At 43.5% G+C, this 72,089-nt stretch overlaps 3 protein-coding genes across 4 annotated transcripts in view; all 3 read left to right on the top strand.

Annotated features, from left to right (window-relative positions):
* Znf641 (zinc finger protein 641) overlaps positions 1 to 2,057 on the top strand; it is an 11,249-nt gene extending 9,192 nt beyond the window's left edge. For both annotated transcript variants that reach the window (XM_029469433.2, XM_021184180.3), the window contains exon 6: positions 1 to 2,057. This exon is cut by the window's left edge and continues 2,005 nt beyond it. The gene's annotated coding sequence lies outside the window, so the exon portion shown is untranslated.
* A 32,145-nt stretch (positions 2,058 to 34,202) lies between these two features.
* On the top strand, positions 34,203 to 35,653 carry H1-7 (H1.7 linker histone). The gene has a single exon (XM_021183810.2). The coding sequence runs from the start codon at positions 34,354 to 34,356 to the stop codon at positions 35,560 to 35,562; it is 1,209 nt and encodes a 402-aa protein (XP_021039469.1). The 5' UTR covers positions 34,203 to 34,353; the 3' UTR covers positions 35,563 to 35,653.
* A 22,429-nt stretch (positions 35,654 to 58,082) lies between these two features.
* LOC110310096 (olfactory receptor 10AD1-like) lies at positions 58,083 to 60,613 on the top strand. The gene is made up of 2 exons (XM_021182791.1): positions 58,083 to 58,087; positions 59,647 to 60,613. The coding sequence occupies exons 1-2, from the start codon at positions 58,083 to 58,085 to the stop codon at positions 60,611 to 60,613; spliced, it is 972 nt and encodes a 323-aa protein (XP_021038450.1).
* Positions 60,614 to 72,089: the final 11,476 nt, after the last annotated feature.

Genomic DNA, 72,089 nt, shown 5'->3' on the forward strand with positions numbered 1-72,089 from the left:
AAGCCCACACAGAAGGAAAAACTATCCCCTTGAACGGAGCTTTCTCTTGTCTGTGTTTTTGTGTCCATGTGTGTACGTGTGCAGGGTCTTTGAAGACAGCATGCTCAGTGCAAACTGTACAAGTTAGGTTTTCTAGGAATTGTGTTCTAGGGATAAGGGTCGTGGGGACGGTATGAGTTTTGGTTTTGTTTAAGCGTATTCTGAGTGGTACAGGGAGTCGGAGTGGGATGGGGTAACAATGGCTTGAGTTGTGTACAAAGTTTTCCTTGGTATTTCTGGGATGTAGACAGTTGTGGATTTGTATATCTAAGTCTGAATCCCTGGGAGGAAATTCCCTTCCCCTACAGAGACGGAAAGGGACAGTGACTTTTGGTTGTTGTTGACCTCGAGCAATGTGATGGTGGTTCGTGCTGCGTGGGGCTCTGTCTTGCTTTCTTTCACGTGCTCAAAATATCAGGACAGGGGTCACAGCCCTGGGAGTTAGTTACTCTCGTCATCCTAGTTTGGCTTTCATCAAAGGGAAGAATGGTTGCTGAGCCTCTCATTCTCCCAGGAAAAAGAACTGGAGGAGAAAAGACTGTTGCTTACCTCGCCGACCTGAGGCTACTGAGCTTCCTGCAGGTGTTCCTCCTGCCTCTGTAAAGGGCTTCTCACTGAAGGCTCTTGTCTCTGAGGTTAGCGCCTGCACCAGGGTTCAGACAGATGCCCCATTCCTGTCAGTTCAGAGTTTTCACTGTTTTTTCTTTTTGGTGACTGTGTTAATACACGTCTTACAACTTAACCTCTATTTAAGAGAAGTTTGGAGTCAGGGAGGAACAGAAGCAAAGAATGTAAGGGCGGGTGTCTTCAAGGCTCACGCATGCGCTGCTGCTTCTCCTTGAGATATTTATTTCTCGAACACTGTTAGAATTAGCCAGAGAAGACGCAGGAGGAAGTGACTTTCAGCCATCTAGTTAATGAGTGCTCTGCTTGGGAAAAGCTGGGTGAATCAGGGCCCTTGGCTGGAGAGGAATGGAAACAGTTATTCTGCTGACTGGGCATTTTGGTTAAATTGAGCAGCCCAGCCTCCAACCTCTTTCTGCAGCTGCTCAGAATAGCCTCCCTTCTTGAGCTAGAATGCATTCTCTTGCTTGTGTCCTGATGAATCAAGCAAAAAAAAAAGGGGGGGGCAGCCTTGCAAGCAGGCCTTAGCCTCCCAGGATTGGAATCGTTCTAGAATCAATGTGATGAGAATGAGAAAACTCTCCCACTTTAATACACATATTTACGATAAAGTCAGTTCTGTGCAAAGCGATCCCTTGGGAATCCGATAGAAACCAGAATTTGCAGGAAAGTAGACATTTACAACTCACTCACTTGCATATGCATTGGACAAGTGGACTCAGAGCCTGCCCTTGGCATCTCCAAAGGAGAGGAACAATTGCTGTTGGTGTCTCTCTCACATCTTTAATCCCAGCTTCAGGGAGGCAGAGAGAGATGGTTTCTGTGCTCTGGATGAGCCAAGGCAATGTAATGAGATCCTGTCTCAAAACAAAACAAAACAAAACAAAACAAAACAAAACGAACAAAACATAAGGGATGTATCCTTCCTGACTGGTTGTTGTGTAGATGACACTTGTATCAAGAACTACAAGGCAAGATACATCAAGTATTTTAAGGACTTAAATACTAGAAGGCACCAGGAGATGAGGACAGAGCCAGGCTTGCAATGGCTAAGGCACTGCTTAGACTGACTGTGCCCTGTTCTTAGGAAACGCCAACGTGCTCATGGCTCAGCTCACAAAGCTGGCTTTAAACGCTTGTGGGTGTTATGTTCCTACCTATCAGACCATACCTCTCAATAACAGTGTAACCTCCAGCCTTTATCTACTTTAGTAATTGCGGGGATAGAAAGTGAGCCCCCAAAGGGTAGGTGCGGTTACAGCATCCAACTGAAAGGCAGCACAGAGTTTAAGGGCTTTTTTTTTTTTCAAAAGGAACAGTCCTTTGGCTCATTTCTGATGTAACATTATCTTGTCTACCTCGGTCCAATACAACGCCTTTGGACAAATAATAAAACGAGCAGCAGCCATTAAATGAGTGAATGGGTCTGATTCTTCACATAGCCTCAAATTTTCACCTCCTCAACTCTTGGGTCTCATGAGCACACTCTCTAAGACCCTTACATTTTAATTTTATGTGTATGAGTGTTTTGCTTGAGTGTATGTATATGCACCACATATGTGTGTCTGATGCTCTCAGAGGTCAGAAGTGGGCAATGAATTTCTGTGAGCTGTTTGTATCTACCGTGTGGGTGCTGGTCCAGGTCCTCTGCAAGATCAACAAGTGCTCTTAAAGGCAGAGCCATCTTTCCGGACCTAACCTGTCAGCCCCTTTAATTAAACATGTCAATGTTCTCTCTGGGTGAGCTATAAAACATGGAAGCTCACCTGGAGGAGCTTCTGGGTTTCCCGTTTGTGGCCTGTCTTCATGATTCTGGGTTTCTGCCCCTTTGCATCCTTCTGGAGAACACTCATACAACACACGCTCCCAAAGGGTGCTGGTTTTTTCTCAAGGCAAGCACTTTAAACCACAATGGAAGCATTCTTTCCCCTGCTAGAGAGGTGCTATGCTTTCAGGGGAGCTACAGGGGACATAGTTTGGGACTGAACCTCTCTCCCTTCTCATCACACCTACAAGGAAACCACTGTTCCTTGTTTCCACCAAGGGCGGTATGAGTCCGGCTCCAGACCTAGCATTTCTTCCTATCTCTCTTCAGGTGCTCACATTGAATGGGATGGGTAGGATTGAGCTATGGTAATTTCCCCTTACTTTGTGTACTAAACCACACCGAGGTTCTCAAATGTGGTCTTTGGAGCCCAACAACCAGGTTTGGTTTGGTTTGGTTTGGTTTGGTTTGGTTTGGTTTGGTTTGGTTTGGTTTGGTTTTTTAAGATGCCCTCCAGAATTGAGAACTCATTGGCTGGAGATTCAGATGTCAACTGAGCAGTAATACTTCACCCACTGAATGGAAATTTCCATAGTTCTTCCTGGGTTCTGTCCCCTAGTTCCCTCAATCCCAAAGAACTAGTTAGTCACCAACTTCAGCCGAGCTCAAGTAATTGACTGGGACTGGAGATTTCAATATCTTATATTTTACACTGGAAAGAAAAATGGGGAGGGGAGGGGGAACGAAACAAAACAAAAAGCAAAAATGCTTAACGCCACACCTCAGGCTCCGCCCCTGGGCTCCCTCTTCTTACTCAACTCGGTTCCCCACAGGCAGCACCCTACTTGCTTTCTTCTCACTTCTGTTGTTCCGTTGAGTTTGTTTTGCCTGAGCAATCTCATCCCTTCCCAGGGTATTTATTCTGCCCCATTTCTGTCCCTGCAAACCTAGTTTCTCTAAGTTTCTGGCTAATTCCACTCCACTCCGATCCCATCACTACCCCTGCCTGCTGCCTAGTCTTCTCCTTGCTCCCTCCTTTTCTCTTTCCTTTCTCTCTCCATCTCCCTCCGTCTTGTCTCTACTGTATTCAAAATCTCACCCATGGCGCACCGACCCACAGTCCACTTCCCCAGCCCACTGCTTGCCTCTCCTTGCCTGGTCCAGCTCTTTCCCTCCTTTCTGGGATGCTTTCCTTCCCTTTCAGAGGCATTTCTCATCTATTTGGAGGCTGGGGGGGAGTAATTTGCCCTATGTTTCCTGAGCCTCAAACTGTCTCAGTTTGCGGAAGGGGGCACACATAAGGGTGTGTGCTCATGCACACAAGCGGAGAGCTGGATGAGGACCTAATATAGGGGCAACATAGCCAAAGAAGAGAACTTAGTGGCTGAGAAATTCATTCATTTCTCCAGATTTGTATTTTTTAACCACAGCAGAGTATGTGTTGAGGGGTGAAGCGAGGGGCTGAAGGGGATGATGTGACTCAGTCTGGACAGCCCCCAGTCGCCCCTCCAAAACAAGCATCCAAAACAATCTCTGTCCCCCGCGCACGCGCGCGCGAACACACACACACACACACACACACACACACACACACACACACACACACACCCTGTCTCTCCCCCACCACGCTGGATCCTGCTCAGCTCCCAGTGCTGCTGACTCAGTGACCGGCTCCACAGAGTGCTGTAGCATCAGGATAAGAGTGGTGGGACCTTGGACTTCCTCAGTCGGGGACCACTCTGCAAGTACCCATTATGCCTTTGCGGGATAGAAGTGGGGCCCGAGGTCATGATGACCCGTTCCAAATGACCTCTTGTCAAGTTCACAGAAACTGGATGTTTTCGGGAAGCTAAATGAAGCGGGCACAGGTGGAGTTAGGGCACGGAGAAAGCCGGCTCTGGGGTTGCTTTGAGTGGGGCGGAGCGGGGACAGAGAGGCTATGATCGATCCACTAATGAGTTGTTTTGAGACCAAGTCTCAGGCCTGCAGAAAGCCTGGCTGCATGAGTGTAGCAGGGGCTTTGGGGCTCCATGCTATAGAGAGAACCTTCTAGACCCCTGCTTAAGGGATGTGCCTCAGATTCCTGCGCACTGATAAGAGCGAAATCGCCAGATCCCTGCTTCAGGGATGTGCCTCGGATTCCTGCGCACTGGTAAGAGCAAAATCGCAAGTCAGGTTGTCAACTTGACTACATCTGGAATTAACTCTAAAATGCAAGTGGTTGGGAATATCTCTCCAGATTTTTCTCTTAATTGGACTCACTTCTTATCAAGATAGCTTGAGGCAGGAAGATTCACCTTTAATCCAGGCCACACCTTCTGCTGGCAGCCTATATAGAGGACATGGAAGAAGAAGGTTCACTCTCTTTGCTTGCTTACATATACATATACTCACACACACACATTCTGTCGGTTCTAGATAACCTCCTAGATAAATTATAAAGGGAAATTCATCAGAATAACACTTGGCTTCTCAATAAAAACAACAAACCAGAAGAGAGCAGTGTATTTACTCTAAGTTCTACAAACACCACAAATGCCAACCCTGACTCCCTTACCCAGTGAAGCTGTCTGCCATAGTTGAAGCAAAACTGCAAGTCTCAAGCTTTAATGCCAATGACCACAACTCCTTAGTCAAAAGGCGTAGCGCAGCTGAAAGGACTTGCAAGAAAAATCCATCCTTCTCTCATCTATAAGAAAATCATCTTACTCATCTTACAGAAGAGACAATACTTTAAAGTGAACAGATGAAAATATTTTTCCAAGCAATTTAGACCAGAAAGCAAGCAGACATTGCTGCCATCATATCTGACAAACTAAACATCAAATTAAGATTAATCAGAAGAGATAAATAAGACCATTTCATCTTGCTCAAGGGAACAATTAACTAAAAAGACATTACAATTCAAAATTCTGGTACACCCAGCCTCATAAAAATCATACCAGTGGACTTCAAGATGCAAATTATCCCGGGCTCAGCAATAATAGATGGTTTCAACAAAACACAGCCCATCTGGACAAAACTAATAGATGATATAATTCACTTGAGAAATTATTTTGATTAGTACATCTGAACCGTAGACAGGATGATAGAAATCTCAATGTGTTACTAACGCTCATATGGCTGTTGGCATGAGGGTAGAGAGCGGAGAGCTGTCTAAGCAAACACAGAAGGGAGTCAAGAAAAGATGGTGTCACCTTAGTCACCTCTCAGAAATCATCAGAATTAAATGACGTCACCTATCAAATGATCCTCACATATATCTACAAGATATTTTGCTCAAGCTCCAAAGATTTTATATATATATAAATACATATATAATCAGAGCTTATACATACATACATACATACTTGTGTGTGTGTGTGTGTGTGTGTGTGTGTGTGTGTTTTACTTAGCAGCCAATGGACGATTCTCTAAAATAGACCACATACTGGGGTTCAGAATAACTCAAATAGCTCAGTGTGTCTGATCTGACAACAATGCAATAAAGCTCAAAGTTATAACCAAATGAGTCTCTAATAAATTACACAAAACTAAACAACATGAATTGAATGAATCCAAGAAAAAGAAAAAGAAAATGAGAAAATCAATTCCTGAGGTTATGGAGAATGAACAGACAAAAACCTCTGTAAAACCATGGGGCTCACTAGAAACAGCCCGAAGAAGGAGAGCTGGGTCTCTGAGTCAAGTCCCCACAGATAGAAATTCAGAGCTTCATCCCAATTTCTCCAGATTTACCCTAAGTCTGTCTGCAATGTGCCAGCCCAAGCCCCCTTTCCCAGCCCACCTCCATCCCTCAGGATTAGGATTTTTGTAAGGACCCAGAGTTCCTTTAGTTCTTCCATGATATCCGGACACTATGAAAAGACGGTATCAACAAATAGTAGGGCTCCAGGAAGAAGAAAAACTCCCAGTTAAAGACACAGAAAATATTTTTAACAAAATTATAGAAGAAAGACACTCCATTCTGGAGAAAGAGATGCCTCAAGTTACAGGAGGAATACAGAACACCCAACAGATGGGACCCAAAACTTCCAACTACACATCATAATCAAAACATTAAAGAAAGGATATTCAACCTGCCAGGGAAGGACTCTATGTAACAGAGGGAGGCAGGCCCATTTGAATAACACTGACTTTCCAGTGGAGATCATGAACAATAGAAGGGCTACGTACTAAAAGTTCTGAGAAGCAAGAGATCCCAATCCAGTCTACCATGCCGAGTCAATTACACAGACAGAAAAACATTTCATGATTAAAACAACAACAACAAGAACAACATAAATTTGAACAATTTCTGTGCACTGATGGAGCTACACAGAAGGCACTAGGCGGAAAACTCAAGTTTGCAGAGAACTAAAGTCTAGAAGACATGAAGAATAAATAACCCTAGAACAGCTATGGAAAAAAAGACAACAAAATATAATGAATTAAAAAATACTGCTCATTAATAACTCTCAACATCAACAGTCTCAATATCCTATTTATAAAAACATAGACCAACAGATTGGGTTAGAAAGCAGAATTCATCTCTCTGGTGTACCCTAGCATCAAGGAGAGATGTCACCCAGGATAAAAGGACAGAAATGGACATTCCAACCAAATGGAACCAAGAGGCAGGCGGGCATGGCTTTTTTATAACCAACATGACAGACTTCAAACCAAAGCTAATCAGAAGAAATTGGGAAGGTCACTGCATTTTCATCAAAGGAATAAATCCTCCAAGAGGATGTTGTGATTCTAAACACATATGCATCAAAACCAAGGGCACCCAAGTTTGCAAAGGAAACGCTACTACAGCTAAAATCACATACAAATCACATATTGACTCTCATACAAAGATAGTGACTGACTTTAGCACTCCATTCTCTCCAACAGACAGGTCACTCAGACAAAGGCTAAACAGAGAAATGTTAGAACTAAATGACATCTTAAGCTAAACAAACCCAACAGACAACTATAGAACATTTCACAAGGGCAAACACGAAAGGATGGGTTTTCTTCTTGGAAGCTCACAGAACTTTCTCCAAAACTGACCACATATTAGGACACAAAGCAAATCTCAACATATGTAAGAGAATTGAAATAACATCCTGCATCCTATCAGACCACCGTCAATTAAAGCAGGATTTCAACAACAACAACAACAACAGAAACAGATGGAAATATACACACTCATGGAAACCCTAAAGAAAAAGAATGAGTTGAGACAGGGATCAAGATGAATATTAAAAACACATGCACCAAAACCAATGAAAATGGAACGAATGAATGGAAATGAAAGCAGAACACATCCGAATGCATGGAACACGATGATAGCAAGTTCATAGCACCGAGTGCCTATGTCAAAAACTGGAGAGACCTCAAATTAATGACTTGTCAAGACATTTCAAAGCTCTAGAAACACAGGAATAAATAACAACCAAGAAGAGGAGATAGCAAGAAACAATCACTCATGGCTGAAATAAATGGATAGAAACAAGCAAACAATACAAGGGATCAATGGAACAGAGGATAAAATCAACAAGGTTGACAGACTCTTAGCCATATTACTTAGGAGATGGAAGGAGAGTTAAAAGGACAATTCTCAGGGACACACACATACACACAGAGAGACAGACAGAGACAGAGAGAAATAAAGAGAGATAGAGAGGGGATATTACTATCCCTGATTCCAAGTTAAACTACAGAGATATATTAATAAAGAGTATGGTCTTGGCACATGTCTTAGTGTTTCCATTGCTGTGAAGGGACAGCATGACCAAGGCAAGTCTTATAAGGACAACATTTAATTGGGGCTGGCTTACAAGTTCAGAGTTTCAGTTCATTATCATCAAGGCAGGAAGCATGGCAGCGTCCAGGTAGGAAAGGTGTTGGAGGAGCTGAGAGTTCTAAATCTTGTTCTGAAGGCAAGCAGGAGAAGACTGTCCTGTAAACAGCTAGCATGAGGGTCTCAAAGACCACTCCCCACAGCGACACATTTCCTCTTACAAGGCCGCACCTTCCAATAGCGCCACTCCCTATGGGCCAAGCATATTCAAACCACCACAGCACATAAACAGACATATGGATCAATGGACTCAGACTGAGTACCCAGATATAAATTCACACACCTATGGACACCTGGTTTTTGATAAAGAAGCCAGAAGTACTTATTACTGGAATACACTGGGGAAAAAAAGAACTTTCAACAGGGAGGCTGCATTGAAAAAGAATGCAAATAGGTTCACACTTATCATGCTGCACAAAACTAAACTTCAAATGGACCAAAAACCTCAACATGGAATCATATACACTGAACCTGATAGAAGAGAAAGTAGGGAATAGCCTTGAACTCATTGGCACCAGAAAAGACTTTCTGGACAGAACAGCACTAGTCCAGGGAAAGGTAAACTGAATCTAGTTTGGTATTTTACCTTGCACCCATTAGAATGCTTAAGATCAATAAAGCAAGCCACAGCTTCTGCTGGGGAGGATAGGCATCATGGGAGCACTCACCCTCCATTGCTGGTGAGAGTGCAAACTTGTACAGCCACTATAGAAACCAGCATAGTAGCTCCTCGGGAAGATGGGGATTAATCCACCTCAAGATATGGCCATACCACTCTCCAGCATTTACCCAAATGACATCATCATCCTACCACAGATATACTTTCTCAGCCATGTTCACTGCTGCTCTGTTCATAATAGCTAGAAACTGGAAACATCCTAGCTGTCCTTCAAAAGAAAAATAGATAAAGAAAATGTGATATATTTACACAGCCAATATTACTCTATAATTTAAAAAAAAAAAAAGTAAATCAAGTGGTTGCTGGAATTGAACTCAGGACTTTTAGAAGAGCAGTCAGTGTTCAAAGCCATCTCTCCAGGCTCTATTGCTGATGCCAAGAAGTGCTTGCTGATAGGAACCTGATATGGATGTCCCCTGAGAGGCTCTGCCAGCACCTAATAGAGATACAGATACTCAAAACCAACCATCGAACTGAGCCCAGGGACCGCAATGGAAGAGCTAGGGGAAGGACTGAAGGAGCCGAAGGAGATTGTAACCCCACAGGAAGAACAATATCAACTAACTGGACCTCCCTCCCCCAGAGCTCTCAGGGACTAAACCACCAAACCAAAGAGTACCAAACATGGAGGGATGCATGACTCCACCTGCATATGTTGTAGGCAGCCAATGCCTAAAAGATGGTGCCGGTCTCTGGTATCTGGTACACCGTTGCATAAACAACACACTGCGCAGGCGCTAGCCCGAATCTGGCGCCAACCCCTCCCAAGTGGGTGCATGCAAATTAAGGTGCCGGCAGACTGACCAATCCCAGGAGGACACAAAGCTTTTCCCTGTGCTGGGGGGTATATAAGGAGTCCACCCTGGGTACCCGGGAACCCCGTAGCATCGAGGCGTTCCTGCAATAAAGCTGTTGAGAAGAATCCGACTGTGTTGCGTTTTCCTTGCCGGACAAGGTGGGCACAACAATATGTAGCAGAGGATTGCATTATAAGGCATCAATGGGAGGGGAGGCCCTTGGTTCTGAGGGGACTTGATGCCCCAGTGTAGGGGGAGGCTAGATCAATGAGGCTAGAGTGGGTGGGTAGGTGGAGGAGCACCCTCTTAGAGACAAAGGGGAGGGGGACAGAGCAGGGGGGTTGTGGAGGGGATACCGGGAATGGGGACAACAATTCAAATGCAAGTAAATAAATAAAATAACTAATAAAAAATGAAAATCACGAAATTGATGGGTAAATGGATGGAAGTAGAAAAAAATCATCTTGAGAGACAAATGTAGTATGTATTTGTTTTTAGCAAAGTGTTAGCTGTTGAGTCAGTTACAACCAAGCTACAACCCAAGGAACCACAACAGGTAGCTGTAAAGGGCCAGAGATAACAAATCTAAATAGAGGATTCTAAATACAGGAAACTCAAATGGCTGAGAAACACTTAAATGTTCTAGATCCTTTGTCATCAGGGAAATGCAAAGCAAAACTACTTTGAGATATCATCTTACACCAATCAGAATGACTAAGATCAATAATAGCACAAGTGACAGCTCGTGCTGGGGAGGATGTAGAGTAAGAGGAGCACCCATCCACTGTGGGAGCACGTAGAGTAAGAGGAACACTCATCCATTGCTGGTAAGAGTGCAAACTTGTCAGGACGCTATGGTAACCAGTGTGGCAATCCTCAGGAAGATGAAAATCAATCTACTCCAAGATCCAGCTATACCAATCTTGGGCATCTAAGCCAAAGGATGCTTTATTCTGGCACAGAGATACTTGCTCAGTTGTGTTCACTGCTGCTCTGTTCATAATGGCCAGAAATTGGGAACAACTTAGATGTCCCTTACCAAAAGAATAAATAAAGAAAATGTGGTACATTTATACAACAGAGTATTACTCTTCCTTAATCAGAAAAGTTTAATCACTCTGCAGTGAATGGAATTTAATCCAGAGATTCCTGGCTACCCAAGATGCTAAGAATCAGAGACAGTTAAGGACCTAGATAAGATATTATGGCCCCTTGTCAACTTGACAAATAAACACATCACTATTAAGCCATAACCTTTCCTTTCTTATTCATCCCCAAGAACTCACATTAAAAACTAAATAATTTTAAAAGTCCCATAGTCTTTGCAAATTGAAACACATTAAAAGTTCAGTCCTTTTAAAATATCAAATTTCTTTAAAAATTTAAAATCTCCTTTAAAACTTCAAAGTTTCTCAATGTGGCCTCCTATAAAAATCAAAATTAAGTTAAGCAAAGGTTTCACTTAGTAGTTTTGGTATCTAACTAATCACAGCTGATTCTTCAGTCCCAGCTAAGAATCACAGACTCTTAATTCAAAATAACAAATGGCCTAGTTAAAATCTTTAAACCTCTCCCCTGAAACTTCACAATCCTCCATCTTTTTGCATTAACTTCAATATCCTTATCTTCCAACCTCCCACTGAACAGCTCACCGAGCATTGAACACTCAATGGCTTTTCTTGCATAAAGTTGCAAAGTCCTTCCACAATCCTCACCAAAACAGCATAATCAGGTCTGTCACAGCTACACCCCACTCCTGGTACCAACTTGTTGTAGTCAAAGTTTCTATTGCTGTAATAACTTCAATGTTATTTTTAGTCAGACCAAAAATGACTAAAAAGCAAGTTGGGGAGGAAAGGGGTTGTTTGGCTTCTACATCTCTATCACTGTTTATCACTGAAGGAAGTCAGGACAGGAACTCAGAGAAGGAACCTGGAAGAGATGATGCAGAGGCCATGCAGGAGTACTGCTTGTTGGGTTTTTCCCCATGGCTTGCTCAGCCTGCTATCTTATTGTCTTAGTCAGGGTTTCTATTCCTGCACAAAACATCATGACCAAGAAGCAAGTTGGGGAGGAAAGGGTTTATTCAGCTTACACTTTCCACATTGCTGTTGACCATCAAAGTTAGGACTGAAACTCAAACAGGTCAGGAAGCAGAAGCTGATACCGAGGGCATGGAGGGATGTTACTTACTGGCCTGCTTCCCCTGGCTTGCTCAGCTTGCTTTCTTATAGAACTTAGGACTACCAGCTCAGGGATGGTACCACCCACAAGGCCCTCCCACCCTTGATCACTAATTGAGAAAATGCCTTACAGCTGGATCTCATGGAGGCATTTTCTCAAGGGAGGCTCCTTTCTCTGTGTTAACTCCAGCTTGTGTCAAATTGACACACAAAACCAGCCAGCACACTTATAGAATCCAGGACCACCAGCCCAGGGGTGGTCCCACCCACAATGGGCTGAGTCCTTCTCCATCAATCACTCATTAAGAAAGTGCTGATAGGCTTGCCTACAGATCTTATGGAAGCACTTTCTTAAAGGATGTTACTTTCCCTCAGATGACTTTAGCTTGTGTCGAGTTGACATAAAATTATTCAGCACCCCATCTAAGGTTCACAAGACCATTATCAAAGAATTTGGAACAAAGTATGGATATGGAGAACATCTGTGAAATTCCACCCTCTAAGACCAACAAAGCCACTGCAATCTTGAACATACAACAGCTATGGTTACTTGCACATGGCCCTACACAAGATGAGTCCAACCCTGTTAACAATAAATCATGGATGGGAAAGAGGCCCTGGGGTCATAACCCTACTCCTGAGCTATTGGTTATTGATAGATTATAAGAGAGGAGGCACAGTCTTTAGTTGTGCACTTACTGCTAAGCTTACCAGCCTCCTATCAAATCCTGGTCACACAGACAGTACTGATCAAACTCAATGGGTCACAAAACAAGCAGGAATATAATAAAGTATTTTCAGAAGAGGAGGGTACATAGGTGAGAGAGTTAAGAAAGACTATGAGATCCAAGTAATCAGAAAGCATTACATTGTGTATGCGTCAAAGAACAATTTTAGTTAATAATAATAATGATTAATAATAATTTAGAACATTTCCACCGTCAGAGAAAGTTTCTTCATGTCACTTTCTAAGTATTCTCTAAAACTTAGAGATGAACCCTTTCTTGAATTTAATGCAAATGTAATCATATGGAAGTAATCCATATAACATACCTTGGTGTAATTCTAACCAAGCAAGTGAAAGGTCTGTATGGCAGAACTTCAAATCTTTTAAGAAAGAAATTGAAAAGATATCAGATGATGCAAAGATCTCCAATGCTCATGGATCAGTAGGGTTAACTTATAAAAACAACCATCCTACCAAAATCAATCTACAGATTCAATGCAATCCCCATCAAAACTCCAACACAATTCTTTACAGACATTGAAAGAATAATTCTCAACTTCCTATGGAAAAACAAAACCCAAGATAGCTAAAATAATCCTGTATAATAAAAGAACTTCTGGAGGTATCACCATCCATGATTTCAAGCTGTACAGAGCAATATTAATAAAAACCATAGGGTACTGGCATAAAAGAAACCAGACAGATTGAGCAATAGAATTAAATCAGAGAACCAGAAGTAAATCCACACACTTATGGACACTTGATTTTTGACAAATAAGGGAAAAACTATACAGTGGAAAAAAGAAAGTGTTGGTCTAACTGGATGTCTGCACGAAGAAGAACGCATAGATCCATATCACAAATAGATCCCTGCACAAAACTCAAGTCCAAGTGAATCAAAAGACCTCAACATAAAACTGGATACACTGAATATGATAGAAAAGAAAATGGGGGGGGGTAGTCTTGAACACATTGGCACAGGAGAATACTTCCTGAACAGAACAGCTCAATCACTAACATCAACAATTAATAATTAATAAATGGGGCCTCATGAAACTGAAACGCTTCTGTAAGGCAAAGGACACTGTCAAAGGACAAAATGGCAACCTACATGGGAAAAGATCTTCATCAACTCCACATCTGACAGAGGGCTGATATCCAAAACATATCAAGAACTGAAGGAACTAAACATCAACAAACCAAACAACCAAGTTTAAAGTTATCTTATAGTCTGTTAGTTCTCTCCACAATGGCTTGACCTGAAGATCTGTAAGCTATATATGTAACAGGTTTTTATGCCACCATGCTTAAGATGGTTGTATTCTAGTGGGTACATGTGCCTGAACATCATCAGCTTTCATCTGCAAAGGCATCTCAGAATCCGCCTCTTTAGAACTTAAGACAAAGGCATACTGAAATCCTGCGGAGGAATCAACTCTACGATGCATTAACAAATGTACTTACTTTGGTTCTCCAAGTTCTATAAAGTGAGACACGCAGGCTATTGTATGACATTGTTCTAAGGTAGCAACCATTAGTCAGTCGGAACCTGGATTATTTCCTGGATCTCTCTGGGCAGCCATTCCAACGCCTCAAGCCTTTGGGATTTTCTTGGATTAATCTGGTACCGCCCTTTCCTGCTGTTGCCATGGGTTCCAGAGCCTCTAATCTCTCTTCTACAACCTCAAACTTGGCGTTCCATCTTTCAGTCCTCTCCTTATCTAAGTCTGCCTTCTTTTGATCTCTCTTTAAAAGGATAGATAACGTTGATATCATTACTAAAAAAAAAATAATTATTTCTATGCTGATCAATACAGCAAAATTACATGGCACCCAGATGCCCTGTGGGACTGTGTTTTTCTCCATGTTTATTTAACACAGAAAATAAAATTTTAATTTAGCTAGCACATTGCACTGGCTGCTAACTCCACCCTAGCACTGGGGAGGCAGAGGCAGGCCAATCTTTGTGAGTTCAAAGCCAACCTGGTCTAGATAGCAGGCTCCAGGGCAGCCAAGACTACTTAAAGAGACCCTTCCTAAGTCTACAGTTAGCCATCAATATCATCAGAGATCTGAGAAGGTTAAATTATAGCAGGAAGTATAGTCTGAATGGCTTCTATATCAATAAAGATGATGGAGCCTTAACTAGCTACCTGGACAATTATCCTAGGCTCCAGTGGTAGTTTGGTTGGGGGCAGAGGTCAGTCTTTGGCTGTCACAGAGAACAGCATCACATCATCTTCAGCTGCGGCACAGGACAGCATAAGCTTTTGGATGCCAGTCCCTGAAAGTCTGAGAGATTTCCCTATGGATGGGGGAACTTGGGAAAACTGGCCTGCCTTGAAAACTCTGCCTACTGCAGAGTAGGTCAGTCACACACACACACATATAATCTCGCATTTTCTTTATTTGTCAGTGGATACCTGGGCTGATTCCACACTTGGATAATTTGAATAGATGTCCAAGCATCTCTGTGGTATGTTGGTACAGTCCTTCAGGTACACTCTCAGGAGTGGTGTAGCCGTATCTTGTGGGAGTTCTGGTTTTGGTATGTTGAAGAAACCCCATCCTGAGTCCCCAGTGGTAGGACTGATCCTTTGCACCCCTGCAGCATCTGAGGGTTCCCTTTCCCCACATCCTCCCAGCATTTGGTGGTTCTTTTCTTCCTTATTTGCAGCCTTTCTGTCCTAGATGATGTGGAACCTCAAATCTTTTTAAATCTGTGTTTCCCTGAGAGCTACGGACGTTGAACGTTTTTCATGGTCATTATCCAGTCGTACGTCGTCTTCTGAGACTTCAACTACGACTACAATCTGCGCTGGCTTCTTCTACCTTCCCTCTGCTTAATAAATCTCCTATTTTTACAGTCTGCCTTATTTCTATTTTATTGGTTGTTTTCTTACTCCCATTACGTTGTATTTAGCTCTAGTTAACTTAAAGCAACCTTAACTTCATTTTTTGCGTTTGAGGTCACTTTTTGCCTGTTTTTGTTATATTCCTTTGTTGAGGACAACTGGGTTTAATTTCATCCTTTTCTAAAGTTTTAAAAGTTTTGATTCAAGCTGGTTTCCTTCCTCTCTGTGTGCATGTGTGTATACAGGTGTGCATACAGGTGTGCATGCACATGTCTGCAGGTGTGTGTGTAGAGTAACTGGCCAGTGCCAGTGTAGCCCTTAATTGATCTCTACCTCATATTTTTTAAATTCAGTTATGTTTACCTTTATTCAGTCTTTGAATTTTTCATATATATTATATATTACATATATAATATATAACATATATCACATTTACCCCTCACTTCTCACTCCAACTCTCCCTAGGATTCCCCATCGCACTCCCCTTCTAACTCCAGACCCTCCTCTTATAGTTTTTTTAAATTAATTTTGTATTGACATTTTTATAAAATATATGTGATCATTTTCCTCTTCTCCAGCTCCTTCCCACCTCCCTCCCCACCTAACTTCATGTTCCTTTTTCCTCTCTCCCTTCTTTATTCTCTCAGAAAAGTCCAAACCCAAAACAAAAAATCAAAACAAACAAAAGACCAATAAGTCAACAAAACAAAACAAAACAAACAAACAAAAAACAAAAAAACAAAATAAATCCTAAACAAATCTGGAGAGAGAGACAGAGACAGAAACAGAGACACAGAGACAGAGAGCCATGGAGTTAATTTTTTGTTCCCCAACTACTCCTAGACATAGGGACTGTCCTGGAATGTGAACACTGTCTCCTTAAAGTCAGTCACCACCTTTGACGTTCTGCCTTCCCTTCCACATGAATTCCTGAGCCTTGAGGGGAATGGTTTGATAAAGGCATCCCATTCAGGACTGAGTGTTCTAAAGCTTTAAAAACATTGTGGTGTGTGTGTGTGTGTGTTGTTAAATGTTATGTCAAAGTCTTAATTACTGTAGTCTTGTATATATATTAAGTATTGAACTTAAGCAGCAAGCACTCTTAACTGCTGACCCATCTCTCCTGCTGTGATCCTGTGCACAGAACCCAGAACCCAGGATCTGTACACATGCTCTACCAATAAGCTGTAAATTCATATGTGCATATATATATATATATATACATGTATATGCATAATATATACATTACATTATACATATATATCATATGCATATGCATTATACATACAATGCATATACATACACATACACACACACATATACATATGCTGGTCCACTCTATCTTCTAAACTCATTTTAGCCTATCATCACTCTGGTTGACCTGTTTACTTATTCCCTCACTAGAATATAAGCTATCTTGGTCACTGTTGCATACCCTCACCCATGGCTGGCATTCTTGTAGGTTTCTAGGCAAAAAAAATAAACAAATAAATAAATAAATAAATAAATAAATAATTGATTGATTGAATGGTTACACAAGGGAACAAATTTGGTCCAAGGCCATGGGCCTGGGGACAAAGGAGAGAAATTGGAAATCTTTAAGACTCTATTAAACTTCTAATCCCTCAAGACCCACGCTCTCTCCAATCAGAAAGCAAGCTTCGTCTCCAATTGCTGAACATTTCTTCCATTTCTTCTTCTCTGTGTTACATTTTAGGGCATAACATACCTTTTGGTGATTATCATGATGAATCTTTGTTCCTGCTAGCCTTTGCTGGGGGTAGGGGTGGGGGGTAGCCCCAGCACTTCTTTCTTGGTTCCTCTTGAGGTATTAGAAGAGCAGGAAGAGTGTCAGCAGGGGCAAGACTTGGTCTTGTGAGATATTTCGGGTTGCTGTTTAATAAACGTTTAAACGTTTACTTGCCCTAAGTCTAAGTCTCTTTGCTAAGGTAGCTGACCTGCCTGCCTGAGTTCCTCTGAGGGCAGAAACTGCTGTCTGGGGGGTGGGGATGGGAGGTGGTTAGCACCTCATCTTAAAGCAGCAGGGAGCTCTAACTTCCAGCCTGCTAGTTGAAGTCACAGAAAGAAAAGGATGACACTTCGAAAAGTGCCCGCAGTGGTGGCGATCCCAGCACTTGGGAGGCAGATGCAGGCGGATTTCTGAGTTCGAGGCCAACCTGGTCTACAAAGTGAGTTCCAGGACAGCCAGGGCTATACAGAGAAACCCTGTCTTAAAAAAAAAAAAAGAAAGAAAGAAAGAAAAAGAAAAGTAATCTTATCCTTTATTTTTAAGTTTTTCTCTCTAAGAAGTCCATCAGTGTCCTCCTCTTTCTGTGTCTTCAGCACTTACCGGTCTTCCAGAAGACATGATCACACGGTAAGAAGTTCACCACAAGTTCACATAGAACTTCAAATCATATATTGAGTAAGAAGTTTGCAACAGGGAATGTTTACATGCATAGCCATTAAGTGTAATTATCTGGCTAAACATTCATTATCTGTCACTAGCTCAACTGGATCACTGAAAGTTAAAAAACATAATTTTTATGACTAGGGTATTAGTGGAGTTTTGTCTAGATAAGCCTAGTCAATATTTTATCTTCTGCCTTTGCATCTATAGTAAGTCCTTAGTTCCCTTTTTATGACTTTTGGTTAATGGTTTTTTTACAGCCCTTTGGAATGTGCCCTAAGTTGCAGATGCCTGCTGGCTATCTCAGAAGCAATGAACTCATAACACTTGAAGACTGGCAGAGTTCTCATTGCAGTTTTGATTAACAGAAAGGACAAAATAGCAGTCCTATTATGAAAGATCTTACTAATTACTAATATAATTTTAGGAATTCTTATAGGATCATCATTAAGGATTGAGAAATCATATATTTTTCTACATAGCATCACTTCAATTTCCTTAATTTCGTTATTCTGCAGAGATCTGCTCAAAAGGGTGGGCTAATGCCTAGGGATTGTTATATATGTGTATATATATATAACAAATATATATATGTTATATATATATAATGTTAATAGCAGGACTTTTTCCTAAAATGTAATCTTCTTGGCCTTGCCTAGAGAAGGGAATCTGTCAATAACTGTAACAGCCCATGGCAGAACCATCTCAGGAAGATTACCTGCTAGTTTTTAGCTTCTCCTTGATGTCTCCTGGCAAGCTTGGCCCATCTGAAGGCAAAGGCCATTGTTACGTTAATCTTCTTTGCCCACAGTAGCCAGCATGATGCCTGGCATGTGGCAGAATGAAGATATTCTGAATAAGGGGATGATGTGGGGTCTTTGCTGGTGTAGGCTACAGGTAAAGGATTGTGCTGAATTGGATGCCTGGATACTTTCTCTGCTAGTCAGCCTTTTGGAGAGGGTCCCAGCTTGCTTGACAGACTGTTACAGTCTCCTTGCAAAGGTTCTCTGCCCAGAGAGTATGCATTTCCCTACTTTCTGAGGTAAATGAAAGAAAGATAGAGGTGATTCAATCTTTTTTCCATATTTAACAATCTCAAGTAAGAGCTTTAGTCACACAGGGCATTGCCTGGCAGGCACCTGCTAGTTAGGTTCACAAAAAATGGCTTTGTGTTTCTGAACTTTTCTCCCAAGGGTAGCCGGATTGTAGTGCTGAGCATAGTCTGAGGAGGCCCCTGGGTCCCAGCCACTCTCTGCCCAGTCCAGGTTCCTTATCCTCATCACTTCTCTGATTTCTGAGGAAGTAGGTCTTTGGGGGGAGGGAAGGACACATGAATGGAGGCTCTCAGGGTATCATTAGCATCTGCTACCTAAACTTTCCTGGAAGTTGCAAATGTGGAAATCTCCGTGGGCAGCTTGACTTCAGATCAATTAAAAGCAGCCTGAGTGTTGCTTTGACTTTAAATGAGTCTCGGGAGGTTAGTTAGGGAGATGCCTACAGCAACTCTCTAAGTGACAGACCCAAGGGACTAGGAGCTGCTGGGTTTTATTAAATGAGTGCGTGAAGGGCCAATGCCAGCGGATAATGTTCCAAGCATCCCTAGGAATCTTTGCCACCCCAGCGCGAACGTGTGCATCTCTGGCACTATTTAATGCCGGGCCAGTGACCACAGATTAGTTAGTTCTCCAGCGGAAATGAAACACTGTTCCACTCTCAAGCAAACTGTCACAAAGAGTGACGGCTCCCCTGGTGTGTGCTCTGTGCTCACAATGCTAGGCGAGCTTCAGAGGCAAGGACGAGTCATGAGAAGCCCTCCCTTCCGCAGGAAAATGACAGCTGTGGGCTGCAGAGATGACTCGGCCAGTAATGGAGCCTGGTGTCAAACTTGACAACCTGAGTTTGATTCCCAGGACCCACGTGGTAGAAGGAAAGTTACCTTCTGACCTCTGCATTCGTTCCATGCTGCATGCACACTGTCTTAGTTAGGGTTTTACGGCTGTGCTCAGACACCATGACCAAGGCAACTCTTACAAGAACAATGTTTAATTGGGGTTGGCTTACAGGTTTAGAGGTTCAGTCCATTATCATCAAGGTGGGAGCATGGCAGCATCCAAGCAGGCAGGAGGAGGAGCTGAGCTTTCTACATCTTCATCTGAAGGCTGCTAGTGAAAGACTGACTTCCAGGCAGCTAGGATTAAGACCACGCCCATATGACACACCTACTCCAACAAGGCTACACCTAATAGTACCACTCTCTGGGCCAAACATATACAAACCATCATACACACCACATACAAAACACACAGAAAAGTGTGAAATAACTTAAGTGGTAATTATGGATTAATTCCTGATGTAGCCTAGATTTGCAACAAAGAACACCAAATTTTTCCCCTCAAATACCCACTATGTGCCCTCAAAATTAAAATTCAGATGGGTTAGAGAGAAATTTAAAATGTATTAAAATATTAAAATGCAGGATGATTTACTAATAATCTAAGGTAGAGAAACAAGTCATAAAGCTATGAAGCCATTGTAAGAGAAGATTTTAAAAACTGACAACACAGAACAAGAAAATTAGCTGTGACAGAAAAGACCAGAAACAGGGTTCAGTGATCAGAAGAGCAAGGAAAAAATATGGTTCTCATGCCTGACAGCAAAAGGCTGATGTGGAGATGCCCACAGACACACTTACATCAAAGGTGAGCCTATTGCTTGTTACAGTCAGAGAGAAAGAGAGAGAGCTAGAACAAAAGATAGTGAGAGATTGAGAGATAGTGAGAGAAAGCAGAAAGTGAGAGAGTAAGAGTTAGTGTGTGTGTGTGTGTGTGTGTGTGTGAGAGAGAGAGAGAGAGAGAGAGAGAGAGAGAGAGAGAGAGAAAGAGAGAGAACCTTGTAGACTCTGTGAGATTATCTCAGTAACATGGAAAACAAGTGTTGTGTACATTGGGCTTGTGCTAAGTGGGGTTGTCAGGAAACAGGGAAATTTATGATTGGATGTCTTGTCATCCACGAGTTGGGAACACCATGGAGCAAAAACTAATGAACAAACACCAACAAGCCCCCCATGATAGCTGCAAGAGAGGCTATTTGGTCATTTTTATAATTTGTCCAGGTCTCTCTTTGCCTGTGCTTAAACATGGCTACAGTGTCTGTAGTGTTGTTTTGAAATGCTACTTTGTGGCTGAACTCATGGTTTTGCACTCCCTGGATCCTGTTTAATGGACCTTGTGTGTGGAGCGGGTTCCATGTGAGAGTCATTCACAGGGTGCACCTCTTTAAGAAGTGTAATCTTACAGAGAGGTCAAGGAATCTCTTTCTATGGAAATATACCATGTAATTCATGAAATTGCACACTGATCTCCTAATTCCCACCATGCATTACAGTGTTCACATTTTTTAAATGCTTCATTGCAATAACACAATAATCTTGTCTAAACTTTTTTTATTCTTCTAAACTGGCTATATTAACCACAGAGCAATTCCATTAAAGAACTCCTTAATGATAATGGACTGAACCTCTGAACTGTAAGCCAGCCACAATTAAATGTTTGCCTTTATAAGAGTTGCTTTGGTCATGGTGTCTGTTCACAGACATAAAACCCTAAGGAGAACGATGTTTCTGCTCAGTTCTGAACTTCATGTTTATTAGAGTTTGAAAATGCTGAAAATTTCAAGGAAAGAGATCCTTGAACTATCTAAATACACAATTCAGATTTAGGAGTATTTTATCATTTTTTTTTCCTTTGAGTGATCTTTAAGAAAAGGCAGGGGCTGGTGAGATGGCTCAGTGGGTAAGAGCACCTGACTGCTCTTCCGAAGGTCCCAAGTTCAAATCCCAGCAACCACATGGTGGCTCACAACCACCCGTAATGAGATCTGATGCCCTCTTCTGGTGCGTCTGAAGACAACTACAGTGCATTACATGTAATAAATAAATAAATTAATTAATTTTAAAAAAGAAAAGAAAAAGCACTTGGTATCACGTTTTCCTTTCTCCTCAAAAATGTAAAGTTCTTATGAGCAAACAACTGGACCAAAAAGAAAAAAAAAGGGAAAAAAAAAGAACAGAGAAGGGTATGGATTACAAATGTATGGTCCAATTCTCATTACTACAATGGGATGAATATTCAATAAAGCTAAGTAACTATAAAAGGAGGAGGAGGAGGAGGAGAGGAAGAGGAAGAGGAGGAGGCGGAGGAGGAGGAGGAGGAGGAGGAGGAGGAAGAAGAAGAAGAAGAAGAAGAAGAAGAAGAAGAAGAAGAAGAAGAAGAAGAAGAAGAAGAAGAAGAAGAAGAAGAAGAAGAAGAAGAAGAAGAGCTGGGCGTGGTGGCGCACGCCTTTAATCCCAGCACTCGGGAGGCAGAGGCAGGCGGATTTCTGAGTTCGAGGCCAGCCTGGTCTACAAAGTGAGTTCCAGGACAGCCAGGGCTATACAGAGAAACCCTGTCTCGAAAAACCTAAAAAAAAAAAAAAGAAGAAGAAGAAGAAGAAGAAGAAGAAGAAGAAGAAGAAGAAGAAGAAGAAGAAGAAGAAGAAGGAGGAGGAGGAGGAGGAGGAGGAGGAGGAGGAGGAGGAGGAGGAGGAGGAGGAGGAGGAGGAGGAGGAGGAGGAGGAGGAGGAAGAAGAAGAAGGAGGAGGAGGAGGAGGAAGAAGAAGAAGAAGAAGAAGAAGAAGAAGAAGAAGAAGAAGAAGAAGAAGAAGAAGAAGAAGAAGAAGAAGAAGAAGAAGGAGAAAAGAAGAGGTTCACTCAGCTGATGACCCTAAGGTTAAAACCCTGGTTAGCTGAGCCATGTCACTGAGAAATGAAAACAGTAAAACTCTGACGGAATTTCAAATCTTCCTGGCCTCTGGGAGGCAATGAGACTTGCATATATTCTTCAACCAAAGATTTCTAAACTTGATCCCAAAGAGTTCCATGCATAAGGGAAGAGGAACGGAGGATACTCCCTGCCGTATGCTTTCAATATAAAACCAGAGGAGTGAAAAGCTATCAAAAGACAAAACTAAATTCTACAGTGTTAGTAAGTGGCTTTAACCTGATCTTACTTAACTTTAACTTTTTAGATCATTATTAATTTTTAAAAATGCTTAAAAGTTAAATTATGTCTCTGTGTAAGAGCATGTTAGCAACCACTTATAAGGAAAATAGCATGATAACTGCACATCGTTGTGATACCAAGTGCTTTTTATTAAAGATCACTCAAAGGAAAAAAAAGATAAAATACCCCTAAATCTGAATTGTGTATTTAGATAGTTCAAGGATCTCTTTCCTTGAAATTTTCAGCATTTCCAAACTCTCCCTAATAAACATGAAGTGCAGAATGGAGTAAAAACATTGTCTTCGTTAGGGTTTTACTGCTGTGAACAGACACCATGACCAAGGCAACTCTTATAAAGGCAGACATTTCATTGTGGCTGGCTTACAGTTCAGAGGTTCAGTCCATTATCGTCATGGTGGGAAGCATGGCAGCATGCAGGCAGACATGGTGCTGGAAAAGGAGTTGCCAGGTCTACATCTGGATCCGAAGGCAGCAGAAGGAGACAGTGTGCTACAGTGGGTGGAGCTTGAGCATAGAAGAGCTCAAAGCCTACCCCCACAGTGACATACTTTCTCCAACAAGTCCACATCTCCTAATAGTTTCACTCCCTATGGACTAAGCATTCAAACACGTGAGTCTCTGGGGGGCCATTCCTATTCCACATTTTTATTACATTTTGGGTTTGTGTTATTGTTTTAGACAGGTCTTACTGTGTATCCCTGGCTGTTCTGGAATAGGCCTCAAACCCACAGAGATTCATCTGCCTTTGCCTACCCCACACACACAAAACAAACAAACAAAAAGAAAACAGTAGCTTTTCTCAAGTCCGCAGACACTAGTCCAGGTCAGCAAGGTTGGCTAAACGGCTGTCATGTGCTGTGGCCAGTCACAGAGGACTGGGCATTGTGTGTGATGCTAGCTCCTTACCCCTTGGGGAGAGGCTAATCCAGATCAGGGTTTTTAAGAATATTAAAAACCCTGCCCTCTAATACCAGTTTGGTGACCTTTCCAAACTTCCCAGTCTACTCAGATCTGGCCTCGACGGATTTAAGTAAAATTAAGATTGTCTTTAGGTTTATAAGCTACATAGAAGGTAGTCATTGCTGGTCAAGAGCAGCAGTCCCTCACATGCTGGTTTCCCAAGAAGCCGTCATCCTTGCTTGTCTTATTCCTTATTCTCAGTATCATCAGTATGTAAGACGGAGCAAAAGCCACTCTGCCTCGTTGATGTATACGTTATCTGCATAATCATATATGTGTGATCACAAGAAGTGGCCTGCTACACAAAATGGCTGGAACGGAAAATGTCTAACACTGAGACGGACTGTATTCAGGTTGTCCTTTGTTTTGAGATAATCATTACAACATTGCCCTCTTTCCCTTTCCTCCCTCCTAACATTCCCACATATCCCTTCTTGCTCTCTTTCATGGCCTTTTTTTTTTTTTTTCCAATGGTAGCCATTTTGACCAGGGTGAGAAAGAATGCCAAAGTAATTTTCAATTGCATCCTCCTGATGTATAAAGCTGCCAAACACTTTAAAAATACTTATTGGTCACTTGGTTTCTTCTTTTGAGATCTGGCTATTTTATTGTTTCCATTTTTTTTTCAGTTCTTTATTCATTCAAACTTTAAACTCCCATCTACTGTATAGTTGGCAAAGAGGCTCTCCCATTAGTGGTTCTCTCTCTCTCTCTCTCTCTCTCTCTCTCTCTCTCTCTCTCTCTCTCTCTCTCTCTCTCTCCCACTTCCTTCCTTTCTGTTGCCAAGGTCTCACTATGTATCACTGACTAGCCTGGACCTTGCTAAGTAGATCAAGGTAGCCTTGAATTCACAGAATTTTGCCTGCCTCTCCCTCCAGGGTATTGGAAATGAAGATGTATGCCACCAAGCCAGTGTAGGAGCTTCTTAATGTGCTCTTGAATTTGAATTGTGTTTTCTTGAGAATTTTTGTATATATATTCATCAGATAAAATAGTCTGAAGCATTGTATTGATATGTCTTTATTCTGTAGTATCAGTGTTTGTCTCCCTTCACCCTCACCCCCCCATCCTGGTTGCTGTGATAAAATACTCAGACAAAAGCAACTTTTGGGGGAAAGGGTTTGTTTTGCCCATAGATTTAGGAATATAGGGAAGCCTGGGGACAGAAGTTTAAAGCAGCTGGTCACAGCAGGAAGGAAAGAACAGAGAATGCCTGTTGTTCTTCACCAGCCTTCTCACTGCTATGGGCCAGGATCCCTGCTAGGCAATGGTGCTACCCACAGTGGGCAGTTCTTCACAACTCAATAAACACGACCAAAACAACATCTCATAGGCACACCTGGAGGACCCTTTCTCAGGCAAGCCTAGAATCTGCCAAGTTGTCAATTTAACCATCACAGTGTAATACTGACTTCATGATCTGAGTTTGGTAATGTGACTTCTCTTGCTGTTTCATGGAACAGTTTTAAAAGTATTGGTCTTCCTTAAAAGCCAGCCAGAATTCAGCAGTGAATCTGTTCTGTCTTGAGATTATTTTTTAAACTGAATTTATTTTTTTTAATTCATAGATGCATAAAGTACATTCTGATGACTGTGACCCCCACCCTGTTTTCCCTCCCCGACCTTGTTTTCCCTCCCCCATCCTGGTTCCCCTCCCCCACCCTGGCTTCCCTCCCCCTCCCTGTCTCCCCTCCCCCTCCCTGTCTCCCCTCCCCCTCCCTGTCTCCCCTCCCCCTCCCTGTCTCCCCTCCCCCTCCCTGTCTCCCCTCCCCCTCCCTGTCTCCCCTCCCCCTCCCTGTCTCCCCTCCCCCTCCCTGTCTCCCCTCCCCCTCCCTGTCTCCCCTCCCCCTCCCTGGTTTTCCTCCCCCACCCTGGTTCCCCTCCCCACCCTGGTTTTCCTCCCCCTCCCCCTCTTTCTAACCCCAGCCCCTGTAACCCCCACACTGGCTTCCATCCTTTCCCTTCTCCAGTACTCCCCCTTCTACCCTTTCCCCCCTCTCCTCTTCCTCCTCCTAACCCCAGACACAATCCCCTTTAAATATTCCTCTGGTTCTTTTTCAGTGTTTCAATTTCCTTGTTTATTTTTCCTCCATATTTAAAATGTACTCTTCCAAATTACCATTTCCTTCCCTTTGGAAGTCGCCTTCTCTAGGTTCTGAATTGCTTTAGGCACTGATCTTTATTTAAAGAGGAACTCTTTTTTTTTTTTTTTTCCTCTAACATGACAGCTATCTAGATGACTAAGATGTGGGGTTGGGGGTGTGTTCTGGGCGGGGGGTGGTGGGGGAGTGCTGTTGTGTGTTCTTTGTTTTTCTTTGCTGCAATTTGTACATCTGTTGGAACTGATCTGTCTGTCTTTTTTTTTGGTTTTTGGTTTTTGGTGTTTTTTGGTGTTTTTGGTTTTTGGGTTTTGGGTTTTGGGTTTTGGTTTTGGTTTTGGTTTTGGTTTTTGGTTTTTGGTTTTTGGTTTTTTGAGACAGGGTTTCTCTGTATAGCCCTAGCTGTCCTGGAACTCACTTTGTAGACCAGGCTGGCCTGGAACTCAGAAATCTGCCTGCCTCAGCCTCCCAAGTGCTGGGATTAAAGGCTTCGGTCTGTCTTCTAATTGTAACTTTTACACATTCTCTTTTTTTAATTTTTAATATTTTTTATTACATATTTTCCTCAGTTACATTTCCAATGCTATCCCAAAAGTCCACCATAGCGCCCCCCACTTCCCTACCCACCCATTCCCATTCTTTTGGCCCTGGCATTCCCCTATATTGGGGCATATAAAGTTTGCAAGTCCAATGGGCCTCTCTTTCCAATGATGGCCGACTAGGCCATCTTTTGATACATATGCAGCTAGAGACAAGAGCTCCGGGGTTCTGGTTAGTACATCATGTTGTTCCGACAATAGGGTTGCAGATCCCTTTAGCTCCTTGGGTACTTTCTCTAGCTTCTCCATTGGGAGCCCTGTGATACATCCAATAGCTGACTGTGAACATCCACTCCTGTGTTTGCTAGGCCCCGGGATCGTCTCACAAGAGACAGCTATATTTGGGTCCTTTCAGCAAAATCTTGCTAGTGTATGCAATGGTGTCAGCGTTTAGAAGCTGATTATGGGATGGATCCCTGGATACAGCAGTCTCTAAATGGTCCATCCTTTCATCACAGCTACGAACTTTGTCTCTGTAACTCCTTCCCTGGGTGTTTTGTTCCCAATTCTAAGAAGGGGCACAGTGTCCACACTTTGGTCTTCATTCTTCTTGAGTTTCATGCGTTTAGTAAATTGTATCTTATATCTTGGGTATCCTAAGCTTTGGGCTAATATCCACTTATCAGTGAATACATATTGTGTGAGTTCTTTTATGATTGTGTTACTTCACTCAAGATGATGCCCTCCAGGTCCATCCATTTGGCTAGGAATTTCATAAATTTATTCTTTTTAATAGCTGAGTAGTACTCCATTGTGTAAATGTACCATAATTTCTGTATCCATTCCTCTATTGAGGGACATCTGGGTTCTTTCCAGCTTCTGGCTATTATAAATAGGGCTGCTATGAACATAGTGGAGCATGTGTCCTTTTTACCGATTGGGACATCTTCTGGATATATGCCCAGGAGAGGTATTGCTGGATCCTCCAGTAGTACTATGTCCAATTTTCTGAGGAACCGCCAGACTGATTTCCAGAGTGGTTGTACAAGCTTGCAATCCCACCAACAATGGAGGAGTGTTCCTCTTTCTCCACATCCTCGCCAGCATCTGCTGTCACCTGAATTTTTGATCTTAGCCATTCTGACTGGTGTGAGGTGGAATCTCAGGGTTGTTTTGATTTGCATTTCCCTGATGATTAAGGATGTTGAACATTTTTTCAGGTGCTTCTCTGCCATTCGGTATTCCTCAGGTGAGAATTCTTTGTTCAGTTCTGAGCCCCATTTTTTAATGGGGTTATTTGACTTTCTGGAGTCCACCTTCTTGAGTTCTTTATATATATTGGATATTAGTCCCTTATCTGATTTAGGATAGGTGAAGATCCTTTCCCAATCTGTTGGTGGTTTTTTTTTGTCTTATTGATGGTGTCTTTAGCCTTGCAGAAGCTTTGCAGTTTCATGAGGTCCCACTTGTCAATTCTCGATCTTACAGCACAAGCCATTACTGTTCTATTCAAGAATTTTTCCCCTGTGCCCATATCTTCAAGGCTTTTCCCCACTTTCTCCTCTATAAGTTTCAGTGTCTCTGGTTTTATGTGAAGTTCCTTGATCCACTTAGACTTGACCTTAGTACAAGGAGATAGGAATGGATCGATTCGCATTCTTCTACATGTTAACAACCAGTTGTGCCAGCACCATTTGTTGAAAATGCTGTCTTTCTTCCACTGGATGTTTTTAGCTCCCTTGTCGAAGATCAAGTGACCGTAGGTGTGTGGGTTCATTTCTGGGTCTTCAATTCTATTCCATTGGTCTATTTGTCTGTCACTATACCAGTACCATGCAGTTTTTATCACAATTGCTCTGTAGTAGAGCTTTAGGTCCGGCATGGTGATTCCACCAGAGGTTCTTTTATCCTTGAGAAGAGTTTTTGCTATCCTAGGTTTTTTGTTATTCCAGATGAATTTGCAGATTGCACTTTCTAATTCGTTGAAGAATTGATTTGGAATTTTGATGGGGATTGCATTGAATCTGTAGATTGCTTTTGGCAAGATAGCCATTTTTACAATGTTGATCCTGCCAATCCATGAGCATGGGAGATCTTTCCATCTTCTGAGATCTTCTATAATTTCTTTCTTCAGAGACTTGAAGTTTTTATTATACAGATCTTTCACTTCCTTAGTTAGAGTCACACCAAGATATTTTATATTATTTGTGACTATTGAGAAGGGTGTTCTTTCCGTAATTTCTTTCTCAGCCTGTTTATTCTTTGTGTAGAGAAAGGCCATTGATTTGTTTGAGTTAATTTTATATCCAGCTACTTCACCGAAGCTGTTTATCAGGCTTAGGAGTTCTCTGGTGGAATTTTTAGGGTCACTTATATATACTATCATATCATCTGCAAAGAGTGATATTTTGACTTCATCTTTTCCAATTTGTATCCCTTTGATCTCCTTTTGTTGTCGAATTGCTCTGGCTAGGACTTCAAGTACAATGTTGAATAGGTATGGGGAAAGTGGACAGCCTTGTCTAGTCCCTGATTTTAGAGGGATTGCTTCAAGCTTCTCACCATTTACTTTGATGTTGGCTACTGGTTTGCTGTAGATTGCTTTTATCATGTTTAGGTATGGGCCTTGAATTCCTGATCTTTCCAAGACTTTTATCATGAATGGGTGTTGGATCTTGTCAAATGCTTTTTCCGCATCTAACGAGATGACCATGTGGTTTTTGTCTTTGAGTTTGTTCATATACTGGATTACGTTGATGGATTTCCGTATATTGAACCATCCCTGCATCCCTGGGATGAAACCTACTTGGTCAGGATGGATGATTGTTTTGATGTGTTCTTGGATTCGGTTAGCAAGAACTTTATTGAGGATTTTTGCATCAATATTCATAAGGGATATTGGTCTGAAGTTTTCTATCTTTGTTGGGTCTTTTTGTGGTTTAGGTATCAGAGTAATTGTGGCTTCATAGAATGAGTTGGGTAGAGTACCTTCTGTTTCTATTTTGTGGAATAGTTTGTGAAGAACTGGGATTAGATCTTCTTTGAAGGTCTGATAGAACTCTGCACTAAACCCATCTGGTCCTGGGCTTTTTTTAGTTGGGAGACTATTAATGACTGCTTCTATTTCTTTGGGGGATATAAGGCTGTTTAGATCATTAACCTGATCTTGATTCAACTTTGGTACCTGGTATCTGTCTAGGAACTTCTCCATTTCATCCAGGTTCTCCAGTTTTGTTGAGTATAGCCTTTGGTAGAAGGATCTGATGGTGTTTTGGATGTCTTCAGGATCTGTTGTTATGTCTCCTTTTTCATTTCTGATTTTGTTAATTAGGATGCTTTCCCTGTGCCCTCTAGTGAGTCTGGCTAAGGGTTTATCTATCTTGTTGATTTTCTCAAAGAACCAGCTCCTTGATTGGTTGATTCTTTGAATGGTTCTTCTTGTTTCCACTTGGTTGATTTCGCCCCTGAGTTTGATTATTTCCTGCCGTCTACTCCTCTTGGGTGAATTTGCTTCCTTTTGTTCTAGTGCTTTTAGGTATGTTGTCAAGCTGCTAATGTGTGCTCTCTCTAGTTTCCTTTTGGAGGCACTCAGAGCAATGAGTTTTCCTCTTAGAAATGCTTTCATTGCGTCCCATAAGTTTGGGTATGTTGTGGCTTCATTTTCATTGAACTCTAAAAAGTCCTTAATTTCTTTCTTTATTCCTTCCTTGACCAAGGTATCATTGAGAAGAGTGTTGTTCAGTTTCCACGTGAAGGTTGGCTTTCTATTATTTATTTTGTTATTGAAGATCAGCCTTAGTCCATGGTGATCTGATAGGATGCATGGGACAATTTCAATATTTTTGTATCTGTTGAGGCCTGTTTTGTGACCAATTATGTGGTCAATTTTGGAGAAGGTACCATGAGGTGCTGAGAAGAAGGTATATCCTTTTGTTTTAGGATAGAATGTTCTGTAGATATCTGCCAGATCCATTTGATTCATAATTTCTCTTAGTTTCACTGTGTCCCTGTTTAGTTTCTGTTTCCATGATCTGTCCATTGGTGAAAGTGGTGTGTTGAAGTCTCCCACTATTATTGTATGAGGTGCAATGTGTGCTTTGAGATTTACTAAAGTTTCTTTAATGAATGTGGCTGCCTTTGTATTTGGAGCATAGATATTCAGGATTGATAGTTCCTCTTGGAGGATTTTACCTTTGATGAGTATGAAGTGTCCCTCCCTGTCTTTTTTAATGACTTTGGGTTGGAAGTCAATCTTATCAGATAGTAGAATGGCTACTCCAGCTTGTTTCTTCATACCATTTGCTTGGAAATTTGTTTTCCAGCCTTTCATTCTGAGGTAGTGTCTATCTTTTTCTCTGAGATGAGTTTCCTGTAAGCAGCAAAATGTTGGGTCTTGTTTGTGTAGCCAGTTTGTTAGTCTATGTCTTTTTATCGGGGAGTTGAGTCCATTGATATTAAGAGATATTAAGGAAAAGTAATTGTTGTTTCCTGTTATTTTTGTTGTTAAAGTTGGCATTCTGTTCTTGTGGCTGTCTTCTTTTAGGTTTGTTGAGGGATTACCTTCTTGTTGTTTCTAGGGCGTGGTTCCTGTCCTTGTATTGGTTTTTTTCTGTTATTATCCTTTGAAGGGCTGGATTCGTGGAGAGATAATGTGTGAATTTGGTTTTGTCGTGGAATACTTTGGTTTCTCCATCTATGTTAATTGAGAGTTTGGCTGGGTATAGTAGCCTGGGCTGGAATTTGTGTTCTTTTAGTGTCTGTATAACATCCGTCCAGGATCTTCTGGCTTTCATAGTCTCTGGTGAGAAATCTGGTGTAATTCTGATAGGCTTGCCTTTATATGTTACTTGGCCTTTTTCTCTTACTGCTTTTAGTATTCTGTCTTTATTTAGAGCATTTGTTGTTCTGATTATTATGTGTCGGGAGGTATTTCTTTTCTGGTCCAGTCTATTTGGAGTTCTGTAGGCTTCTTGTATGTTCATGGGCATCTCTTTCTTTAGATTTGGGAAGTTTTCTTCTATAATTTTGTTGAAGATGTTTGCTGGTCCTTTGAGTTGAAAATCTTCATTCTCATCCACTCCTATTATCCGTAGGTTTGGTCTTCTCATTGTGTCCTGTATTTCTTGGATGTTTTGAGTTAGGATCTTTTTGCATTTTACATTTTCCTTGATTGTTGTGCCGATGTTCTCTATGGAATCTTCTGCACCTGAGATTCTCTCTTCCATCTCTTGTATTCTGTTGCTGATGCTCGTATCTATGGTTCCAGATTTCTTTCCTAGGGTTTCTATCTCCAGTGTTGCCTCATTTTGGGTTTTCTTTATTGTGTCTACTTCCCTTTTTAGGTCTAGTATGGTTTTGTTCATTTCCATCATCTGTTTGGATGTGTTTTCCTGTTTTTCTGTAAGGACTTCTACCCGTTTGATTATGTTATCCTGTTTTTCTTTAAGGATTTGTAACTCTTTAGCAGTGTTCTCCTGCAATTCTTTAAGGGATTTTTGTGCTTCCTCTTTACTGTCTTCTACCTGTTTACCAGTGTTCCTTTGTATTTCTTTAAGTGTGTTATTAAAGTCCTTCTTGAAGTCCTCTACCATCATCATGAGATATGCTTTTAGATCCGTGTCTAGCTTTTCCGGTGTGTTGGGGTCCCCTGGACTGGGCGAAGTGGGAGTGCTGGGTTCTGATGATGGTGAGTGGTCTTGGTTTCTGTTAGTAAGATTATTACGTTTACCTTTCGCCATCTGGTAATCTCTGGGGTTAGTTGTTGTCGTTGTCACTGTTTAAAGATTGGCGCAGAAGCTGTGTTCCACTCACCAGCAGTCTCAAAATCCTGTGGCGGGGGTCGTGGGTAGCTGGCGGGTGTCAGCCGACCCTGTGCTCTAGCTACTCCGGTGCTGGTCCTGCCGGAAGAGGCCTGTGGTCCTACTCAGGCCGGTTTTCTGCTTCCCTAACTAATGCAGTCTCAGGTCCCGCGCACAATTGGATTGGAGCAGAAGCTGTGTTCCACTCACCAGAAGTCTTAAGATCCTGTGGCGGGTGTTGTGGGTAGCTGGCGAGTGTCAGCAGACCCTGGGCCCTAGCTACCCCGGCGCTTTTCTGACCGGAGAGGCTTGTGGCCCTACTGAGGCCAGATTTCTGCCTCCCCAACCAAAGCAGTCTCAGGTCCCACGTGATTGGACTGGAGCAGAAGCTGTGTTCCACTCACCAGCAGTCTCAAAATCCTGTGGCGGGGGTCCTGGGTAGCTGGCGGGTGTCAGTCGACCCTGCGCTCTAGCTACCCCGGTGCTGGTCCGGCCGGAAGAGCACTTTTACACATTCTTTTGGTTCTTTTGTTTTGTTTTATACTGGCCTTGCAAGAAGAGAATTGCCTTCACTAGGGACTGTTTTTCCTGCTGCAGTGTAGGAGGTTGACAGTGACATTCCCACTAATTTCCGAGCATTCTGAGGTTCATCTTGCTATAGGAGACATTTGTGGATCCCATTCATGTGTCCATTCAGGTTCAGGGATAGTGGTGTTAGGGTGCTAGTTGGAAAAGGTAGAACTGTTGTTTCTTTGGAGCAGTACCTCATCCTGTAGGTCAAGCTCTGTTGAAACTGTCTATGTAGCCCAGGCTAGCCTCCAACTCATTGTGATCCTCAGCTACCTGGATTCTGGGATTACAGACATGAGCCACTATATCCAGCTAAGAAAGTGCAGTTGGTAGATCAGAGAGAAGGATATCAGTATGCAAATAATAAAACAGGTAAGTAAAGGGGACAGGAGGAAGAATGGGAGGTAGCCAGAAACCAATTAGAGATATGGAAATGTATTAGAGATTTCAGTTGGTGTAGAATAAAGAATACTCATGAAAGTCTTTGTGTGTGTGTGATCCAAAATTTGCAAATGATAGTGCAAATATAAACAAATTTCAAAAGAAATAAATGAAAATTTAAGCAACCAAAATACATTCCCTCCTATGTTGGCTGCTCTGGGGGAGCTAAGGTATAGCTCCTCAGCCTTCTCTGGAAAAGAGCTTTCCCAGTCACTGCTGCTTGGGAGTCTACTGGCCACTTGAGGCTCCCTCTAGCTCCTACACAGGCCTCTGACCCTTCTGGGCTTATCCTATTCAGACTAAAATTTGCTGAGAACGTTTTTTTGTTTGTTTGTTTGTTTGTTTGTTTTTTTGTTTTTGTTTTGGTTTTGGTTTTGGTTTGTTTGTTTGTTTTTTGTTTTTGTTTTTGTTTTAACAGCACAAATAAGTCCAGAAACAAAAACAGCCCAAGAAGAAGACAGAATAAAAGTGTTCTCACGTTTTCCTTGGGGAAATTTTCACTTAAGAGTTGAACGGGGGTGGGGCAGGGGGGGCGGGGGGAGTTTGTTTTGGCATATTTGTTTTTGCTTTGTTTTGGTTTCTGTGAGGACTGAAGAAATAGTCCTCTTTGCCGTCATTTTATTTTGTATTTGTCTTGTATTCCCCTTAGCTTTATCTTTCTAAATAGATCTTCCTTAATTTTTTTCAGGGTATACCCTTCCCAAATATTCACATTTTAGCAAGAGCTGGCCAGGAACAAAGCCATGGTTATGACGATTACACTGGCAATTGTTACATACTTGCAGGTGTGAAGAGCTGGGATGGCACAGAGGTCAAAGGAGAGCAGAGGGCTGCATCTACCTTTCCACCAGGACGCAAGCCCAAGCCCGGGGCCTGGGGTGGGGGGCTTTGTGACATAGGCGCCCCAGAACCCCACACCCGCTGAGGCCAGAGGCCAGATCAAAGCAGGTGGCCCCGCGGTGGGGGGAAGCGGGGCCATGGCTGAGGCCGTCCAGCCCAGTGGGGAATCCCAAGGCGCAGAACTTACGATCCAGATCCAGCAGCCTGCAGAGAGAGCCCTGAGAACGCCGGCCAGGCGGGGTACGCAGTCAGTGCTCAGAGTGTCCCAGCTGCTGCTCAGGGCCATTGCGGGCCACCAGCACCTAACTCTGGATGCGCTCAAGAAGGAGCTGGGAAACGCCGGCTACGAAGTGCGCCGGGAGATCTCCTCTCACCACGAGGGGAAGTCCACCAGGTCGGAGAAAGGCACGCGCCTGAGGGTCAGTGGCAGCGACGCTGCTGGCTACTTCAGGGTCTGGAAGATTTCAAAGCCGAGGGAAAAGGCGGGACAATCCCGGTTGACGCTGGGCAGCCACTCTTCTGGGAAGACCGTGCTCAAATCCCCCAGACCACTCAGGCCCCGCTCGCGTCGCAAGGCAGCCAAGAAGGCCAGAGAAGTCTGGAGACGCAAGGCCAGGGCTTTGAAGGCAAGGTCCAGGAGGGTCAGAACAAGGTCCACATCAGGGGCCAGATCAAGGACCAGGTCAAGAGCCTCTTCAAGGGCCACTTCAAGGGCCACTTCAAGGGCCACTTCAAGGGCCACATCAAGGGCCAGATCAAGAGCCCGGTCAAGGGCCCAGTCAAGTGCCAGATCAAGCGCCAGGTCAAGCGCCAAGTCAAGCACCAGGTCTAGCGCCAAGTCATGGGCCAGGTCAAAGGCTAGGTCAAGGGCAAGGTCTAGAGCTAAGGACCTAGTGCGTTCCAAAGCCCGGGAACAGGTTCAGGCCAGGGAACAGGCTCGTGCTAGAGCCAGGGAACAGGCTCATGCCAGAGCCAGGACACACGACTGGGTCAGGGCCAAGGCACAGGAGTTTGTCAGTGCCAAAGAGCAGCAGTACGTCAGAGCCAAGGAGCAGGAGCGTGCCAAGGCCAGGGAACAGGTGCGTATCGGAGCCAGGGATGAAGCCAGGATCAAGGTGAAAGATTACAACAGAGTACGGCCTACAAAGGAAGACACCAGTCCTAGGCAAGCAGAGGAGAAGAATTCAAACTCCAAACTCAGGGAAGAGAAGGGACAGGAACCGGAGAGGCCAGTAAAACAAACCACCCAGAAGCCAGCTGTGGACAACGCTCCCAGCATACAAGGGAAATCATGCACAAAGTCTTTTACCAAAAGTGGTCAGCCTGGGGACACTGAGTCTCCTTAATGCCAGAGCTGTTCCTCTGGGTACGTACGGTTGCTTTTCCATATGGGCTCCAAGGAGATCAGCTCTCTTTCAATGAAGCAATTTACAAGACCTTCCCGTGTCTATGTTTCTTCTTGCTCATCACTGGAAGCGGAAAGGTGGCGTGTTGCGGGGAGATCTATAGCTGAGGCTTAGGAGGTAAGGGCTGAGATTCCGCTAGTCCCACGGAACCCAGAGAAGTGCCTTCCTTTGGGGTGGGGCGGGGGAGAGGATTGTGGGAGGGGGGTGACTAGGAGCGGGGCAGTGAGTGAGCATTAAAGTTAAAAAAAAAAAAAGGAAAAGAGTAGAGAGAGGAAGAGGGAAGTCAGAGTTACGCAAGAATGCCCATCAGGGACACTCAAATCCTAGGCGCGATTTTTGAGAAGAGGGCAAAAGAAGAAGAAGAAGAGCCTTTAAATGTCCTAGTGATTCAGACATGGTCTTAATATTAATTTTAGGGTAAAATTTGGTTACAGAATTTGTAGCTTTTATCCTGAATCAGTGTTTTAATCAAACGCGCATGCGCGGGCACACACACACACACACACACACACACACACACACACACACAACTTCTTGGGTGTGAAAGATATGAGTTCAGTGACTTTTGTGGAACCATCCAGCATGGGGTGGGTGTGGCACAGTGTAAGTGTTCATGCACAAACGTTAAATTTAAGTAGTACTTGATGGGGCACTGCTGGGGAGGAGAGAGGCACTGGGTGGGTGGGGCTTAGGAAAACCATGGTTACCACCACAGCTCTGTTCTTCTGACCCTAGCCATCTGCTAAGCATCTGTAAGATCTTGGATTGTTTCTCTGCAAGATTCTGGGGTTGTGCAGGGAATGCTTTAAGTGTCAGTAAAGTAGCTTTTATCTCCTGTCATAACTGTTGCCTCAAAGGCTAATTTTTACAGCCTGCTAATCTAGGCCTAGTCCTGGAAGCTTCTAGCTCTGTGCAATCTTATTTAAGCCTAGAATGTTTTCAGCCTCTGAGACTCACTGCTGGATAAGTTCATCCTTTCCTAGTTCTTCTTGATCTCTGACTGGCAGATTCAACTCAGCTGTTCTGGCTCAAACTCCTCTCCATGCTGACTGGTTCAAACTGGCTTCTCTCAGCTCCTCCTGAAGTGGTCTGCTTGGCCTCAAACTGTCTCCATCAATCTGTTCAAATCTTCTGGCTCCTTCTCGTCCTCTGGCTCATTCTGTCTTCACCTGTGTCTAGCTTGTTCCTTCTTCAGTCTCTGTAAAATCTCCTGGTTTTCCTCTCTCTCTCTCTCTCTCTCTCTCTCTCTCTCTCTCTCTCTCTCTCTCTCTCTCTCTCTCTCTCTCTCTCTCTCTCTCTCTGCTGCTCCTGTAAGTAAGTCCCCTTTCCTCTCCTCCTGAGAGTTGGGCATATCCTATTCTGTCAAAGTTGTCTCTGATTCTTGCCTTTGTCTGCCACTCAACTAGAAGTCACTTTCAAACATGGACGCTCCCTTCTACGAACTAACCTTACCTTCATTGTTTGGGATTAAAGGTGAATACTAAGGTCGTGTCTGTATTCCAACCAGAAAGAAATAAAAGTATGTGCTAAGGTTGAGCCACACCACAGGTAGAAATAGCTTCTTTCAGTAAATAACACGATCCTGGGGTTCATGGTGTGATCAATATCCTTCAAGAAGGACTAAACATCATGGTGTAGATTTTGCATGACGGTGCTCACAAGGGGCTTAGTCAGCTGGGAAGCAGTAACTCTCAGAGAGGAGCTGTTGACAACCCACTTGTGAACACTCTATTCTTGCAATTTTCCTGAAAAAAAAAGTCTACAGTGGGCATAGTAAGCCACATACTGAAAAATGCATAATTTAGCTCTGGGTACGAGGCTGAAGGATAGTGGGTTTGGCACTCATGCCATAGACCGTGATGCTACACTTCCTAAAATGTTAGACTTTAGGGTGGACAATCTGCTTCCAGGTGAAGCTGAATAATAATGAGAATAGATGCTTCTGAAAGTTTTTGTTTTGTTTTGTTTTGTTTTTTAATTCTTGAAAAGAGGGCATCTTGGACATAGGAGGTTCCCCAGGATGTATGCCTGACTGTGTTTTTCTCAGGAGACACATTGTCTTCCACAGGAGGAACAATGATACGACGTGTTTCAAGCAATATGTATTAAAGCTTGCTGTGGCTAACTGGCTTTCGTGCACAGGAATCACTGTTGTAATCCCACAAAGGCCACATCAGAAACGCACTGGCAGAGTGTCTCGTGGGCACGTGATCTGAACCCTGAAACCCCCATACCCTGTGGTTCTATATGCTTGAATGTGAGTGGCCGAGCAAAGCAAAGGGAACTTGAATGGGGGACAGTCTGAAGAGAGGCACTCAAACCTTGTCTGTTGAGCACAGAGCAAAGCTAACCAAATGCCCTTGTGGCTGCGGTGACTGGCATGCTCTTGCCGTCCTGGATTGTTGTAACCTGAAGAACACAGTCATCTGCTAAGGAGCCATTTCTACCTAGAATAGGCTGTGGATGACTTGGGCCATTTCCTAAAAACAATTGTAATTCCCTTATTGCTGTCTGTTTAAGCCAAGTTTCATTCAGTGCAACTTAGGAAGAGTCTACCTTACCTAAGACCCACAGCAAATATGAGACCCAAACCCTGAGACATTCAGTTTATTTCCATTGATACCCTTGGATCCCCTGCTCCCGGAATCCTGCCTGTCCTGCCCGGTTTGAGCACCCCTTACAGCCTAAGGTAAAGTCTGTGAAGGTAGGAGAAAGTCTTGGCCAGTGCTCTATTGCTGTGAAGAGATGCTGCAGCCATGGCAACTCTTATAAAGGAAAGCATTTAACTGGGGCTTGCTTACAGTGTCGGGAGGTCTGTCCATTGTCAACAAGAGGAGAACCATGGCCGCATGCCAGCAAAGAAGGAGCTAAGAGTTCTATGTCAGGATATGCAAGTGGCAGGAAGAGAGAGAGCCACTAGCCTGGCTTGGGTTTATGAAACCCCAAACCTCAGTAACAAACTTCCTCCAACAAAGACACACTCCTAATCCCTTTCAAATACTGCTACTCCCTAACGACCAAACATGTGAAGGCCATTCCTATTCAAACCTCCAGCAGGAGCTTGGTGTAGGTGGGCATTTAATTCCAAGGACTTTATGAAGTCTTTGAGTTGTTTACTTCATGTGTTTTAATTCGCCCTGCAGGAGGGAATGTGCCATCTCCCCTTAGAATACCCTGTTTTCCCTCCTACCTGTCCTGGGTCCTAAAGAGCTTCCCTCCAAGATAGAAGGTTTCAACTGGAGACAACTGTTAAACATCGGATGCCCTCTAGGATCCAATATTCAATATTGGTTTAAAATAAACGGTTAAGAACATGGTAGCCTTTAAAACACGGAAAGGTCCAACTCATAAGGAAATAGCACATTAAATAATGATTGTATTTAAATCCCATGTACCAAACATGTTCCAGAACATATAAGAATCTAGAGAAGCAGGCAGGCACAGACAGTGCTGGTAGGGGTAGTCAATGCTTTTCTGTTGCTGTGGTAAAACACTATGACCAAGGTAACCTAGAGAAGGCAGAGTTTATTTGGGCTTATGGTTCTGGAGGGTCAGGATCCACAGTGGTGAAGTAAAAGCACCAAGCACGTTATCTGGAGCAGCGGCAGAGAACTCCCACCTTGAACTGCAAGCACAAATCAGAGAGGGCAGAAGTCAGAAACCCTCAGAGCACACCTCTAGTTACCTCCTCCAAAAAGGTCACATCTCCTAAGCAAATGCCCAAGAATATGGGGACATCTTCTTCATGTGACACATGTGCACTGACACATTTATTTGCTAGAGTATTGTATTAACAAGGCCTGAAATTAAACATGGCTTTAGGAACTCTGAACTGGGAATCCACGGGCCACACCTGCCTGGGAACCAGATAACTGATCTTCACCCTCCTTTCTATTTTCCACTAGTAATTCCCCAGTCTCACCTTTTCCCCCATGTGAGGCCACTCACAACCCTATATAAGACCACCCCCTGTTCTCTGACCTCACTCCCTGGGGACTTTGTCAAACCTTGTGGAAGAACCGGGTTTCCTTCCTGTAGACCCTTTCAGAACCCCCTATTCTTCTAGCCCATGTCAATTCTTTAGCAATTGTCCCCAAATACCTAGAAACACAGTCTACCTGGAACCTCCAGGGGCCACACCTGGCAGGCACTAAAACGTAGTCCTTACAAGGCAACCCATTGCTACCACAGTTTCCTCACATTCAGAGGTCATCAGACACCAAGGAACAGAACAGCCACCCAACAAAGACGAGGTCAGATATCAGCACCTTTAATGACAACTATCACAAAACCAGGTGTCTAGATGCCACTGGGAAAACAGCCATCAGCACCCAAAATAATATGCCTCACCAGGACACAGCAACTCTCCCGCAGTAAGCCCCGAGAAAAGCAACACAGCTGAAACACAAGACAAGTACTTTAAAATTGCTCTTATGAATATGCTTAAGGACCTCAACGAGGATATGAATAAATCCCTTAGTGTGAAAACATAAACAGCGTAAGGAAAGGCATAAACCAGTTCGATACCTGAAAGTAAGAAATCAAATCACTAAAGAAATTCCAAATTGAGGTAAAACTAGAAATTAGAAGAAGAAGAAGAAGAAGAAGAAGAAGAAGAAGAAGAAGAAGAAGAAGAAGAAGAAGAAGAAGAAAAGAAGAAGAAGAAGAAGAAGAAGAAGAAGAAGAAGAAGAAGAAGAAGAAGAAGAAGAAGAAGAAGAAGAAGAAGAAGAAGAAGCAAAGCCAACTCTCAGAGATGAGTCTTACTAAACTAACAGAGAACAAGACATACAAGAACTAATCTCAGGCGTTGAAAACAGGATAGAAGATATGGATTTCCCTGCCAAAGAAAATGTTAAATCTACAAAAAATAAAAAAGGCACAAAACAGGCCGGGCGTGGTGGCGCACGCCTTTAATCCCAGCACTCGGGAGGCTGAGGCAGGCGGATTTCTGAGTTCAAGGCCAGCCTGGTCTACAAAGTGAGTTCCAGGACAGCCAGGGCTATACAGAGAAACCCTGTCTCGAAAAACCAAAAAAAAAAAAAAAAAAAAAGGCACAAAACATCCAGATTATCTGAGACACTGTGAAAAGACTAAACCTACAACTAATAGGAATAAATAGAGGAAGAAGAAATCCAGGTCAAAGAGGGAGGAAATACTCCAACCAAATCATGGGAGGAATTTTGTCTAGCCTGAAGGAGATGCCGATCAAGGTACAAGAAGCATAATTAGCACTAAAAAGATTAGACCAGAAAAGACATTTCCCACAATGCACAACCAAAACACGCGATGCTCAGAACAAATTTTAAAAGCTGAAAGGGGGGATGGGGAGATGGCTCAGCGGATAAGAGCACTGACTGCTCTGTCAGAGGTCCTGAGTTCAATTCCCAGTAACCACATGGTGGATTGCAACCATCTGTAATAGGATTCAATGCCCTCTTCTGGTGCATCTAAAGACAGTGACAGTATTCACACACACACACACACACACACACACACACACACACGTTCTGGGTGGATGTAGTACAGGAGCAGAATGCCTGGCCAGCATCTGTGAGGTTTTGAGTCCCATCCTCAGCACCATGGAAATGAGGAAGAGAAACAGGAGGAAACGCTTGCATTGAAACATATAAAGCTTTGGCAACATAATAGAGAAGCCATGGGGGAACAGAACAAGGGACAGAATACAATGTATAGAAACAGGCTTAATCATAAGAGAATGTAACATTTCAGATCAACAAACAACTGGTTAATTTATAAACGACATCAGGACAGTTAGCTAGCCCATGAAGAAAGAAAGTAAAGTTTCTGCCATTTTGAGGGCAAAGTCTAAGTTTATTAAAGAACAAAAATGTACAAACTAGGGGTGGACTTGGAATTTAAGCTTAGCATGTACAAGGACTTCCATTTAATCCCAACAACTACACAGACACCAAAAACAAAAAACAGAAAGTGAATGGAAACATGTAATATAGAGCACACGCCCTCCAAATAGTAGAGCGAAATCTATGCATGGTTTGAGAAAACACATCTTCAAAAGACACAGAGTGTCAGAAGCCATCTCCAACCACATTGCCTGCCTTTAGACCCCTTTCCTCTCACTGGGCCGCCCTGTATAGCCTCGGTAAAAAAAGATGTGCCTACTCTTACTTCAACTTGATCATAGAAAGGCTGGCTGATATCTGTGGGAATCCTCCCCTTTCTGAGGAGAAGGGGAGGAGGGGTGGATGGAGGGATGAGAGAATGGACTGGGAAAAGAAGAGGGAGGGGAAGCTGCAATCGATCAGGAGGTAAGTAAATAATTAATGAAAAGATACAAAATGCAAACCCAAGACAAGGCATTGATTGTGTCAAAATGAAACCTTCCGTATGACAAAAGACATAAATAATCAAAAGAGACAAATTATTTAACTGAGAGAATATTTGCAATAACTGGCGTATGATTGAGACAGTTAATATTTATTGGTAAGACGGAAAACAGTCCCAACTTAAAATTGGGAATTAAATAGAAAGTTAAATTAAAATATGTAGGAAGCAAGCATGTGCAAAGGTCCTTAGCCACAAGTAATCAAAAGGTATGCGAATCAACATGCGGAGAGACAGTTTGGGGAAACATAATGAAAACTAACAGTAGCAACTGCAGGAGACAGTCTCACACATTGACAATTTGATGGTGAGATGCCTAATCTTGTAAGTCCAGACTCCATTTCAGAGAACCTGACCTAAGTTTGAACTCAGGTAAACTAACAGGCTGGTACCTAGCATTAGTTTCCAAGTTGTCCCCCAACAAAACCTGAACCTAGCTCCAGTCTCTAGGCTAATCCCCAACGACCAGCATCTCCAGGTTATTCCTCCAACAAACCTGCACCCCAGGTTACAAGCCCACCCCCTGCCTAACAACAGAGTTACATCATATGGCTCCTGTCTGTTGGAGGGGTTTGGGGGAAATCACTAGCATTTCCCTGGCGCTATGACAACATTTACTAATATTTTTAATGAGCATGCCCTTCAATGCAGAAATCTACCTATGATACTCGTTATCAAGAAATAAAAGCACAAATATTCCAAAGATTTTACTCAGCACTGACTGTGATAGCAAAATGTTGAAAACCAGTGACACATGGCTAATAGCTGAATGGACCACTCATTCATTGGTAGGAAAGGATGTTCAGTAAATCCCACCAAACAGAAGAGCAGTACAAAAGAAGATTCTCTGAGACAGGCTGTGAGGTGAACAGAGGATGGGCTGAATCGCATAAGTGAGAAAGCCTCCCCTCCATCCTGCACGTGGGCTTCAACACATGCAAAGACACGGAAGAATACACATCACTGACCCTAGCGGGTGCGTCTGGGGACAGGGCTGGGGCAGAGCAGGGGTCTGATAGAAATGTTTGCTCTACTTGAGTTACTGCTTGTGTTCTTCACAGAAACAAATCTTCCCAATTTTTTTTTAATTGGGAAAAGTCAGCCAGAGAACCTGCAGCTGCCGGGCCTCCATGTGCCTCTCAGAGCTCAGCTTCGTTCCTTTTCTTAAGCGTTTCCTATGAGCCCTGTCTCCAGGCCACTTGCCCTGTAGCTGTTCTTTTCCTGTTTTCTCCCTGTACCCTAAGAAATTTTGGAATAGTGGCACTCCCTGAGATCATTGCTAAAACTAACTCTCCCTGAATTGAGTAAATCTGTAATGATGATTTTTCTAAGTAAGAATGAAGGGGGAGAGGGTCTGTGGTCGTGCTTGAATACAACACTCAATATTTCCTCAGACCCTTACTTCTCTAGTTCTTCTCTGGTCACACAGACATCACCTTCACAGGGTGTTTGGCCCGATCCAGATCCAGGAGAAAGGAGACATCTTGAGAGAGGAAAATGCACTGCTCCCTATTGCCTGAGCTCATGCACATAAAACTTCAAAGAGGCTGGGACCCTCGGCTGAATCTGTGGGTTCCCAAAGGGAGCACCGAGAAGTGGATGCCAGAGACACCAAGGATTCTGGGAAAACAGGACGTTTTCTCTGGTGGCAGTTTCCAGGATTTGCTATGTTCTTTTGTGTGCATTTTCTTCCTTAAAATGAGGTAATAATTTCACCAGATTAAGTGAAATGATAATATAATGCACACACAAATTTACAGGATCTGTGGGCCTCTGAGTGTGTATTTCTACATTTCTATGTGAGATTTACTCCCTTTATGTAACGCACACAGAAGGACAGTTAAATCTTCATTGAACAGCTCAATAAGCCTGTTAAATAGTCAACATACCTATGAAGATATAGACTCTATGGCCATGGCACCAGGCCTGGTGGGATATCCTGCCCCTGTCCTGCCTCCCTCCAACCCCCACCATGGAACTTGTGTTCTGTTTGTCCCAAGTCATTGCTACATATGTGGACCTGGGAAGAGACCCCCAACCCCACATTAGTTCCCTGTTCCCTCAGCCCCTAGATCCATACACACGAACTGAATTACTGTAGCCTTAGACTGGATCTGGTATCAGAACCTGCTCCAACCTCAGGCTCCACCCATCCCTCCTGCCTCTGGACTCTCATGGCTCAGCCACTCCATGTGGTGGCTCTAACTGCTTCATGTAATTGCTGCAGCCTTGGACTCAATACGAGACAGAAGCCCCGCAGTGCTGCCTTCTGAAAAGGTTGTCTAGCTTGCCACCTTACCTTTGGACTTTTTCCAGCTTGGCTAAATATATGAGCTAAAGATACCATAACTTGGGGCTGGCAAGATGGCTCAGCGGATAAGAGCACTGACTGCTCTTCCGAAGGTCCTGAGTTCAAATTGTAGCAACCACATGGTGGCTCACAACCACCCATAATGAGATCTGACACCCTCTTCTGGAGTGCCTGAAGACAGCTACAGTGTACTTATATATAATAAATAAATCTTTGGGCCAGAGAGAACAGGGCTGACCGGAGCGAGTAGGATTGACTGGAGTGAGCAGAGGTCCTAAATTCAATTCCCAACAACGACATGAATGCTCATAACCATCTGTATACTATGGCGTACTCATATACATTAAATAAATAAATAAATACTTAAAAAAATAAAAAGGTACCATAACTCCAGATGCCCAGTCCCATCACAAAAACACAGTTTAAAAAAATGAAAAAGGACAGCACATCTCACCCCTAAATCACCAATACTGTAGCCACAGTTTCCACAAAGAACAACTTAAATAAAATGCAAGATACAGAATTCAAAAAGCGATTTATAAATGTGTTTGGTGAGTTCAAGGAACTCTAAGGAGACAAATATAAACACCCAGTTCACAGGGAGGACAGGAATAAACGGACTGACATTCAGGAAGACACAAATGCCTCAATAAATAATAAAGACAGATCAAGCTATGAAATTAAATTTAATAAAGAGATAGAAACACTGCAGAAAACCAAAATGAAAGGGGGAAATGAAGAGACTCAGAAAGCACTCAGTGGAAAGCCTAGACAACAGACTGGGGTACAGAACAGATAGAATTGGACCATTGATCACATAAAATTATAAATTCTCTAAAACTGATTTCCCTGGCTAGTTTTAAGTCAACTTGACACAAGCTAGAGTCATCAGAGAGGAAGGAGGCTCAATTGAGAAAATACTTCGATAAAATTGGGTATAGGAAAGACTGTAGGGCATTTCCTTAATTAATTAGTGATTGATGTGGAAGGGCCCAGCTCGCTGTGGGTGGGGCCAACCCTGGGCTAGGAGGTCCTGGGTTCTACAAAGACGCAAGCTGAGCAAGCCATAGGGAGCAAGCCAATAAGCAGCACTCCTCCATGGCCTCTGCATCAGCTCTTGTCTCTGGGCTCCAGCCCTGCTTGAGTTCCTGTCCTGACTTCTTCAACGATGAACAATAATGATGAAGTGTACATCAAATATTTTGCTCCCTAACATTGGTAACTAGCTAGGACAGAGATTGGTACCAGGAGAGTTGGGGTATTGCTGTGAAAGACCTGGCCATATTATTCTGAGAAAGATTGTGGAAGGACCTTGGAACTTCAGGCTAGAAAAGCCGTTGAGTGTTGAGAGCCCGGTGAGATGTTCTGTAGAGCTTAGAAGATAATGTGGGGCTCGGTGCAGATGGTGAAGGTCTGGGTTGTGAAGTTTCAGAGGGAGTTTAAAGACTCTGCCAAGGCTGTTTGCTATTTTCAATTAAGATTCTGTCATTCTGGTCAGCTAGGGCTGGAAGGTCAGCTGCGATTAACAAGAGACCTGCATCACTGAAATGAACCCTTTGCATTACTGGGACAATAGAAGCTGGTTAGGCAGAGCTGGAGATTATCAGTGAATATTGTGAAGAGACTAGTGTCACTGAAGTGAAATCCTCTATGAAATGTTTCCTCAAAGTCAGCACACAGGAACTGTGTTCCAAAGGTAGCCAAGGCTGTACCTCAGGCTGACAACTGTACTTGGTAGTGTAAGAGACATGAGACACCCAGGTGGTTCTGGTTTTGAAAGCATGAAGGGATCATGGAGAGCAGCTGAGGCTTGGCATTGTGAGAATCCAGGAAAGGCCATTGGTGAAGGTGTAGCATCAGTGACAGTTGAAGGCCCAGGATTGAAGGAGTCACGCCAAGAAGTTAAGGCTTGGCTTGGCACCAGGAAGAGAGCCTATGAGAGGCTATTGGTGAAAGTGCAGCCTAGCTGCAGTAGAAGACCCCAGCACTTTGGGAGACTAGGACCATGGGATGACTACCAAGAGCAGCAGCAGTGGAGTGTAGCCTGCCCGAGCTTAAAAGACACACTGTGTGTGCCAGAGAGTGGAGCCTGAGAAGTAACCCAGGCCCCTTGAAGAAGCACGGAGTCTCCAAGAGTGAATCCCAGATATTTGACATTGAGTTATTTACACTGTTGGAGTTGGTTTGCTTTGCTCAGATTGTAACTGCCCTGGCTCTTCTCTCTTGAAGTAAGGAAGTGTGGAAGTAATATATATATATATATATATATATATATATATATATATATATTTAATTTACAGGATCCTACAGTTGAGAGACTAAATTTTAAGAGAGAGAGAAAGAGAAAGAGAGATTTGGAGTTTTTACAAAGACTGGATTTTAAAACACTGGATGCTTTAAAGAGACAACTTGTAAAGTGTTTGAATATATACGTTTATGTGATTTTTTTAAAGCTTATAAAATGTTCTATATTCTGATTCTTTACCAATGCATGCAACCTGGGGAATGAACAAGAAAGGAAAGGCTCTGGGATGAGCTAGAAACCTTGTACTAGTACAAGAGAAACTCCCAGGAACCCTTGAGGGTGACCCTAGCAGCAGGGTATATATGGAACCTGAAATGACCACCTCCGGCAACCAGACAAGATTTCCAATGGAGGGGTGGGAACACTAACTCACCTCAAAACTTAAGACCCACCTGCAAGATGTGTGGGAATAAAAGTGGTGCAGAAATTGAGGAAATAGCCAGACAATGAATGACTGGCCCAACTTGAGACCCGTGCCCACCCCTGACAGTATTAGTGATACTCTGCTGTACATGCCGACAGGAGTCCAGCATCACCGCCCTCAGAGGCTTCACCCAGCAGCTGATGGAAACAGATGCAGAGCCCCACAGCCAAACCTGAGGAGGAGCTCAGGGAATCTTATGAAGGGTTGGGGGAAGGACTGGAGGAGCCAGAGGGGTTAAGGATACCACAAGAAAACATACAGAATTGACTAGCCTGGGCCACTAGGGGCTCACAGAGACTGAATCACCAACTAAAGAGCATGCAATGGACCTAGGCCCCCTACACAGATATGCAGTTTGGTCTTCAGGCAGGACCCCTAACAAGGAGCAGGGGTTGTGTCTCTAACTCTGTCACCTGCCTTTGGACCCCTTCCCCCTAACTGGGCTGCCTCGTCTGGGATCAACAGGAGAAGATGGGGCTAGTCCTACTGCAACTTGATATGCCAAGTGGGAATGAGAATTGAATGAGAAGCCTCCCCTTCTCTGAGGTGAAAGGGAGATGACATGGGGGGACAGGAGGTGAGAGGGTGGGACTGGGAAGAAAGTAAGAAGGAGAAGAAGCTATAATCCAGATATAAAGTAAATAAATAAATAAAAATTTTTTTTTTTTTTTTTTTTTTGGTTTTTCGAGACAGGGTTTCTCTGTGTAGTCCTGGCTGTCCTGGCACTCACTTTGTAGACCAGGCTGGCCTCGAACTCAGAAATCCGCCTGCCTCTGCCTCCCGAGTGCTGGGATTAAAGGCGTGCGCCACCACGCCCGGCTATAAATAAAAATTTAAAAAATAGATTTGTGTATCAAGTTAACAAAGGGTCCATTGTCCTGGCTTCTTTATGTCAAGTTGTCACAACTAGAGTCATCAGAGAGGAAGGGGCCTCAACTGAAGAAATGCCTCTCTAAGATGGGGCTCCGAGGGAGTTTTCTTAATTCCTGGTTGATGTGGGACGGCCCAGCCCACTATGGGTGAGGACATCCCTGCACTGGTGGTCCTGGGTACTATAAGAAAGCAGGCTGAGCAAGCCATGGGGAGCAAGCCAGTAAGCAGCATCCTTCCACGATCTCTACATCAGCTCCTGACCCCAGGTTCCTGCCCTGCTTGAGTGTCTGCCTGATGTCCTTCGGTAATGAACAGTGATGTGGAAGTATAAGTTGAATAAGCCCTTTCCTCCCCCAGTTGCTTTAGTCATGGTTTTTTCATTGCAGCAATTGAAACCTTAGCTAGAACACCAATGGATGGAATATTCAGAAAATCTAAGACACCTGAAGAAACAAAGCATCTTAATTATGTTTATAGACTACGAATAATGCTAGGCCAAAAGCATAGCAAGTACTTTCAATAAAATCGTTGGTGGGAAATTCTCAAATCTAGACAGAGATGCCCATGGTAAATATGTTTCATTACAGAACGAAAATATAAAAGAGAACCTAAATAGAAATACCTCATGAAAGATTATAGCTAAAACACTAAAAATACAAACAAAAGAAAAAATATTAAAATATGCAAGAAAGAAGTAAAGGTAGGACAAGCAGAATATCCGATGATAATTTGATGGAAACTTTTAAGAGCTTGGGAAAATGTATTCCAAGTTCTGAAGGAGCTCAACTGCCCACTCTAGTTATTATACCTGGAAAGTATATATTAAAATAGAAGGATAAATGAAAACTGGCCAGAATCATAGCCTACTAAAGGAATATATGATCAATGAGCCAGCTATACAGAGAATACTAGAAGGAATGCTTAAAATGAAGAGAAGGAAACACACCCAAGAGGCCACAGGGGAAAAATAAACAATACCAGAACAGTTAACAAAAAGAAATCTAAGAAAACACGTGCATGCTCAAGAGCGTGTGTGTGCATGTGCGTGTGTGTGCACACACACACATCAACAAAACAGCAGCAATTAATAAACAATTTTCAGTAATAAAACTCAGAATATTTATGGTCTTAATTTCTCAGTAAAAAAAAGAGATACTACCAGACTCAGTTAGAAAACAGGATCCAGATTTTTGCTGTCTCCAAGAAAGATACCTCCCCATCCAAGATAGGTACCAACTAAGGATGAGGGGTGGTGAGAAAGATTACCCAAGCTAACAGAAGTAGAAAAAGGGTAGACCTAACTATTCCAGTATCTGAGAAAATAAACCAAATCAAAACTACTTAGAAGAAGAGATAGAGAAGACTACATCAAGGTCATTTAAGGGGCAACCCATCAGGAGAGTGTTAACGTTATAGACACTCAGCAAGCACACTGCTGCACCCAATTTCATAAAACAAATACTTCTTTTTAATTGATTGAGCTATTAATTAAATTTATATCCACAGTTCCCTCCCTCCTCTCCTCCAAGCAGCCCCCCCCCCCCACGCCACCCCCGCCGTCCACTCCTTCTCTTCAGAAAAGGGCGGTCCTCCCATGGATATCAACCAGTCATGGCATATCAAGTTGCGGTAAGATTACTCACCTCCTCTCCTATTAAGTCTAGATGAGGAAACCCAGTAGGAAGAAAGGGTCCCAAAGACAGGCAACAGAGTCAGAGACAGCCCCTGCTCCCACTGTTAGGAGTCCCACAAGAAGACAAAGCTACGCAACTGTCACACGTGTGGGGGGCCTAGGTCAGTCCCATGCCTGCTGTACCATTCTCAGGGAGAGAGTCTGGTTGGCAGTTCAGTCTCTGTGAGCCCCTATGGGCCCATTAGCTGACTCTGGGGGTTCTTGTGGTGTCCTTGACCCCTCTGGCACCTACAATCCTTCCTCGCTTTCTTCCACAGGCCTCCCTAAGCTCTGCCTAATGTTTGCCTAATGTTTGTCTCTGCATCTGTTTCTGTCAGTTGCTGGATGAAGCCTCTCTGGTGACAATTAGGCTAGACCCAGTCTGCGAGTATAGCAGAATATCATTAGGAATCATTTCATTGACTTTTCCTGCCATTCATGTTTGGTTCCACTCTAGGTTTCTGGGCTGTCCAGCCTCTGGTTCCTAGCCCTCCAGGCAGTGTCAGGGGAGGGGAGAGCTCCCTCTCTTTCCTGGCATCTGTCTCAAGCTGGACCAGTCATTGGTTGGCCACTCCCACTTCTACACCACCTTTACCCCAGCACATCTTGTAGGCAGAACAAAACGTGGGTCAAAAGCTTTGTGGCTGGTTTGGTGTCCCAATCCCTCCATTGGAAGTCTTGCCTGGTTATAGGAGAAGACTGATTCAGGTTCTGTATGCCCCATTGCTAGGAGTCTTAGCTAAGGTCACTGTCTTAGATTCCTGGGAATTTCCACTGCACTAGGTTTCTAGTGGACAGTGTGGGGAGAAGTAAGTATCTAGATGGGAACAGGAGGAATGGGGTACAGAGAGGTCAGAAAGAGACTGGGGAGGGGAGGAGGGAGGAGGGAGGGGAAGGGGAGGATGAAGGGAGAGGGGAAGGAGGAGGGGAGGGGAGGGGGAGGGGGAGGGAGAGGGAGGGGGAGGGGGAGGGGGAGGGGAGGGGAGGGGGAGGGGGAGGGGGAGGGGGAGGGAGAGGGAGAGGGAGAGGGAGAGGGAGAGGGAGAGGGAGAGGGAGAGGGAGAGGGAGAGGGAGAGGGAGAGGGAAACTGGAAGAGACAACTGGAATAAATAGGAGGGCATCTCCAGGAAAAGCTAGAAACAAATACTCAATGTAAAACCACAGATTAATCCCAATACAACAGGTGACTTCAGTACCCTATTCTCACCAAGACACAGGTCATCCAGAGAAACGCTGGAGTTAAATGACACCACAAGTCAAAGGCATTGGCTGGGAAGTTTGACCACCTGAGCTCAATGTCTGGGATCTGCATGATGGCAAGAGAGAAGCAATTCCCACAAGCTGTCTCCTGACCTCCCTCCATGTGTAGTGACGTGTACACACTCACACATGCACATGTAGACATACAATCAATAAATACAATTAAAATGTTCCCTCAATAACACCATGGATCAAATGGATTAAATAGACATCTACAGAACACACACTCTCCTCAACAACCCATGGAATGAAGTTCCTTCCAAAATAGACCACATCTTAGGGCAACTCACAGCAAATACAAGGAAAGTTGAAGAATTTTCTGTATTCCATCCGACTGCCATCGAATAAGGGCAGACGTCAACAGAAAGGAAGCCACAGAAAGCACGAATCCATGGGAATCAAACAACTATTGAACAATAAATGGATCGCTGAAGAAATTAAAAGGGAAATTTAAAAATCCTTAGGATTTTTGAGGATTTACTGCAGAATTAAATGAAAATGAAGCACAGTCTCCCAAAATCCACGTGTTGCTATGAAGACCATGCGGTGTACCTTTAATCCCAGCACTCGGGAGACAGAGGCAGTTGGATTTCTGATTTCAAGGCCAGCCTGGTCTATAAAGTGGGTTCCAGGACAGCCAGGGGAACACAGAGAAACCCTGTCTCGAAAAACAAAAACAAAAACAAAAACAAAAACAAAAACCAAACAAACAAAAAAAGGAAATACTAAACCACCAGTGTGAGCAGGAAGCGTCTAAAATAACGCGGGTTATCGCCATTGCTCTTAGTTACACACTGTAATGACGGAGCAAAATCCATTGCTGAAGAAACCACACACTATGGGTGTATGACATAGAAAAATCACAGACTGATCAAGAAACTTCCTGCTGGCTAGATCCCATAGTGCCAGAGGTGCTAGGCTGGCAACCGGCTGAGACAAGACATAAGTGGTCTTTACCTACAGGTGTTCCTTACATGCAACAATACTGACCTGCCAAGCAAAACATGGGCACTGGTCACAATAGTGGCGTGGCCCTTATGTGGTAACTAATTTCTGAATGGATTTGAGGACCACTCCAAAAGAGAGAATTTCATGTCTTAGTCAAAAGTCCACGACTAGGGGTGGGAGGGAGCGTGGATCATAGGCCACAGAGTAGAAGACATGATTGCTATCTCGGCAAATGGTCATGTTGTCAACGTGCCTTCTAAATATTTGTATCTTATTTGTATCCAAAGACCTGGGCTGATCGCAACCTTGGTCAGAAAAGCTTCCCTTTTTTTTTGCAGCAGGCAGCGGTCAACACAGGAAGATACAAACAACCAGGCAAGGGGCTGAGATATGAGATTTTGAGTGCTTGTCCCTAAATGGAACATCTTTCCCAGCAGACTCCATAAACATTGAGAAAGAGGGGGTAGAAAGAATGTTAAAACTGAATGCTGTTTTATGGACACATGATCTTATACTCAGACAGCTGCTGTAATGCACAGGATTGTGTAAAATCAAGCCCTCCAAAACTCTAGCAGAGATACAGGAGATGCCCTCTAGTCCCTGCCCCATAACAAGAATCCATACATTGGCAGCTGATTGTTGCAGAGACAGGGAAGGTTGTTTTCTTCTGTGAGGGTGTGGCCACTGGTAGAAACGTTTTCCATGCTCCGGGGGATGATCCACACATACTCATACACACATGGGCAGCAGTAATTGAACTTAGTGGGTTATCAAAACAAGAGAAGAAGGCGTGACATTGGGAGAGGACTCGCTGGAAGGGTATGAAAAGATTGGAAGTGGGAAATGGGGGGTGGATATGGTGATATTATGTTGTATGTGTATATGAAATTATCAAAGAATAAAAAGAAAAACAAAGAAACAAAAAGAGAACTCTCGAAGATTCCAGTGTGTTTTGTCAGTAAGCAGGTCCCGCTGGGAGTCTAGGAGTGTACTAATAGAACTGGGCTCCTGAATTCCATCCAAATGAAGACACCCTCCAAGAGCAGAGCCTTTGTCAGTTAGGGCCAGCTTCCCATTGGTGACCAATGAGAATCAGCTTCTTCCTCCTTCACACTGAAAGACCATTAGCTGCCCTTCTACCCCCCCCTCTCTCTCTCTCTCTCTGTGTGTGTGTGTGTGTGTGTGTGTGTGTGTGTGTTTACTGCAGCTCACACTCCTATAAATGTCCAGGGGATTTGCAACATAATTCATCACACCTTCGCTCCGATGTAAGGATCGACAGGACCCATGACTCTGCCTGAATGTGTCTCAGCTCATGGGAAAGGTTAGTGACTTCTCGTCCAAATGATAGCAGACCCTGCCTTCTCTGGGGTATTCTAGATTCCAGCCCTTCCTAATCGCTTATCCAGATCATACCTGCACCCTGTCCAGCTCTGTCTCTGCCATCCCAGCTCTGTCTGATTTAGATGCTTCTTCCTCTGTGTCTCCCTTTTGTGTTACCATCTTGGACTCGGTCTACCCACCTGCCCCGGCTCTGGTGAGAGGAAGACGACTTGTGTGTCACTGTCAGGATGAATCTCCCTTTGAATTGACCTGTGTACATGGAAAGAACATGAGAAGCCCCAAGTGTTCTCAGAGCCAGGGGCTGGGGTGGAATCATTCCAAGCCTCTAGTTCAGGAAGTTGCCTGTGCATCAGTGATCAGAAAGTCCTGTTACACTTATGCAGATGTCGTTGTCTTCTGTTTGACTATTCATCTAAGTTCTCTATTTCTATGACTCTAACTCTTTCTGCCTACGTCCCTTATTGCTTTAAATTTTCACCATTTCCTCATCATCTTTCAGAGGCAGTAACCGAAAGGGTATTGTCCTACCTCCGTCTCTATCCGCTTAAATAACTTGTTATCAAGTGGCTCAGGGGGAGAGAGATTTGAGGATCCTCAAGAGTCAGTTTTGCCTCCTCTGCCCTGAAGTTATTGACAAATGAGTGCATTTGTGCATTTCTGGGGTTATGTTCCCCATCCATAAGTCAGATGCAAGAAATCTTTTGACCCCACTCCCCATGCCTGGCTCACAAGCTACACACTTGGGAATGGATGTGAACTACTGAGTCCTGCAGAAACCGTTGTTGCAAGGGCCATATTTTCACAGTCTATTCTTGTTTCCTCTTTTCCTAATGTTTGCACCCATTTCTGTATTGTCTTCCTCTGCCCCACCTCCCTTTTATTTGCCTCCTAACTGATCCCCCTCCCTCTTTCCCAGTTACTGCTTTCTTTTCAACCTTTCCCCTGAGTGAATAGATCTCCTGTTTGTCTGTCCATTTTCCTTTCTGTCTCCTTTGATTATATATATATATATATATATATATATATATATATATATATATATATATATATATATCGTGTCTTGCAGAGGTTTATAAATCCATTACAGTGAGGTACATAACACAAGGATCCAGCTCTTCCATATTCTCTGGGACCTACAGAATAAATGAAATTACAGAAGAAACAGAATGGGCTTTAAGAATATGGCAAGACTTTTTTATTAAATTTGTTTAAATTAACCTATAATCCCATCACTTCTCCCCCTTCTGTCCCTTCCCCTAATACCTCCTGTGTGCCCCCCTCACTCTCCGACTGATACCCTCTCTCTAACTACAAGCAACAGGACAGCTATCTGAGAACTCTCCCATCTAGAAAAGTGGTCTTTAAACAAAATCTTCCAAGATCTCTTCCAATATGCATGGTGAGAGAAGAAAAAGGAAAGGAGAGAGTGAAGAGGAGGCAGTGGGCACGTGTCCACAACCCCTGGTCATCACTTGCACTGATCTTAGCATTTCTGTTATCCATCGATCTTACACCAACCCACACGAGAAAAAGATCTTAGCAAAGGGCTCTGCGCAAGAGGCAGAACTGAGGTGTACGCAGGTTTTGAGCACCCACAGTCTGAACACACAAGGTAGAAAAGGCTAAAAGTCCAGACCTATTGAGAGCCAGTGTCAACCACTTCCTGTAACCAGTCACATCAAGACACAGGTATGGGTCACACACTGATGCAGTATCCCCTGGAAGAGAGAAGACCCGTCCAGTCCCCTTCCACCTGGATATGCCTTCTCACAGACACTGTCACGGGTGAGCAAGATAGTCAGCCCTTTGCTTTATAGTGGCCCAAAGTGCACACAAGCACTTAAAACACTATCTTAAGTTCATATCAGGCTATGAGCATAAGGTATATAAGAGTTATAAGTGAATTTTGTTTTCGTATTTGGGGGCTCGTCCTCGAGCTATCTCATTGTATACAGATGTGGAGCATCTGAAAATTAAGACACTCTGGTGTCGAGCATTTCAGGTAAGGGATCCTCAACTTGATTTTGTTTATCTAAGTTCAATCTTTGAGCTCTGGGTACAGATCTACAGTACCAATAAATGGTTTTTCATGTGCAGATATTGGGTCTGAAACAAATGTACACTTTCCTTCCCTAATTCTGTCCCTGTCTTTGAGCAGCTAACTGCTTAGTTCTCTCAAAGGCTTTCAGATATGGGGGGATGTCACCTTGTCCTATGTTGGTTATTTCTACAACCAGAATGTGTTTTTTAAGTTGGTTTAAACAGTCTTACAGCTCTTACAAGCATGGCTGTGTTACAGTCACTGAAGACCCACCCTAACGCTCACTCTTGCTGTTATCAGCATCAACAAACTGACTTATGGCTCCTTCCAAACCTCTTCTGTGCAAACAACCAAACCCTCTACATCTAGAGGCTAATTCTCTGTGTGTGCTAACGTTTCTCTGTTCTTCTTGGGGTCTTGTGAGCTTGAGAATGTTTTAGAAAAGGGAGACTCTCCTCTGTGTGGTCTGTTCTTTCACATTAAACAGCCCTGAAGGGATAGATCTCAGGAGGAACTTACCATCGGGTCTATTGGATCGTTTCCATTTACAGACAGTGTTGCCTGGCTTGGTCTTGTACCTGCAGTCATGGCCCCTCTAAGGTCACATGTGTGACGGTGCTGTCATGTTCTGCAAATGCTGTCTTGTAGCGAATGCCCACTACCTCTGGCTTTAACTGTAATTCCTGAGTTTTGGGAGGAAAGAGTATGATACGCTTGTCCCAGTTAGAGCTGAGCATGTCAGCGTCTTTCATTTGCTGCAGATCATTCGTGGGGCTCTGTACAAATCACTGCAAAAGCACTCCTTTGCTGTGGGCTGCGAGATGCATCGGTTTCTAGAAATAAAGGTAAGACCTCGGGAGGATATTTATTACTATGTTCACTTAGCAGAATAATATTACTGGGTTCCTCTTAGGAGCCTATAACCAAGCCCAAAACAGGGATTTGTCCCCGTTAAAAATTATAGTACTTAAGAAATGTGTTGAATTTATCTAAGCCATAGTAAAGAAAGGCTTAAAGATAATCTCACTCTTGCTGAGTCTGGAACAAAATTAATTCCACCCGAAGACTGGTAACTGAGACTTAGTCATGAATTCAGAACCAGTGTCTCTTCATTCCAGGAGCAATCCTAACAATTATTTAAATATTGATTCCAACATGCCGTAAATGGAACAAAGTATGATACAACTAGCCCACCTTTGGGTACATTGATTCGTTTTCATAATGACAGGTCACCTAGAATTCCTCCATATCAAATTCATCATGTTTTATATATGGTGATTTACAGTATTTCAACTCTCATAGTTTTCTAATTTTTGCAACTGTCTAGACTCAGCAAGACACACAAAAATTGTATGTCTTGTAACACACACACACACAAAATGAAATAAATTATTATCCTTCTTACAGGTCCATCATTTATAAGCAATATTTTGAGGCAAACGAAATTTGCTTTTAAGTAATGTGGCCATGACTATTCCAAACACACTGACGTACGTCTTGCTTTTTTTGTTTCATTTTAATTATAATTTATCATGAGTTCATACATATAATTTTAATAACTACAAGATATTTTATTTCTCTAAGTAACAACAATCCCCATATGACAGTTCCTAACCTTCTCCATACAAACAATGCTTAGATGTGTGATTTTTGCGTGTAAAGATTCTTAATTGGTAATTTGTTAGATTACAGTTTTTAAGTGGATGTGTCTACTTATTTAGTAAGCTTCTGTAATGCCATTTGGTGCCAAAACACTTTCTCGAGAATTTCCTAAGAACTTTTCATTTCGTCCTCTGGATAACCCAATAGTATCAGAGCCTTCATTATTTTTGTTTTGGAGATGAGGAAATTTAAATCAGTTCTGGTTATGCTGTTGGCAAAGTGGAAGAGCCGGGGTTTAAATTCAGGTCCTTGAATTTCCTGGGTGGTAAATAGTCTCTACATGAAAGGAATGGATATAGTTCGATTAATTCTCTGAGAATCTCATACCATATATTTTGGTCATATTCTCCCCCAACTCCAAGAGCCACCCCTCATTCCAAACACCTCTAATTGCTGTACTTTCTGTCCTTTTAAAAAAAATTAACAACCCATCAGCCTGAATTTGTGATGTCTATAAACTCAGTGTGAGACCAGCCACCAGCCTCAGGAACCACATCCTTAGAGAAAACTAGCTTGTGCTCTCTCTCTCTCTCTCTCTCTCTCTCTCTCTCTCTCTCTCTCTCTCTCTCTCTCTCTCCCTCTCTCTTATTCTCTCCCTCCTTCCTCAAAACCATCAACTGCCAATAAAGCTCCATTAGGGGTGTATCAGCCCTTTCCCTTCCTGCTAGAATGTCCATACACTGCTCAACCATGATGACTTGCTTCGTGCAGCAGTCCAGTCATGTCTGGAAGACACTGTTTTTTCTGCAGTCTTCCCAGACCTCTGGCTCTTACAGAGCCTTACCTTTAAGGTCCCTCTTCCAAGATGGTCTCTGAGCCTTGCGGGAGAGATGAGACACAGACGTCCCGCTTGTGTCTGGATGCTCTTGGACACTAATTCTTTGCATTTTGACCAGTTGGGAGCTTCTATGCTAACCACTATTTGCATGAAGAAATTTCTCTGATGAGGTCTGGGAGCTTACACTAATCTATGAGTAGAGAGATGCGTTTAGAAGATATTTTGATACTGTGTCCATTTAACAAAATAGTTAGGCTGTGCTGGATAGTTTTATGTCAAAGCTAGAGTAGTTTGGAAGAGGGAGCCACAATTAAGAAAATGCCCTTCCAGATTGGCCCGTGTTAACAAGCCGTGTTTTTCAGAGTGGATCTAACATCAGATGTTCTCCCTGGGGTAGCTGAGCTTTGTACACCATGAGGTCCCTTCTCTTATCTGCTGCAGCGATTCTGTGACTGACCATTTTAGTCACAGCAACACAATGAGGTAAGGCATGAATCCTTCTAAGAGTCCCATTCTGTATGTGTGCCACTGCCTAGGGAACCAGTGTCCCTGAACATTGTAACAAATATCCCCAGTCTTTAGTAACAAATAATTTGACTAACAGCAAAATAAATTATACTTAAAAGCAAACATAGTAAATACTCAAAAGCCATCGCTCCCTAATTTGGTCACTACATTTAACATCTATGCTTTCGTTTGTACGCATGATGTGTGTGCATGAGTGTCTGCGTATATATGGTGTGTTTACATGTGTGCATAATATAGGTATGTGTGAGGAAGCATGTGCATGGCATAGCACATTAGTGGAAGGGGGAGGACCAGCTCAGGTTTGGTCCTCATCTTCCATCTTGTTTGAAGCAGGGTCTCTTTGGGCTGTCTGCGGATTCACTGCATATGCAGCCCAGCTGGCTCTGAAGCTCCCAAGGATCCACCTGTCTGGATTTCAGGGTCCTACAAGAGCCTGATTAGAGTCACACCCAAATTCACGTGGTTTCTAGAGATTCAAATCTCAGGTCCTTCCTCACACTCCTGCAAGCATTCCACCCACCAAACCATCTCCTGGGGCCAGGAGTAGAGCAAAGGGGTCATTGGCAAAGAAATTTCTAGAATCAGCGTCTCCAGGTTTGAACTGGAATGCAAACTATTAATGTTGGTGCCTCCAGGCTATCAATGTAGTCTCAGCAGTTACCAGATGTTCTGCTGTGAGATGCAGAGGACAGGGGTGGGAAAGCTGTGGATAATTATGAAGGTAATCCTTAATCTCTCTTCAACTCTTGCTGTGAATCTTAAACCAACCAATCTCTCTCTCTCTCTTTCTCTCTCTCTCTCTCTCTCTCTCTCTCTCTCTCTCTCTCTCTCTCTCTCTCTCTCTCTCTCTCTCTCTCTCTCTCTCTCTCGTGTGTGTATGTGTGTAGGAGTAGGAGACTGAAGATGGTATTTCAGGACCAACCTAGTAGACATAAAGTCCTATAAACAATTCTTGGTTGATGGTCACACGACCACAGCCTACAATAGCATTTTCTGTGCCTTTAATAGAATTTACTGTAACTATAATTTGTTATCTTTTTTTTTTATTTTGCTGTTTATTTACCCCCCAGTCTGTGCTTATGGAAATAGGTTACCCAAACAGCTTCTTATTCTCGTTAGCCTTTGCCAACCCGACACAAACCTGAACATACCAGGGAAGAAGGAATCTCAGTTGAGGAACTTGCTTCCATGAGATTGCCCTGTGGACACTTCTGTGACACATTGCTCTAACTGCCTATTGATACAGGGCAGCCCAGCCCACTGCAGACAGTGGCAAGTTTAGGTTGCTGTGCTTGGACACCTTAAAAACACATAGCTGAACAAAACCAAGGATAGAAAGCCAGTAAGCGGCGTTCCTCCACAGCCCCTGCCTTAAATCCCTGCCTATATGCTAAAAAATAAACCTTTGCCTCCCCAAGTTGCTTTTAGCTACTACTTTATTGCAAAAACAGAGCGGCAAACTATAAAGCAGGCCTATACACTGTCCCCTCACTTGTCCTTCCTTCTTGAAGCAGACCCCAAAAGGGAGACTCGAGGAACAGCAGCAGCACTGTGACTGAGTTCATCCTTGTGGGCTTTGAGCAGAGCTCCCCTTCCACACGGGCATTGCTCTTCACCCTCTTCCTGGCTCTCTACAGCCTCGCCATGGCCATGAATGGCCTCATCATCTTCATCACATGGACTGACCCCAGGCTCAACAGCCCCATGTACTTCTTCCTTGGACACCTGTCTTTCCTGGACATCTGCTTCATCACCACCACCATCCCGCAGATGTTGGTCCATCTGGTGACCAAGAACCACGCTGTCTCCTTTGCCTCCTGTTTGACTCAGATGTATCTGGTTTTTGGTGTGGGTGTGGCTGAGTGTATCCTCTTGGCTTTCATGGCCTATGATCGTTATGTTGCCATCTGCCACCCATTGAACTATGCTCAGATCATGAGCCAGAAGGTGTGTATCAGGCTGGTGTGTAGTTCCTGGATCTTTGGGATGGTCAACGGTATCCTTCTTGATTACATGACATTCCGAGGTCCGTTCTGCAGAGAAAACCACATAGAGAACTTCTTCTGTGAGGCTCCCATAGTGATCGCTCTCTCCTGTGGGGACCCTGAGTTCAGTCTGAAGGTGATCTTTATGGATGCCATTGTGGTGTTGCTCAGTCCCATGGTGCTCATTGTCACTTCCTATGCCCGCATCCTGGCCTCCATCCTCCGCAGGGCCTCCTCCTCAGGTAGGGGGAAGACATTCTCCACATGTGCCTCCCACCTGACTGTGGTTGTCTTTTTCTACACCTCAGCCATGTTCTCTTACATGAATCCCCGCAGTACACATGGGCCTGACAAAGACAAGCCTTTCTCTCTCCTCTACACCATCATCACCCCCATGTGCAACCCGGTCATCTACAGCTTCCGCAACAAGGAAATGAAGGGGGCCATGGGGCGGGCTCTTGGGAGAGGCAGCCTGGCTCAGGCAGAGTCTGTCTAGCCTGAAATTCCCTAAATGAATTCAACCTACTGGAAATAGACGCTTATCTCTTTCTAGCCTTTATTCCCAATGCTGGAGGGCTCCAAGATAGACATTCATGTCTTCCTTGACACCAGACTCCGACCTTGAAGTAATTTCTCCTGATGTCTACGGCTCATATTGTGAGTTGGCTTCCAGCAAAAACTGAGCCTCTCTGATTTCTCTTGGTAATCTCTTTTCATGATTTGAGGGACAAATGCGATGTTATAGGACTTATATCAGTCACTAACTGAGAAGAGTCAGGCATGCTTTACATGATAAAGCAACTAGCATAGGCTTGGTTAGGGTTCAATTCCTGTGAAGAGACACCAGTGATCACTGTGACTCTTACAAAGGAAACTATTAACTAGGGCTGGGTTGCGATTCAGAGTTTTATTCTATTATTGCCACAACAGAAAGCATCACAACACGCAGGCAGATGTGGTGCTGGAGAAGGAACGGAGGGTTCGGAATCAGCTTGAGCATGGAGACCTCAAGGCACGCCCCCAGTGACGCACTTCCTCCAACAAAGCCACACCCACTCCAACAAGCCCACACCTCCTAGTCGTGCTGATCCCTATAGGCTTATGGGGACCATTTTTATTCAAACCACCAGAAATAAAAAAAAAAACACAATGATTTGAAAAGCTTTTGCTTAGGAAGAGAATAGTTTGAAAGTCAAAGTGTGGAGGCAGTGAAGTGGAGGAATATCGTGTACAGGATGCAGAGTCCCATCCCTGTGTGATGGCCCACAAATTCTTTAAGTTCATAGAAGGAAAAGGTAGTTAATGAGTGGATTTTTATTACTTTCCAAACGCAGTAAGAGAAGGCACGAGACTTTAGATTAACGTTGAGGAGGGAGAATGGAACGAGAGTCAAAGACTGAAAGCAGCAGCCTGGCCAGCTTTGACTGTAAGCAGGGAGGTCCATCAGTATATCAAAAGGCCATACAGCCAGGCCCTTGGAGGGACTCACATCATTCAACAATACAGTGGGGACTCTTTGAGGAACTCACACCCCTTAACAATAGAGCAAGGCTAATTTCACATGTTTGCACATTCATGGCTGTTTTTATCCTCTTGCCCCAGCTCTGTAAATAGTGAAAATACATGCACAAGCTACCATACCTGGCTCTACTTGATGTTTTTATCACTGTCTGGCCACATTTTGTAGCATTTAATACATTCATTTTCCTCTTAAGCTGGGTCCTGGTAGCTTTATGAACCACTTCAGTGAGCTTCCTTGTCATTTAGAGCTGGTTGAGTTTACTTAAGAAACATTGCTGGCAGGATACAAGACGGAGAGATGGTATATGGGTACAGACATTTATTTTTCTGGCTCCTTTGATCACCCAGGTTCTGCAGTCTTGATCCCAGAGTCACAAATATCTCTGCTCCCTTTCCTTTCCCCTTAAGGTGAAAGGAAGAAGAAATGAATAATCTTTAAATTATTATTTAAATCTTCGGTTCAAATATTCCTATAAATATAGAGACAGACATACAATTTGATGTTACTAAACAATTAAGAAGAAAAGCCCGATTTTTGAACATCGCAATATCAAGGATCTTGGATGACCATAAAGGCCCATATGTTAAGGCTTTGTTATGGCATCCATCTGGAATGTTCCCCGACAAGCTCCTGCTTTGAATACTTGGTCCCCAGCTTGTGGTACAGTTTAAAGGCTCTGGGGCTTTTAATACAGTGATATTGGGTACCAAGTTTCTAAAGATGATGCTCAGCCTGGCTTACATCTTGGGCTCTGATGCTCTGTACCATGTGGGCAGCTACTGTCTCTTATTTGAGATGCCATGGATGCAGTCACTCCTATCACATGTTTTCTTCTACTTTGGAGAACTAGACTCTCTCTGAAACCAGGAGCCAAAGTAAGAGGAGATCATGGGAGGCTGGAGAGATAGTTCAGTGGTTAAGAGCACTGACTCCTCTTCTAGAGCTTGTGAGTTCAATTCCCAGCAACTACATCGTGGCTTATGATCATCAGTAAGGAATCTGATGCCCTAGCCCTCTTCTGGTATGTGTCTGAAGACAGCTACAGGGTACTCATATCTATAAAGTAAATAAATAAATCTTTAAACAAAAAAGGAGGAGATTGTGGTCTCACAACCTCGATAGCATCGGAGCTCCCAATGGTCCCCAGTCTCTTCGTCATCTTTCTACAGCAGTACCCTGGGAACCAAGTCCACCTTAGTGTCTCTTAAGTCACTGTGATCAAATAACATCAACAACTTAAGGGATTATTTATTTTTGGCTTCATGGTGATAAAATAAAAAGACTTTTCTAACGCTCAGCATGTGTCTTGCCTCAGCATGTATGTCTGTCTCAGCTGACATCACTCTGTCAATCAGCCCAAGTCCAAGGAAGCGGCAAGAAACTACAGCACACCACCAGAAGATTTTTGGTGTGTTTCTCTCTCTGGAATCCCCACAAATGCAACTCAGCTATGCAGTGTAAGGTGGACCAATACATGTGTGTTGTTAGCAAAGAATCCTTCATCCTGTGCCCTTTTGTGTGCTTGCTTTAGCAGAACATCCTCACTCCTGTGTCTGCTTCAGCTAAATGTTCCTTCATGAGTCTGCCTTAGTCTTTCACCTGTGTTCACTTCAGCTAAACATTCCTCACTTGTTTGCATCAGCAAAACACCAGCCAACCAACTGTTCAAAGAACCCTTAAGTTTCCACTTCAAGGCGTGGTGGTGCACACCTTCAATCCCAGGACTCAGCAGGCAGAGGCAGGTAGATCTCTGAGTTTGAGACCAGCCTGGTCTACAGAGTGAGTTCCAGGACAGTCGGGGCTACACAGAGAAACCCTGCCTCAAAAAAATTAAAACAAACAAAATGTTTTAAAGAAACTCTACCACTTTTGATCTGTTCTTGTTTTCCCAAAGGGTTGAGGTCCATCCTCATTATTTATTTGAATCTATCTGTTGTGGCTTTTTATAAAATATAGGTTATACTGTGTGAATACAGCTATAAATGTCCCTCTTGGGACTGCCTCTGTATCCTATTGGTTTTGATATGCTATAATTTCACTTTCATTCATTTCTAGGATTGTATAAATTCCTCTCTTGATCTCATTGATGATTCATTCATCATTCAGTAGTGTGGTTCTCTCTCTCTCTCTCTCTCTCTCTCTCTCTCTCTCTCTCTCTCTCTCTCTCTCTCTCGTCTTAACTTTTTATTGACTCTTTGTGAACTTTACATCATGCACCCCAATCCATTCATCTCCCCATTCTTCCATATCTGTCTGCCCTCTGCCCTCTGCCCTTGAGGACAAAGGATTAAAAAAAGAAAACAAAGAAGAAAAATGAAAAAACAAAACAAACATCTTGCTGTGGAAGCTGTAGTGTGTCACAACATGCCACACAGTACACCCTTCAGTCTAAATAGCTTTACTTGCAAACGTTCATTGCAATAAGTCGTTGGTCTGGTTTGAGACCATTGAGTTCTACTACACTATCAATACTGGATCCTCACTGGGACTCCTCTTGGATATCCTGTTGTTGCCCTGTGTCATGGAGATCCTGCAGCTTTGGTTCTGCAGAAGTGACCCATTCATGTGCCCAAGGAGTTCATAGATATTGTAGACGTTGGCATGGGCCCTTGGTGGTGGTTGTGGCGTTCAGCCTGCTAGTTCTCCTGAACTCACACTACCTGGGCCTGCTCTCCAGCCTGCTGAAGGCTGCAAGGGGTGGAGGATGGGGAAATCTCTCCTTTCCCAGTCCACCCCACTGCTGACATGGAGACGGTGCCAGCTCTCCAACATATGCCATCAAAGGCAGCTGTACTGGGCTGCCCAGGCAAGATGCAGGGTCAGCTCTCCCAAAAGCCAGTGGCAGTGAGGGAGGGGCCAACTGTGAGCAGCCCTTGAACATCAAGATGGCCCCAGGAGGCAGTCCAGACCAGGGATATTCAAATAGCCTTTTGTTGTAATATGGGCCACAGACATTGACACAGAACACCCGCTGTTTCAAAGCCATGGATCCAGACATGGCCCTTGCTGGCAGCATGGGCCAGGACCTCACCATGGCCTGAGGTGGCAGTTCAGGCTTCTCACATCAAGCTGCTCCTCACCACCCTTCCATCTCCAACTCCTCCTCTTTTCATAGTGCACAAACTGTCTGCGTCTCTTTCTCTCCCATCTCCCCACCACATTCTTGCACGTCATAGTGGTGCCTCCCAGGACATGGCCAGGCAGCAGTGGGCATGCCTCTGGGTATCTCACATGTGAACCTGCCGCTGTGCAGTGTCTGGTGTCCATTAGTGTGTCTTTAATCTCCATTTCTTTGTGTATATTTTATACTTTCCCTAGCTGCTGGTATTCAGTTGTGATCAGATAAAATGCAAGATGTTATTTCAATTTTCTTATATTCGTTAAGACTTGCTTGGTGTTCTAACACGTGACCTATTTTTGGGAACGTTCCATGGACTTCTGACAAGAATGCGTATTCTGTCATCCTTGGGTGGTCTGTTCTGTGTATGTCTGTTAGGTCCCTTTAATTTATAATGTTACTTCCAGTGTTTGTTGAATTTTTGACCAGATGACCTGTCTGTAAGTGAAGGTTGCATATATAAGGTCACCTACTGTACTGATGTGGTAAAAACCGATGTTACGGTTAAAAGGAATTTTAAGATTGAAACAAGATAAGAGATAAAACATGGAGGATGGTAAATAAAAGCTGAGTATGAGCCAGCCACACTGAATAATAGGATGGATACAGATAGGATATGCTGATTAATATATGACTATAACCCAAGTTACCTCTGACTCTGGACAGTACAAGACTAGCCTTGCTGCTGGTGTCAGTGACAGAGATGGGCTGTGATTTGCCTATATTGTCTACTTAGGGACTGTCTTAGTTAGGGTTACTGCAATGAAACACCATGACCAAAACAACTTGGTGAGGAAATTTTGGTTTACACATTTCCATTTCTTTGTTCCTCATCAAAGGATGTGGCAGGATATTTGATCCTGGAGATTGTGTCATTTACTGAAAACAGCCGTTTCTAGTTGCAGTGCGGCTCAGCCTTAGCACACATCTTTCACGCCAAACAATGAAGGTAAAGTTAGTGTGCAGAAGGAAGCACCCATGTTTGATGTCTAATTGAGTGGCAAAGTGACAAATCAGAGACAGATGTGACAGAATAGGCTATGCCCAGCTCTGACGAGAAGAGAGAGTAAGGGAAAGCTACTTAAGGGGCAGTGCAGAGAGAGAAGAAGGGGGCAGCTCTAGAGAGACAGGTTAGAAGACAACAAGCTAGACACACATGAAGACCAAACTCACAGCTGCTACATATGAGCACAGAGGCCTAGGTCCAACCCATGTGTGCTCTTTGGTTGGTGACTCAGTCTCTGAGAGCCGCAAGGGTTCAGGTTAGTTGACACTGTTGGTCTTCCTATAGAGTTCCTATCTCCTCTGGGCTCCTCAATCTTTCCCCCAACTCTTCCATAAGAGTCCCCACGTTCTGACCAATGTTTGGTTCTGGGTCTCTGCAAGTGTTTCAGTTAGCTGCTGGGTGGAGCCTGTCAAAGTACAGTCATGTTAGGCTCCTGTCTGCAAGCATATCAGAGTATTATTAATAATGTAAGAGAATGGTCCTTGCCCATGGTATTGGTCTCAAGTTGAGCCAGTTATTGGTTGGCCATTCCCTCAGTCTCCACCCCATCTTTGCCCCTGCATTTCTTGTAGACAGGACAAATTTTGGGTCAAAAGTTTTGTGAGTGGGTTAGGGTCCTTATCGCTCCCCTGGAGATCCTGCCTGGCTCTAGGAGGTGGCCTCTTCAGGTTCCATATCCCCACTGCTATGAGTTTCTGCTAAAGTCACCCCCATAGACTCTTGGGAGTCTCTCCTCTGGCATGTCCTAGAGAAGCACACCCCCCCCCCAACCACTGCCAGCCTCAAATCTCCATTCATTCTCCTGGCCTTCTCTCCTGTCTCTCCCCACACCTGATCCTGAACCTCCCCCAGTCCCCTCCTCAGCCCCCGCCCCACTCCCTCCATCTGCCTCCTATGACTATTTTGTTTCCCCTTCTAAGTGAGATTTGAGATCCTCGCTTGGATTTTCCTTTTGGTTTTGCTTTGGGGGGGGGTGTATTCAGAGTGTAGTGGGGGTATCCTGTACTTTGTGACTAATATCCATTTATAAGCAAGTATATACCATGCATGTTCTTTTGGGTCTGGGTTACCTCACTCAGAATATTTTCTATTTCCATCCATTTGCCTGCAAAATTCATGATGTCCTTGTTTTTAATAGCTAATAGTATTCCTTTGTGTAAATGAACCACATTTTCTGTATCCATTCTTCAGTTGAGGAACATCTGGGCTGTTTTCATTTTCTGGCTACTACAAATGAAGCTACTATGAACATAGTTGAGCAAGTATCTTTTTTTGTTTTGTTTTTTGTTTTTTGAGACAGGATTTCTCTGTGTAGCCCTGGCTGTCCTGGAACTCACTTTGTAGACCAGGCTGACCTCAAACTCAGAAAGAGCAAGTATCTTTATGGGATTGTGTAGCATCCTTTGGGTTTATGCCCAGGATTGATATAGCTAGGTCTTCAAGTAGAATTATTTCTAATTTTCTAAGAAACTGCCAGATTAATTTCCAGAGTGATCGTACAAGATTGCACTCCCACCAGCAATAGAGGAGTGTGCCTCTTACTCCACATCCTCTTCAGCATCTGCTGTCACTTGAGTTTTTTATCTTAGCCATTCTGATTGGTTTAAGATGGAACCTCAGAGTCGTTTTTGATTTGCAGTTCCCAGATGACTAAGATTTTAACCATTTTTTAAGTGCTTCTTGACCATTCAAGATTCTTCTGTTGAGAATTCTGTTTAGCTCTGTACCCCATTTTTTAATTGGGTTATTTGAGTTGATGGTATCTAATCTCTTGAGTTCTTTATATATTTTTGATATTATCCGTCAGATGTAGGGTTGATGAAGTTCTTTTCCCAATCTGTAAGCTACCATTTTGTCCTAATGACAGTGTCCTTTGACTTACAGAAGCTTTTCAGTTTCATGAGGTCCCATTTCTTAATTGTTGATCTTAGAGCCTGTGAACTATTGGTGTTCTGTTCAGGAAATCGTCTCCGGTACCAATGCATTGGAGACTATTCTCCACTTTCTCTTCTATTAGATTTAGTGTGTCCGGTTTTATGTTGCAATCTTTGATCCACTTGGACTTGACTTTTGTGCAGGGTGATAGATATTGATTTATTTGCATTCTTCTACATGTAGACATCCAGTTAGACCAGCCCATTTGTTGAAGATGTTGTCTTTTTTTTATTTTCCATTGTATGGTTTTGGCTTTGTTGTTAAAAAAAAAAAAAACATTTTTTACTTGAGGTTTCCATCTCTCAGATGATTTTAGCTTGTATCAAGTTGATATAAAAGCAGCCAGTTCATAGACTAAAGGGTCCTGAAGCTCTAATACACACCTCATAAAGACTCAGAAAACTTCTTTAAAGTCCACAACACGGATCTCCTGGCTTGCTCCTCTACTGGGATAGCCTGCACCAGTTCCTCTCTAGACTGCCCTACTTGGATTTGCCCACTAAGCTGGTTTGTTACAAATTTCTGCTTACCCTGTCTGTTCACTGACTTCTTTCTTTCAAGAAGACTAGGCCTGAGAGACAGCTACAACATTTGCCATACTACTTACTATAACTGTGTTGGGATTAAAGTGTGTGTGTGTGTGTGTGTGTGTGTGTGTGTGTGTATTCCCTCTGGATTCATAGTTCGCAGAGTCAGACCACATTTTGGATAATTCTTATTTTGGCATAACTACAATTTCATCCCAAAACACACCAGATGGATCTGCTGTGAGAAATGGTGATTGAGAGCCTATATATAATTTCAGCACTTAGTGAGTAAAGGCAGAAGACCAGGAAGTTAATCCATCCATGGTTATACAGCCAGTGTGTGACCAGGCTGGCCACATGAAGCCCTGTCTCCAAAACCACATACATATATACATACACACATACATACATACATACATATATACATACATACATATATACATACATACATATGTACATACATATATACATACATGATTGACAGACAGACAAACATAGAAAGATAAATTGATTGATAGATAGATAGATAGATAGATAGATAGATAGATAGATAGATAGATAGATAGATAGATAGATGAAGAAAGGAAGCAACAGTTCAATACTGCAACGTTTAGACAAAACCACAACTTACTTGAATCAATACTTCCTAGGAAAGGAATACCAGGAAGATCAGTCAGAACCCTGCAGCATGTTTGGGTTGGGATCCTGTGAGTAAAATGTTGCAGAAGTTATAGAAACATGAGCAATGAGCTCCTTAGTTCTTATATCTGTGCGTCTTTCTGCCCAAGCTGTTCTCAGACATTTTAAAGAGCTACAAACAGTTGGTTTCTGAGATTCTGAGTATCTACCTATGTTAGCTCACTTTCTGCTGCCATGACAAAACATCATAATCGGAAGCAGCCTGGGGAGGAACAGGTTTACAGGTTACCTGCTATCACCCAGGGAAACCAGGACAGGGACCTGGAGGCAGGAACTGAAGCAAAGGCTATGGAGGGTGCTGCCTACTGCCTTGCTCCCCATGACTTGCTCAGTCTGCTTTCTTATACAGCCGAGGACCACCTTCCCCAGGGTGGCACTGTCCACAGAGGGCTGGGCTCTCTCATGTCAATCAACTATCCAAAAAAAAAAAAAAAAAAACAGTCCCACAGTCTTCCTCTTCAGGTAATCTGATGGAGGCATTTTCTCAACAGAGGTTCTTTTCCCGAATAACGCTTGATTATTACATCAAGTTGATTACAAAAATCAAAACCCCCAACCAGGATACTATGTGAAGAAGCACCAGACAGCTTACTCTGCAAATGTCTACTTCTTCATGTTTTGAGTTTGTGCCCTATCATATACAAATTGAGATATGTTGCCAAGATATCCTAAGTATATTAGACAGAGTGAAAACCCTGGGAGAGGATGATAGAAGGCGTGCTGGGAGCAGAGAACCCTCCACATTTAGAATGAGTTAAAATACCAGCATCTTAAAAAAAAAAAAAAGCCAGGCGTGGTAGTGCACGCCTTTAATCCCAGCACTTGGGAGGCAGAGGCAGGTGGATCTCTGAGTTCGAGGCCAGCCTGGTCTACAGAGTGAGTTCCAGGACAGCCAGGGCTACACAGAGAAACCCTGTGTTGAAAAAAAAAAAAAAAAAAAAAGAATACAAGCATCTCACGTTTGCATTCTGTCTCAGTTAGAGTTTTACTGCTGTGAACAGACACCATGACCAAGTGACCTCTTATAAGGACATTTAATTGGGGCTGGCTTACAGGTTCAGAGGTTCACTCCATTATCATCAAGTTGGGAGCATGGCAGCATCCAGGCGGCAGGCATGGTGCAGGAGGGGTTGAGAGTTCTACATCTTCATCCAAAGGAAGCCAGGAGCAGACTGTGTCCAGGCCGCTAGAAGCCTGACTTCTACACGGAGCAGAGCTTCAAAGCCTACCTTCACAGTAACACACATCCTCCAACAAGGCCACACCTCCTAGTTGTGCCATTCCCTAGGTCAAGCATATTCAAACCACCACACCCTATAACATCCCAAGGTCAAGAAGAGAAGCTTGGGGGTTGAAGAGCTGCTGAGGGTCTGTGGGAATTTAGACCATGAAGAGTTTAAAGGACAGCTAAGTCAGTAGACGTCAAGGTTTGGAAAGAAAGATGAGTCGAGTAGATCGAACTGGAAAGTACATCTGCGTTTTGAAGAAGAGAATTGTGATAGCGGAGAAGGCAATAGGATGAAGGATCTAAGGAAATCAACCTCCATCGGGGAGATCTTCTGTGGGTGCTTAACCACCACATTATGGTGCTGGCACAGCGTGGGTGCCAAAGCTGTCTGGTGGGTGACACTGTCCTGCTGGTCACAGGACAATGATGTGACAAAATGATTGGTGACAGCATAAAAGATGGCGATTAAGCCATCAGAAACCCTGGCAAGAAAATTAATTCAAAGTTCAACCGGGAACTAAGTGGGCAAGAGTTAAGGACTCCCTGACCTGAAAGCATAATGATCATATTCGCTATCTATACTAGAATACAAATTTCTCAAGAAAACCTGGGAGTGTGTTGGGTTCTCTAGGCCACTTGCCATGAGCCTGGCCTCACAAGGGAGCCTTGAAGTGGACCAAGTAAAACCACCACACACCCCCAGGGACACACTTGGAATGGTCAGGCCCCAAGAACAAATACTTGGCCTTAACACAGCTGGCTGCCATAGTAACCAACTGGAAGCTCCCATCTGCCTGAGGAAGGGAGAAGGGTTCACGTGCTCAGGCAAGCACACCCGAGAGAGAGGAGGAAGAGCAGGGAGGAGAGGAGCCCAAGTCCACAGCCCTATAAATGCACAGCTCATCTGCAGCAAACACCCTGCACCCTCACCCTGAACCTCTGGATCGCTCTTCTGCATCCAAGACCAGCACAATGCCCTCATCAGCCTGTCCCAAACCCCACGGTCAAGGTCAGTGAGTGAACTCTCTTCTGCTAGGAAGCTGACCTTGTCTCTGACCTTGTCACCAGAGCCAAGCATACTCCGGGTCTCTCAGAGACCTATCTGCATTCACACCACACAGGGATCTGTAGCAGCCATGGAGAGAGAGGAGTCACAGCTTTGACTCTGTTAGCCTTTCCCTTGCTCACTTTCTCCCTCTCTAGAGTCTCCCAGAGTCTCTGCTGTCCAGATCTTTAACTGGCCACTTCTTCCCCTGTGTCTTCCTTTCCTAATTCCATCATGGTGTCAGTCCTGGCTGGGGTAGAAGGCCAAAAGTTTGGCTGTGACTGACATATGGAGTCCAGTTTCCAGGAGCAGGCAGAAAGAGACACCCCCGCTCAAACTCTTCTTCCTAGAGGCTGAGGCAGTACCCAACTCTTCAGTTCTGCTCCCACATCACCAGCCAAGCAGCCCAGCCTCCCTGGCTCCTTCCACAGGCGTTTCTCTGTCCCTGTCTGTAGGTGAAGGCTTTTGGAGTCTGGGTCTCCTGGTGTGTTTCTCTATATTAACCTTTTCTCTATGTTCAGACTTCCTCTCTTTGGTATTTGTATTATTCATTCATTGAGAATTTTGTTATGCTTTGATCATGTTCTTTCCTCTCTTAAAGCTCCTCTCAGATCCACCTCTATCCATCCAACTTTGTGCAGGGTTTTTTGTTTTTTTGTTTTTGTTTTTTTGTTTGTTTTTGAGACAGGGTTTCTCTGTGTAGTCCTGGCTGTCCTAGAACTCACTTTGTGAGTTCTGGCCTTGAACTCAGAAAATCCACCTGCCTCTGCCTCCCAAGTGCTGGGATTAAAGGCGTGCAACACCACTGCCCAGCCTTTTATTATTATTATTATTATTATTATTATTATTATTATTATTATCTCATCAAATATAACATGTTCTGTCAACACTT

The sequence above is a fragment of the Mus caroli genome, unplaced genomic scaffold, assembly GCF_978045245.1.
Source record: "Mus caroli unplaced genomic scaffold, Mus_caroli_1 scaffold_16, whole genome shotgun sequence".
NCBI classification, from domain to species: Eukaryota; Metazoa; Chordata; class Mammalia; order Rodentia; family Muridae; genus Mus; species Mus caroli.

Bases quoted from the DNA above. Each gene is read 5' to 3' on its own strand.
- H1-7 (XM_021183810.2), top strand. From the start codon at position 34,354: ATGGCTGAGGCCGTCCAGCCCAGTGGGGAATCCCAAGGCGCAGAACTT.